This window comes from Heptranchias perlo, chromosome 27, assembly GCF_035084215.1.
Source record: "Heptranchias perlo isolate sHepPer1 chromosome 27, sHepPer1.hap1, whole genome shotgun sequence".
NCBI classification, from domain to species: Eukaryota; Metazoa; Chordata; class Chondrichthyes; order Hexanchiformes; family Hexanchidae; genus Heptranchias; species Heptranchias perlo.
The window spans coordinates 5,435,938-5,498,221 of NC_090351.1; the positions used below are offsets into that span (position 1 = coordinate 5,435,938).

General features: G+C 45.7%; 1 protein-coding gene across 4 annotated transcripts; it reads left to right on the forward strand.

Annotated features, from left to right (window-relative positions):
* The first annotated feature begins 885 nt into the window (after positions 1-885).
* On the forward strand, positions 886-47,502 carry LOC137344669 (methyltransferase-like protein 27). Of its 4 annotated transcripts, none has more exons than XM_068007794.1 (6): positions 886-1,009; positions 25,243-25,376; positions 39,741-39,869; positions 41,464-41,602; positions 44,291-44,383; positions 47,194-47,502. In XM_068007794.1, the coding sequence occupies exons 2-6, from the start codon at positions 25,257-25,259 to the stop codon at positions 47,397-47,399; spliced, it is 687 nt and encodes a 228-aa protein (XP_067863895.1). In that variant the 5' UTR covers positions 886-1,009; positions 25,243-25,256; the 3' UTR covers positions 47,400-47,502. The 4 variants fall into 4 exon arrangements, with proteins under 4 accessions (XP_067863895.1, XP_067863894.1, XP_067863896.1 ...); XM_068007793.1 differs by lacking the exon at positions 886-1,009 and adding an exon at positions 15,773-16,078; XM_068007795.1 differs by lacking the exon at positions 886-1,009 and adding an exon at positions 23,229-23,298.
* The last annotated feature ends 14,782 nt before the right edge of the window (positions 47,503-62,284 follow it).

The following is a 62,284-nucleotide window of genomic DNA, read 5'->3' on the forward strand; positions in this document are numbered from 1 at the left end:
AATATTTATCCCTCAACCAACATAATTAAAACAGATGATCTGATCATTTATCTCACTGCTGTTTGTGGGATCTTGCTGTGTGCAAATTGGCTGCCACGTTTCCTACGTTACAACAGTGACTACACTTCAAAAGTTCTTCATTGGCTGTAAAGCATTTTGGGACATCCTGAGGTTGTGAAAGGTGCTATATAAATGCAAGTTCTTTCTTTCTTTACAACATCCACGTAAAGTGCCCCTGGACAGCACCTGCTCAGCTGATCAGAGTGCAGGCAGGTGCAATGCTGTAGATTGTTTAAAAGCCCCTGTGGTGTTTGGTGGGGTAGCAATTCTAATGGAATCTGTGCTCCTGGCAACACTGAACCAGCAATGTGACAATCGCAGCCCAATCCATATTGAACAGGACCTCTGCCAAAAGAGTTTAGCTGCTCCTTCATTGAATGGACTCAGTTTAATTTTAATTGCCCAGCATAAAACTGCTGCCTCTTTCTCCAAAAGCTCATTAACAAACCCACATGTGAAACAACGAGCTTTTCAAAGCAATCTTGTGACTCTTCATTTTTCCTTTTTTTGGGGGTGGAAAACAGGGAGTAGTCCGGAGGGGAGGAAAACTAGAAATTTCATCTTAATTCCTGTTTTTTTCTGCCAGCTTTGACACTCGCACTCCAATTCTCTCACCAGAAACACACCCTCAATAACCCCCAGAGCAGAGCTGTTCCTTGTTCCAAACACCGGACTCTGGCTCAACATTGCAACCAGCTCCGTGATATCAAACACTTGGCATTGCAACAGGTGCTTTGCGAGGCTGCAGAAGATTGATAAAACATTGACCTATACCATTAACCTTGTGCTGAGCAGCTGCTCTTAGCTTGGGTGGTCATGGCGGCCTCAATGTTCCTGGGCCAGGGATAGGAGAAAAAACACAGTTCCCTCCTCCTGACTGCTGTTCAGTGACCGCTGCTGGAAGTGTGACCGTGAGGACATCACATGAGGCTGGGATCATGCTAAGCTGGTTGGTGTCCGGGGTTAAATAATTTGCTGAAACTCACTGTCTTAGATCATACATCAACTGGCCACTCGAGCAAGGCATGAAAGTACTGCTGGCAAATGTGAAACTTACTCCACTGGGAGAAGCGGCTGAGAGGAGCACATAAAGTGGGAGAGGAGCGGCTGAGGGGAGAACATAAAGTGGGAGAGGAGCGGCTGAGAGGAGAACATAAAGTGGGAGAGGAGCGGCTGAGAGGAGCACATAAAGTGGGAGAGGAGCGGCTGAGGGGAGCACATAAAGTGGGAGAGGAGCGGCTGAGGGGAGCACATAAAGTGGGAGAGGAGCGGCTGAGGGGAGCACATAAAGTGGGAGAGGAGCGGCTGAGGGGAGCACATAAAGTGGGAGAGGAGCGGCTGAGAGGAGAACATAAAGTGGGAGAGGAGCGGCTGAGGGGAGAACATAAAGTGGGAGAGGAGCAGCTGAGGGGAGAACATAAAGTGGGAGAGGAGCGGCTGAGGGGAGAACATAAAGTGGGAGAGGAGCGGCTGAGGGGAGAACATAAAGTGGGAGAGGAGCGGCTGAGGGGAGAACATAAAGTGGGAGAGGAGCGGCTGAGGGGAGAACATAAAGTGGGAGAGGAGCGGCTGAGGGGAGAACATAAAGTGGGAGAGGAGCGGCTGAGGGGAATGCTATAAAGCCAATGCAGTGAAAAATCTGGAAAAAATATTCTGCATCTGAAAAAGTGACGCCAGAGCAGTGGGAGGAGCGGCAGAGCCTGAGGAATTACAGCTAAGTGTTTAATTTATTATAATTAAGTTAAGTGTTTAATTAACTATATCATTAAGCTAAATGTTTAATCAGATCTAAGGGGATAAAATTAAAATTAACTAAATAGAGGATACTAACATTGAAGGATTCCAAATTAAAATCTGGTGTGTGTATATAAATAGTAAACAGGAGTTAAGGAAATAATAAAATAAAGAAGTTATTAAACAAAAAACAAGGCTAATTAGCTACAAATTAATCTGATATCAAGCAAACTCCATCTACTAAATATAATCTAGATCTCAAGTAACTGTATTATATCTAGAATTAAATTAATACCAATAAATCAATAAATAAAAACTAGAACAAGGTTAGATTGGGATGGCGGGGCAGTGGTGTGTCGTAACTGCAGCATGTGGGAGTTGGTGGAGACCAGCGAGATCCCAAATAACCACATCTGCAGGAAGTGTCTGGAACTCGAGGAACTTCGGCTCAGAGTTGTTGAGCTGGAGTCCGAGCTGCAGACACTGCGATGCATCCGGGAGGAGGAGAGATATCTGGATACTTTGATTCAGGAGTTAGTCACACCCCTTAGGTTAGGTAGTAGTTTAGATTTGGTTAGTGGTCAGGGACAGAAGGGTGTGACTGCGAGTCAGGCAGGTAAGAGGACCCAGACTGCAATGATGGAGGAGCCTTTGACTTTGTCCAACAGGTGCAATGTACTTGTTACCTGTATGGATGAGAACAAGGACTGCAGGGAGGGAGGGCAAATTGACCATGGCACTGCGGTACAGGAGGCCATTCAAGTGGGGGGAGTAAAAAGGAATGTGGTAGTGGTAGGGGATAGTATAGTCAGGGGGATAGATACTGTTCTCTGCAGCCGCAACCGAGAGTCCCGAAGGCTGTGTTGCCTGCCCTGTGCCAGGGTTAAGGACATCTCCTCACGGCTGGAGAAGAACTTGGAGCATGAGGGGGAGGATCCAGTTGTCATGGTCCACATGGAACCAACGACATAGGTAGAACGAGGAATGAGGTTCTGCTGAGGGAGTTTGATGAGCTAGGGTCCAAATTAATAAACAGAACCTCTTGGTTAATAATGTCTGGATTACTACCTGAGCCACACGCAAATTGGCATAAGGTCAAACAGATGACAATTAAATGTGTGGCTGAAAGAGTGGTGTGGGAGACAGGGGTTTCGATTCATGGGGCACTGGCACCAATACTGGGGAATGAGGGAACTGTTCCATTGGGGTGGGCTCCATTTAAACTGGGCTGGGACCAGTGTCCTGGTGAATCGCATAATGAGGGCGGTAGATGGGGCTTTAAACTGAAAAAGGAGGGGGGAGGGTTCAGGTGGAGGTAAATTTATAAATCTAAAGAGAAAAGTCAAGGCCACAAAGCAATTTGGGTAAAGATCAGCAGAGTGTGACAGGAAGGGACAACGATAATAGTGCATCAGCGAATAAGGTCAAATCAGGGAAAAATAGTAAAAGTTAAAATTAAAGGCGCTTTATCTGAATGCACGAAGCATTTGTAACAAGACAGATGAATTAGTGGCACCAATAGAGGTAAATGGGTTTGATCCAGTAACCATTACTGAGATGTGGTTGCAGGGTGACCAAGGTTGGGAACTAAATATTTTTGAAAAGATAAACAAAATGGAAAAGGAGATGTGGGGGGAGCTCTGATAATAAAGGATGAGATAAAGACAGTAGTGAGACAGGATCTTAGCTCAGAAAATCAGGATGTAGAATCAGTCTGGGTGGAGCTAAGAAATAACAAAGGGGCAGGAAACCCTGGTGGGAGCAGATTACAGGCCCCCTAACGGTAGTTATAGTTTTGGACAGAGTATAAATCAGGAAATTAGAGGAGCATGTAACAAGGGTAATGCAATAATCGTGGGGGACTTCAATCTTCATATAGACTGGGTGAATCAAATTGGCAAAAGTAGTTTGGAGGATGAGTTCATGGAATTCATCCGAGACAGATTCCTAGAACAATATGATGTGGAACCAACCAAGAATCAAGCTATTTTAAATCTTGTAATGAGCCAGGGTTAATTAGTGATTTCATAGTAAGGGATCCTCTTGAGGAGAGTGATCATAATATGATAGAATTTCACATTGAGTTTGAGACTGACATTCTTAAGTCCGAAACTAAAACAAAGCCAATTACATAGGTATGAGGGGCGAGTGGGCTCAGGTAGATTGGGAAATTAGATTAAAGGGCATGATGGTAGATAAACAATGGCAAACATTTAAAGAAATAATTCATAATTCTCAACAAATATACGTTCCATTGAGGAATAAAAACTCCACGGGAAAAGTGATCCATCCGTGGCTATCTAAAGAAGTTAAGGAGAGTATTAGATTAAAAGAAGAGGCTATTAATGTTGCCAAGAAGAGTAGTAAGCCCGAGGATTGGGAGAGTTTTAGAAACCAGCAATGGATGACCAAGAAATTGATCAAGAGGGAGAAAATAGAATACAAGAGTAAACTGGCAAGAAATATAAAAACAGATTGTAAGAGCTTCTACAAGTATGTAAAAAGGAAGAGATTAGTGAAAGTAAATGTGGGTCCCTTAGATGCAGAGACAGGAGAAATTATAATGGGGAATAAGGAAATGGCAGAGACATTAAACAAATATTTTGTATCTGTCTTTATCTGTTTGAAGACACAAAAAACATACCAGAAATAGTGGGGAACCAATGGTCTAATGAGAGAGAGGAACTTAAAGTAATTAATATCAGTAAAGAAAAAGTACTGGAGAAAATAATGGGACTAAAAGCCAACTAATCCCCTGGACCTGATGGCCGACATCCGAGGGTTCTAAAAGAGGTGACTACAGAGATAATGGATGCATTGGTTATGATCTTCCAGAATTCCCTAGATTCTAGAACGATCCCAGTGATTGGAAGGTAGTAAATGTAACCCCGCTATTCAAGAAAGGAGGGAGAGAGAAAACAGGGAACTACAGACCAGTTAGCCTGACATCAGTCATCAGGAAAATGCTGGAATCCATTATTAAGGACGTGATAACAGGGCACTTAAAAAATCACAATATGATTAGGCAGAGTCAACATAGTTTTATGAAAGGGAAATTGTGTTTGACAAATCTATTCGAGTTTTTTGAGGATGTAACTAGCAGGGTAGATAAAGGGGAATCAATGGATGTGGTATATTTGGATTTTCAAAAGGCATTCGATAAGGTGCCACACAAAAGGTTGTTACACAAGGTAAGGGCTCATGAGTTAGGGGGTAATATATTAGCATGGATAGAGGATTGGTTAACGGGCAGAAAACAGAGAGTAGGAATAGAGGGGGCATTTTCAGGTTGGCAGGCTGTAACTAGTGGGGTGCCGCAAGGATCGGTGCTTGGGCCTCAGCTGTTTACAATCCATATTAATGACTTAGATGAAGGGACCGAGTGTAATGTATCCAAGTTTGCTGACGATACAAAGCTAGGTGGGAAAGTAAGCTGTGAAGAGGATACAAAGAGTCTGCAAAGGGATATAAACAGATTAGGTGAGTGGGCCAGAAGGTGGCAGATGGAGAATAATATGGGGAAATTTGAGGTTTTTCACTTTGGTAGGAAGAATAGAAAAACAGAATATTTTTTAAAGAGTGAGAAACTATTAAATGTTGGTGTTCAGAAAGATTTGGGTGTCCTTGTACATGAAACACTGTAAGTTAACATGCAGGTACAGCAAGCAATTAGGAAGGCAAATGGCATGTTGGCCTTTATCACAAGGAGGTTGAAGCACAAGAGTCTTACTACAAAGTGTAAGCAAGAAATATAAAAACTGACAGTAAAAGCTTCTACAAGTATATAAAAAGGAAGAGGGTAGCTAAAGTAAACAATGGTCCCTTAGAGGATGAGACTGGGGAAATAATAATGGAAAACAAGGAAATGGCAGAGGAATTGAACAGATATTTTGTATCTGTCTTCACAGTAGAAGACACTAATAATATACCAATAATAGTAGAAAATCAAGGAGAAGGGGAGGGAGGAACTAAAAACAATCACTGTCACTAGAGAAAAAGTACCAGGTAAACTAATGGGTCTAAAGGCTGACAAGTCCCTGGACCTGATGGCTTGCATCCGAGGGACTTAAAGGAAGTGGCTACAGAGATAGTGGATGCATTGGTTGTAATCTTCCAGAATTCACTAGATTCTGGAAGGGTCCCAGCGGATTGGAAAACCACAAACGTAACACCCCTATTCAAGAAGTTCGAGAGAAAGAAAGCAGGTAACTATAGACCAGTTAGCCTAACATCTGTCATTGTGAAAATGCTAGAATCCATTATTAAGGAAGTAGTAGCAGGACATTTAAAGACTCAATACAATCAAGGAGAGTCAACGTGGTTTTATGAAGGGGAAATCATATCTGACAAATTTATTAGAGTTCTTTGAGGAAGTAACGGGCAGGGTGGATAAAGGGGAACCAATGGATGCAGTATATTTGGATTTCCAAAAGGCATTCGATAAGGTGCCACGTAAAAGATTACTGCACAAGATAAGAGATCATGATGTTGGGGGTAATATACTGGCATGGATGGAGGATTGGCTAACTAACAGAAAACAAAGAGTCGGGATAAAAGGGTCATTTTCAAAATGGCAATCTGTAACTAGTGGGGAGCCGCAGGGCTCAGTGCTGGGACCTCAACTACTTACAATATATATCAATGACTTGGATGAAGTGTCTTGTGGCCAAATTTGCTGCTGATACAAAGATAGGTGTAAAAGCAAGTTGTGATGATGACACAAAGTGTCTGCAAAGGGATATTGACAGGTTAAGCGAATGGGCAATAATTTGGCAGATGGAATATAATGTGGGAAAATGTGAAGTCATCCACTTTGGGAGGAAAAATAAAAAACAAAATATTATTTGAATGGAGAAATACTACAAAATGCTGCGGTACAGAGGGATCTGGGTGTCCTCGTACATGAGACACAAAAAGTCAACATGCAGGTGCAGCAGGTAATCCAGAAGGCAAACGGGATATTGGCCTTTATTTCCAGAGGGATGGAGTATAAAAGCAGGGAAGTCATGCTACAACTGTACAGGGTGCTGGTGAGACCACACCTGGAGTACTATGTACAGTTCTGGTGCCCTTATTTAAGGAAGGACATACTTGCATTGGAGGCAGTTTAGAGAAGGTTCACTAGGTTGATTCTGGGTATGGAAGGGTTGTCTTATAAGGAAAGGTTGAACAGGTTGGGTCAATACTCATTGAAGTTTAAAAGAATGAGAGGAGATCTTATTGAAACATACAAGATTCTGAGGGGACTTGATAGGGTAGATGCTGAGAGGATGTTACCCCTCATGGGGGAATCTAAAACTAGGGGGCATAGTCTCAGAATAAGGGGTCGCCCGTTTAAGAGGGAAATGAGGAGGAATTTCTTCTCCCAGAGGGTCATGAATCTTTGGAATTCTTTACCCCAAAAAGCTGTGGAGGCTGAGTCATTGAATACTTTCAAGGCTGAGTTAGACAAATTTTTGATCAGCAAGGGAGTCAAAGGATTTTTAAAATTATTCGTTCATGGGATGTGGGCGTCGCTGGCAAGGCCTGCATTTATTGCCCATCCCTAATTGCCATTGAGAAGGTGGTGGTGAGCCACCTTCTTGAACCGCTACAGTCCGTGTGGCGAAGGTTCTCCCACAGTGCAGTTAGGAAGGGAGTTCCAGGATTTTGACCCAGCGACGATGAAGCAATGGCGATATATTTCCAAGTCGTGATGGTGTGTGACTCAGAGGGGAACGTGCAGGTGGTGTTGTTCCCATGCGCCTGCTGCCCTTGTCCTTGTAGGTGGTAGAGGTCGCGGGTTTGGGAGGTGCTGTCGAAGAAGCCTTGACGAGTTGCTGCGGTGCATCCTGTGGATGGTACACACTGCAGCCACAGTGCGCCGGTGGTGAAGGGAGTGAACGTTTAGGGTGGTGGATGAGGTGCCAATCAAGCTGGCTGCTTTGTCCTGGATGGTTTCGAGCTTCTTGAGTGTTGTTGGAGCTGCACTCATCCAGGCAAGTGGAGAGTATTCCATCACGGTGAACAGCACGGTGTGCGGACAACACAGTGTGAACGGAGAGTTTGGTCCGTGTGGGAGTTTGGTGAAGTGGGGGAAGGAGGTGCTGCTTTGCCTGGATTTTTCTAACTTTTTCCCGAGAGCGGCAGTGGACCTGAGCAGTAGAAGACTGAGATTGGGGAATAAAAGCAGCAGCAGACCTGCAACAAGAGACAACTACTGTGCGACGTCACAGGTGAGGCAGGAGAGTCCGAGAGGTGAGCAGAGTATAAAAGGAGAGACCTAGAGCGGGAGGAGAGTCTGAGAGTCTAAGGCAAGTCATGGCAGCACAGCTCGCACCCGTGATATGCTCCTCCTGCACTATGTGGGAAGTCATGGACACTACCAGTGTCCCTGGCGACCATGTGTGCAGGAAGTGTGTCCAGCTGCAGCTACTGGCTAACCGTATTTCGGAGCTGGAGCTGTGGGTGGATTCACTGTGGAGCATCCGCGATGCTGAGGCTGTCGTGGATAGCACGTTCAGTGAGGTGATCACACCGCAGGTAAAGATTACGCAGGCAGAAAGGAAATGGGTGACTGCCAGGCAGAGTAAAAGGACTAGGCAGGTAGACCAGGAGTCCCCTGGGGCCATCTCCCTCTCAAACAGATATTCTGCTTTAGATACTGTTGGGGGAGATGGCTTATCAGGGGAAAGCAGCAAGAGCCAGGTTCGGGGCACCACGGGTGGCTCTGCTGCACAGGATGGGAGGAAGAAGAGTGCCAGGGCTATAGTGATAGGGGATTCAATTGTAAGGGGAACAGATAGGCGTTTCTGCGGCTGCAAACGTGACTCCAGGATGGTACGTTGCCTCCCTGGTGCTAGGGTCAAGGATGTCATGGAGCGGCTGCAGGGCATTCTGGAGGGGGAGGGTGAACAGCCAGTAGTCGTGGTCCATATTGGAACCAACGACATAGGTGAAAAAAGGGATGAGGTCCTGCAAGGTGAAATTAAGGAGTTAGGAGATAAATTAAAAAGCAGGACTTCAAAGGTAGTGATCTCAGGATTACTACCAGTGCCACGTGCTAGTGAGTATAGGAACAGGAGAATAGACAGGATGAATGCGTGGCTGCAGGGATGGTGTGGGAGGGAGGGATTTAGATCCCTGAGACATTGGGACTGGTTCTGGGGAAGGTGGGACCTGTACAAGCGGGATGGGTTACACCTGAGCAGGACCGGGACCAATGTCCTCGCGGGGGTGTTTGCTAGTGCTGTTGGGGAAGGTTTAAACTAGAGTGGCAGGGGGATGGGAACCTGAGTGGGGAGTCAGAAGAGAATAAAATTGAGAGCAGCAAGAGAGGGGAAGACCCAGGGGAAATCTACAATACAAATAGTACAAACAGTTGTTCAAGAACAAGTGAGAGGGAAAAGCATAGAGCAGCGGAAAGAAAGTGTACTTTAGGCACGACAGATAAAATAAAAACTAGAAGGCGTAAGGCGATTAACCCAGCATCAAAGCTGTGGCAGGGCGTTGGGAACCTGAGCAGGGAGACAGAGGAAAGCGTGTCAGGAAGGGACAGAAGATATGGAGTAAAAGGTAAAGTGTTAAAAAAGGAAAAAGCAGGAACTAAGTGTCACAAAACATATTTGAAAGTTCTTTATCTGAATGCACATAGCATTCGTAACAAAATGGACGAGTTAACGGCACAAATAACTACGTATGGGTATGATCTTGTGGCCATTACAGAAACATGGCTGCAGAGTGACAACGACTGGGAATTAAATATGCCAGGGTATTTAACAATCAGGAAGGACAGGCAGGAAGGAAGGGGAGGTGGGGTGGCGATGTTAATAAAGGAAGGAATCACTGTAATACAGATAAATGATATTGGGACAAAGGATCAGGATAATGAAACAGTTTGGGTAGAGATAAGGAATAATAAAGGGAAAAAAACACTCGTGGGCGTAGTATATAGGCCTCCTAATAGTTGCAACTCTGCTGGAAGAAGTATTAATCAGGAAATAGTCGGGGCATGTAATAAGGGAACAGCTATAATTATGGGGGATTTTAACTATCATATTAACTGGACAAATCAAATTGGGCAGGGCAGCCTTGAGGAAGAGTTTATTGAGTGTATTAGGGATGGATTTCTTGAGCAGTATGTAACTGATCCTACAAGGGGGCAAGCAACCTTGGACCTGGTCCTGTGTAATGAGCCAGGATTGATTAATAATGTCCTAGTTAAGGATCCCCTTGGAATGAGTGACCATAACATGGTTACATTCCACATCCAATTAGAGGGTGAGAAGGTTGGTTCTCAAACAAGCGTACTGAGCTTGAATAAAGGAGACTATGATGGTATGAGAGCGGAATTGATTAAAGTGGACTGGGAAAATAGATTAAAGGGTAAGACGGTACATGAGCAAATGGTGTTCATTTAAGGAGTTATTTTACAACTTTCAAAAAATATATATTCCACTGAGGAAAAAAGGGTGTAAAAGAAATGACAGCCATCCGTGGCTAAGTAAAGAAATTAAGGATAGTATCCGACTAAAAACAAGGACATATAAGGTAGCCAAACTTAGTGGGAGGATAGAAGATTGGGAAGTCTTCAAAAGACAGCAAAAAGTAACTAAAGGATTGATTAAGAAAGGGAAGATAGATTATGAAAATAAATTAGCAAAAAATATAAAAACAGATAGCAAGAGATTCTATAGTTATATAAAAAGGAAAAGGGTGGCAAAGGCAAACATAGGTCCCTTAGAGGATGAGACCGGGAAATTAATGGTGGGAAACATGGAGATGGCAAAAATGCTGAACAAATATTTTGTTTCAGTCTTTACGGTAGAGGACACTAAGAATATCCCAACACTGGACAAACAGGGGACTCTAGGTGGGGAGGAGCTAAATACGATTAAAATCACTCAGGAATTAGTACTCAGTAAATTAATGGGACTCAAGGCAGATAAATCCCCTGGACCTGATGGCTTACATCCTAGGGTCTTGAGGGAAGTGGCAGTAGGGATTGTGGATGCTTTGGTAATAATTTTCCAAAATTCTCTGGACTCGGCAAAGGTCCCGGCAGATTGGAAAACTTTTTTTTTTTTATTCGTTCACGGGATGTGGGCATCGCTGGCAAGGCCGGCATTTATTGCCCATCCTGAATTGCCCTCGAGAAGGTGGTGGTGAGCCGCCTTCTTGAACCGCTGCAGTCCATGTGGTGACGGTTCTCCCACAGTGATGTTAGGAAGGGAGTTCCAGGATTTTGACCCAGCGACGATGAAGGAACGGCGATATATTTCCAAGTCGGGATGGTGTGTGACTTGGAGGGGAATGTGCAGGTGGTGTTGTTCCCATGCGCCTGCTGCTCTTGTCCTTCTAGGTGGTAGAGGTCGCGGGTTTGGGAGGTGCTGTCGAAGAAGCCTTGGCGAGTTGCTGCAATACATACTGCCAATGTAACACCCTTATTTAAAAAGGGTAGTAGGCAGAAGGCTGGAAATTATAGACCAGTTAGCCTAACATCTGTGGTGGGTAAAATTTTGGAGTCTATTATTAAGGAGACAGTAGCGGAACATTTGGATAAACATAATTTAATAGGACAAAGTCAGCATGGCTTTACGAAGGGGAAGTCATGTCTGACAAATTTGCTTGAGTTTTTTGAGGACATAACGTACAGGGTGGATAAAGGGGAAGCAGTGGACGTAGTGTATTTAGACTTCCAGAAGGCATTCGACAAGGTGCCACATAAAAGATTATTGCTGAAGATAAAGAATCACTGGATTGCGGGTAATATTCTGGCATGGGTGGAGGATTGGTTATCGAACAGGAAGCAGAGAGTTGGGATAAATGGTTAATTCTCGGACTGGCAACCAGTAGCCAGTGGTGTTCCGCAGGGGTCGGTGCTGGGTCCCCAACTCTTTACAATCTATTTTAACAATTTGGAGGAGGGGACCGAGTGTAACATATCAAAGTTTGCAGATGATACAAAGATGGGAGGGAAAGTAGAGAGTGAGGAGGACATAAAAAACTTACAGGGGGATTTAGACAGGCTGGGTGAGTGGGCAGAGATTTGGCAGATGCAATACAATATTGGAAAATGTGAGGTTATGCACTTTGGCAGGAAAAATCAGAGAGCAAGTTATTATCTTAATGGCGAGAAACTGGAAAGTACTGCAGTGCAAAGGGATCTGGGGGTCCTAGTGCAAGAAAATCAAAAAGTTAGTATGCAGGTGCAGCAGGTGATCAAGAAGGCCAACGGAATGTTGGCTTTTATTACTAGGGGGATAGAATATAAAAACAAGGAGGTATTGCTGCAGTTATATAAGGTATTGGTGAGACCGCACCTGGAATACTGCATACAGTTTTGGTGTCCATATTTAAGAAAAGACATACTTGCTCTCGAGGCAGTACAAAGAAGGTTCACTCGGTTAATCCCGGGGATGAGGGGGCGGACATACGAGGAGAGGTTGAGTAGATTGGGACTCTACTCATTGGAGTTCAGAAGAATGAGAGGTGATCTTATTGAAACATATAAGATTGTGAAGGGGCTTGATCAGGTGGATGCAGTAAGGATGTTCCCAAGGATGGGTGAAACTAGAACTAGGGGGCATAATCTTAGAATAAGGGGCTGCTCTTTCAAAACTGAGATGAGGAGAAACTTCTTCACTCAGAGGGTAGTCGGTCTGTGGAATTTGCTGCCCCAGGAAGCTGTGGAAGCTACATCATTAAATAAATTTAAAACAGAAATAGACAGTTTCCTAGAAGTAAAGGGAATTAGGGGTTACTGGGAGCGGGCAGGAAATTGGACATGAATTTAGATTTGAGGTTAGGATCAGATCAGCCATGATCTTATTGAATGGCGGAGCAGGCTCGAGGGGCTGATTGGCCTACTCCTGCTCCTATTTCTTATGTTCTTATGTTCTTATCACACTCCTGACCTGTGCCTTGTAGATGGTGGAAAGGCTTTGGGGAGTCAGGAGGTGAGTCACTCGCCACAGAATACCCAGCCTCTGACCTGCTCTTGTAGCCACAGTATTTATGTGGCTGGTCCAGTTAAGTTTCTGGTCAATGGTGACCCCCAGGATGTTGATGGTGGGGGTTTCAGCGATGGTAATGCCGTTGATTGTCAAGGGGAGGTGGTTAGACTCTCTCTCGTTGGAGATTGTCATTGCCTGGCACTTGTCTGGCGTGAATGTTACTTGCCACTTATCAGCCCAAGCCTGGATGTTGTCGAGGTCTTGCTGCATGCGGGCATGGAGTGCTTCATTATTTGAGGGTTTGTGAATGGAACTGAACACTGTGCAATCATCAGCAAAAATCCCCATTTCTGACCTTATGATGGAGGGAAGGTCATTGATGAAGCAGCTGAAGATGGTTGGGCCTAGGACACTGCCCTGAGGAACTCCTGCAGCAATGTCCTGGGGCTGAGATGATTGGCCTGCAACAACCACTACCATCTTCCTTTGTGCTAGGTATGACTCCAGCCAATGGAGAGTTTTCCTCCTGATTCCCATTGACTTCAATTTTACGAGGGCTCCTTGATGCCACACTCGGTCAAATGCTGCCTTGATGTCAAGGGCAGTCACTCTCACCTCACCTCTGGAATTCAGCTCTTTTGTCCATGATTGGACCAAGGTTGTAATGAGGTCTGGAGCCGAGTGGTCCTGGTGGAACCCAAACTGAGCATCGGTGAGCAGGTTATTGGTAAGTGCCGCTTGATAGCACTGTCGACGACACCTCCCATCACTTTGCTGATGATTGAGAGTAGACTGATGGGGCGGTAATTGGCCGGATTGGATTTGTCCTGCTTTTTGTGGACAGGACATACCTGGGCAATTTTCCACATTGTCGGGTAGATGCCAATGTTGTAGCTGCACTGGAACAGTTTGGCTAGAGGGGCAGCTAGTTCTGGAGCACAAATCTTCAGCACTACAGCTGGGATGTTGTCGGGGCCTTTGCTGTATCCAGTGCACTCAGCCGTTTCTGGATATCACGTGGAATGAATCGAATTGGCTGAGGAGGCCGAGATGGGTCATCCACTCGACACTTCTGGCTGAAGATGGTTGCAAACGCTTCAGCCTTGTCTTTTGCACTCATGTGCTGGACTCCGCCATCATTGAAGATGGGGATGTTTACAGAGCCTTCTCCTCCCGTTAGTTGACTGAATGTGGCAGGACTGCAGAGCTTTGATCTGATCCGTTGGTTGTGGAATCGTTTAGCTCTGTCTATAGCATGTTGCTTCCACTGTTTAGCATGCATGTAGTCCTGAGTTGTAGCTTCACCAGGTTGGCACCTCAAATTTAGATATTTCTGGTGCTGCTCCTGGCATGCTCTTCTACACTCCTCATTGAACCAGGGTTGATCCCCTGGTTTGTTGGTAATGGTAGAGTGAGGAATATACCAGGCCATGAAGGTTACAGATTGTGCTGGAATACAATTCTGCTGCTGCTGCTGATGGCCCACAGCACCTCATGGATGCCTAGATTTGAGTTGCTAGATCTGTTCTGAATCTATCCCATTTAGCACAGTAATAGTGCCACACAACACGTTGGATGGTGTCCTCAGTGCGAAGATGAGATCTCGTTCTCCACGAGGACTGTGCGGTGGTCACTCCTACCAATACTGTCATGGACAGATGCATCTGCGACAGGTAGATTGGTGAGGACGAAGTCAAGTAGCTTTTTCCCTCGTTTTGGTTCGCTCGCCACCTGCCGCAGGCCCAATCTGGCAGATATGTCCTTCAGGACTTGGCCAGCTGTGGTGCTACCGAGCCACTCTTCATGATGGACATTGAAGTCCCACACCCAGAGTACATTCTGTGCCCTTGCTACCCTTGGTGCTTCCTCCAAATGGTGCTCAACATGGAGGAGGACTGATTCATCAGCTGAGGGAGGGCGGTAGGTGGTAATCAGCAGGAGGTTTGACCAGATGCCATGACATTTCATAGGGTCCGGAATCAATGTTGAGGACTCCCAGGGCCACTCCCTCCTGACTGTATATCACTGTACCGCCACCTCTGGTCGGTCTGTCCTGTCAGGTGGGACAGGACATACCCAGGGATGGTGATGTCCTCAGATGTTAGTGAGGAGGACTTTGCAGGGTCGACTGGGCTTGGTTTGCCGTTGTCGTGTCCAGTGCCTAGTGGTCCGATGCCGGGTGGTCTGTCCAGTTTTATTCTTATTATGACTTTTTTTTAGCGAGATTGTGGAACTGAGTGGTCATTTCAGAGGGCAATTAAGAATCAACCACTTTGCTGTGGGTCTGGAGTCACATATAGGCCAGACCGGGTGAGGACGGCAGGTTTCCTTCCCTAAAGGGCATTAGTGAACCAGATGGGTTTTTACGACAATCCGGTAGTTCATGGCCACCATTACTGATACTAGTTTTTTTAATTCCAGGTTTTATTTAATTAATTGAATTTAAATTCCCCAGCTGCACGTGGCAGGATTTGAACTCATGACTCTGGTGTACTAGTCCAGTAACATAACCACTATGCTACTATACCCGAAAGGGGACAGGGCGGGAAAGTGGAGTTGAGGTAAAAATCAGATCAGCCATGATCTTATTGAATGGCGGAGCAGGCTCGAGGCGCTGAATGGCCTACTCCTGCTCCTATCCCTTATGGCCTCTTATGGTCTTATGGTACATGGCTTTGGTGAGACCTCATCTGAACTACTGTGTGCAGTTTTGGTCTCCTTACTTAAGGAAGGATATACTTGCCTTAGAGGCGGGTGCAACGAACGTTCACTGGATTGATTCCTGGGATGAGAGGGTTGTCCTCTGAGGAGAGATTGAGTAGATTGGCCTGTACTCTCTGGAGTTTAGAAGAATGAGAGGTGATCTCATTGAAACATATAAGACTCTGAGGGGGCTTAACAGGGTAGATGCTGAAAGGCTGTTTTCCCTGGCTGGAGATTCTCGAACTAGGGGTCATAGTCTCAGAATAAAGGGTCTGCCATTTAGGACAGAGATGAGTTGAAATTTCTTCACTCAGAGGAGAGTGAATCTTTAGAATTCTCTACCCCAAAGGACTGTGGATGCTGAGTCATTGAATATATTCAAGGCTGAGATCGATAGATTTTTGGACTCTACAGGAATCAAGGGATATGGGGATCGGGCAGGAAAGTGGAGTTGAGGTTGAAGATCAGCCATGATCTTATTGAATGGCGGAGCAGGTTCGAGGGGCCATATGGCCTACTCCTGCTCCTATTTCTTATGTTCTTATGTTCTTATGTCCACCATGACTGGTCATTTCAGGAGAGAAGAGAAAAAACAAAAGAATATGAGAGAGGTTGGAAGTGATCCAACCCAACGTCACAAAGACCAGGTAGGGGATACTCCAATCCTTCAAACCCTTACCTGACCCCAGACTACTCCTCAATCCTTCAAACCCCTACCTGACCCCAGACCACCCCCCAATCCTTCAAACCCTTACCTGACCCCAGACCACCCCCCAATCCTTCAAACCCCTACCTGACCCCAGACCACCCCCCAATCATTCAAACCCCAACCTGACCCCAGACCACCCCCCAATCCTTCAAACCCTTACCTGACCCCAGACTACTCCCCAATCCTTCAAATCCCTACCTGACCCCAGACCACTCCACAATCCTTCAAAACCCAACCTGACCCCAGACCACCCCCCAATCCTTCAAACCCCAACCTGACTCCAGACCACCCCCCAATCCTTCAAACCCAACCTGACCCCAGACCACCCCCCAATCCTTCAAACCCTAACCTGATCCCAGACCACCCCCCAATCCTTCAAACCCAACCTGACCCCAGACCACCCCCCAATCCTTCAAACCCTAACCTGACCCCAGACCACCCCCCAATCCTTCAAACCCTAACCTGATCCCAGACCACCCCCCAATCCTTCAAACCCCTACCTGACCCCCGACCACCCCCCAATCCTTCAAACCCCAACCTGATCCCTGACCACCCTCCAATCCTTCAAACCCTAACCTGATCCCAGACCACCCTCCAATCCTTCAAACCCCAACCTAACCAGAAAGGTACTTCCCAATTCTGCAACATCCAATATACCCAAGAACAAGTAGGGTAGAGGCCACTCCTTCATCCCCAACCAGTGCCCGGACCATGTAGTGTACACCCCAATCCTTAAGGCAAACCTGACCCTAGACCAGGTAGTTTACACCCCAATCCAAGAATCCCCAACCTGCTAGATACAGTTGAAGGATTGGGGTGTTCAAGGTTTGCAGTATTCACAGGGTGGGTGTATCTGCAGCGGTACCCCACCAGTTACAGCCTGCCAACCTGAAAATGACCCATTCATTCCTACTCCGTTTTCTGCAGGGCGGGTATATCTGCACGGGCTGCAGCAGTTCAAGAAGGCGGCTCACCACCGCCTTCTCAAGGGCAATTAGAGATGGGCAATAAATGCTGGCCTTGCCAGCAATGCTCACATCCCATGATTGAATTTAACAAAAATCAAATTTGGTGATCTCACAGGGTGGGTATATCTAATTTAGGGTATTTACAGGGGTGGGTATATTTAATTTAGGGTATTCACAGGGGTGGGTATATCTAATTTGGGGTATTTACAGGGGTGGGTATACCTAATTTGGAGTATTTACAGGGGTGGGTATATCTAATTTGGGGTATTTACAGGGGTGGATGTACCTAATTTGGGGTATTTACATGGGTGGGTAGATCTAATTTGGGGTATTTACAGGGGTGGGTATATTTAATTTAGGGTATTCACAGGGATGGGTATACCTAATTTGGGGTATTTATAGGGGTGGGTATATCTAATTTGGGGTATTTACAGGGGTGGGTATATCTAATTTGGGGTATTTACAGAGGTGGATGTACCTAATTTGGGGTATTTACAGGGGTGGGTAGATCTAATTTGGGGTATTTACAGGGGTGGGTATATTTAATTTAGGGTATTCACAGGGATGGGTATACCTAATTTGGGGTATTTATAGGGGTGGGTATATCTAATTTGGGGTATTTACAGGGGTGGGTATATCTAATTTGGGGTATTTACAGAGGTGGATGTACCTAATTTGGGGTATTTACAGGGGTGGGTATACCTAATTTGGGGTATTTACAGGGGTGGGTATACCTAATTTGGGGTTTTTACAGGGGTGGGTATACCTAATTTGGGGTATTTACAGGGGTGGGTATATCTAATTTGGGGTATTTACAGGGGTGGGTATATCTAATTTGGGGTATTTACAGGGGTGGGTATATCTAATTTGGGGTATTTACAGGGGTGGGTATATCTAATTTGGGGTATTTACAGGGGTGGGTATATCTAATTTGGGGTATTTACAGGGGTGGATGTACCTAATTTGGGGTATTTACAGGGGTGGGTATACCTAATTTGGGGTATTTACAGGGGTGGGTATACCTAATTTGGGGTATTTACAGGGGTAGGTATACCTAATTTGGGGTATTTACAGGGGTGGGTATACCTAATTTGGGGTATTTACAGGGGTGGGTATACCTAATTTGGGGTATTTACAGGGGTGGGTATACCTAATTTGGGGTATTTACAGGGGTCGGTATTGTTAACGAATGTGATAATCTTCTATGTTAACGAATACTCGTAGTAAGCAGAATACGGTAGCTTCTTCCGATTAAAAGACAGTGTACCCTTTATTGAGAGCAGTTCAACCATCAGGGTACAATCAAACGTAGATATGTTTTCTTTAATTCCAGCCTGACTCTGGATACAGTACGATAGAGGCAGCAGCTTCAGTATTGTACACACTAGCAGCCAAAAGTATGGTTCCTTTATGCTACCTTTTTCTCATACTCTGGATACGCCTACTGAAACTTATCTAATACACATAGACGGATTGTCTGTCTTTGGTCAAACACCACTTAAAGACAACCTGTATTTGGCTGATCTTTGTTTCCTAGACTGGTTGTCTAAGTTTGTCATTCACCAATTCAAAGCTCATTATCTTATGTATATTTTTCCAGGGCTTGATCTTATGCAGATCATTGTGTCTTTGTCTACTTCCCTTTTGACTTGATTGCCTTTCATCAAGTAACAAGTTCAAAGACGCCTAAAATATTTTAACGGTTAACGAGATTAGATGTGGTCTCGAGTATCACCGTTTGCATCTACACAATAGAAAATCAATTGCTAGCAAGGACATGTCCGTAGTTCCACCCTATCAGTCGTCACACTGTTTCTTCCCCTAATCCATGTCTCCACAGGTATATCTAACTTTATATATTCACAAGATGGGTATATCTAATTTGGGGTATTCACAGGGTGGGTATATCTAATTTGGGGTATTCACAGGGGTCGGTATATCTAATTTGATGTATTCACAGGGTGGATATATCTGATTTGGGGTATTCACAGGGGTCGGTATATCTTATTTGATGTATTCACAGGGTGGGTATATCTAATTTGGTCTTCCAGCAGCAGTTGATGTCTGTCTCGGTGTGCGTCCCTGGGAACGGCCCATACAGCACAGAGTCCTGTGTTATGGAACTGCTCGGGACGAACTTGGACAGATACCACTGCATCTCTCTCCAGACCTTCTTTGCAAAGGCACATTCCAGAGGGAAATGGATGACGGTCTCGTCTCCACCGCAGCCTCCTCGGGGACAGCGCACGGTGGCGCTGAGACTCCTGGAGTGCGTGAAGGATCTGACGGGAAGGGCTCGTCTCACCACCAGCAAAACTACATCTTGGTGCTTGTTTGAAAGCTCTGGTGATGAGGCGTTCTGCCAAATGACTTTGACAGTCTGCTCGGGAACCAACTGACAGGATCCACCATCTCCTTTTCCCACAGGGTCTCGAGGACGTTACGTGCGGACCACTTGCTGATCGCCTTGTGGTCAAAGGTGTTCTTCTGCATAAACTTTTCGACGAAAGACAGGTTGGGCGGAACGGTCCAACTGGATGGAGTGTTCCATGGCAGCGTGGCCAGGCCCATCCTTCTCAACACCAGGGACAGATAGAACCTCAGCACATAGTGACACTTTGTGTTTGCGTCCCAGCTTGATGCAGCCGCACACAAAGGTAGCCACCAGGAAGAGGGCCATATTGGGCACGCCTTTCCCCCCTTTCTCTGGAGATTTGTACATTGTGTCCCTGCGGACACGGTCCATTTTTGATCTCCAGATAAAGTGGAAGATGGCTCGGGTGACTGTCGCGGCGCAGGAGCGAGGTATGGGCCAGACCTGCGCCACATACAGCAACACCGAGAGCACCTCGCACCTGATGACCAGGTTCTTGCCCACGATCGAGAGGGATCATCGATCCCACAGTCCCAGTTTCTGCTTGACCTTGGAAATACGCTCCTCCCAGTTCTTGGTACACAGCCCGGCCCCCCCGAACCAGATCCCCAGCACCTTCAGGTAATCCGACCTGACGGTGAAGGGGACAAAGGATCGGTCGGTCCAGTTCCCAAAGAACATGGCCTCGCTCTTGGTACGAGTTACCTGGCCCCTGAGACCAGTTCGAACTGGTCGCAGATGCTCATCAATCTGCGACCGACAGCTGATCCGAGCAAAAGACGGTGACGTCGTCCATGTACAGGGAGGCCTTGACCTGAGTGCCTCCGCTGCCTGGGATCGTCACCCCTCTTATGCCCGCATCCCTCCTGATGGACTCGGCAAAGAGTTCGATGCAACACACGAACAAGACGGAGGAGAGAGGACAGCCCTGCCTGACTCCAGATTTGATCGGGAAGCTTTCTGATTCCCACCCGTTGATTGAGACTGCACTACTGATGTTTGTGTAGAGCATTTGGATCCAATAGCGGATTCCCTCCCCAAACCCCATTTTGGAGAGCACGTCCATCATGTACGTGTGGGATATTCTGTCAAAGGCCTTCTCCTGGTCCAGGCTGATGAGCCAGGTGTTCACCCCCCTTGTCCTGTGTTCACCCCCCTGTCCTGTATGTAGGCGATCGTATCCCTGAGTAGCGCCAGGCTATCAGAGATCTTCCTGCCGGGTACAGCGCAGGTCTGATCGGGGTGAATCACCAACTCCAGGGCTGACTTGACCCAATTGGCAATGACCTTGGACAGAATTTTGTAGTCCACGTTAAGTAGTGAGATGGGTCATCAATTTTTGATTTCTTCCCTCTCCCCCTTCCGTTTGTAGATGAGGGTGATGATGCCTTTCCGCATGGAGTCTGACATGCTACCTGCCAGAAGCATACCTCCGTACAATTCCAGCAGGTCTGGGCCTATCCAGTCCCACAGAGCCGAGTACAACTCCACCGGTAAGCCGTTGCTTCCGGGAGTCCTACTCTTCTCAAAGGATCGCACGGCCTTTGTCAGTTCGTCCAGAGTTAGCGGGTGATCCAGACTCTCCCGCTTGCTGTCGTCTAAAACCTCTATGATTGACAACAGGAAGGACTGGGAGGCCGCCCTGTCTGTGGGCTTCGTGTCGTACAGTCCGGCATTAAAGGATTTGCAGATCCTCAGTTCGTCGGGCTGCTCCACGGAGCAGACTCTGGACCGGAAGATGATCTTGGAGGCCTCGGAGGCAAAGAGCGAGGCTTGCTGGTCCTTCACCTCTCTGAGTTCTTCCCCGACATCGATCCCCATCGACTGCAACAGGAGCAGATTCTGCTTACTTTTCTGGAGTTGGGACGTTTCCCTCTGCCTCTCTCTCGCCTTCTGAATACCTTTGAGGATGAAGAACCTCTTGATATTTGCCTTGATGGCTTCCCACCAATGCACTGGGGAATCAGAGGGGTTTTACGGTTCTCCAACCTTTGTAATCCCTCTTTAGTTCCTCAATGTTTCCCGGGGTCAACAGTTTCCATATCCCCCTGCCCACTCTCTGGTCGTCCTGTAGGTGACAGTCGGCCAGGAGAAGGCTGTGGTCAGAGAAGAACACCTTCTCCTCCCCACCACTGAGCAGAAATTCTGGCCTAGGATCTCAGCGTCTCATTCACCCCCAACCACCCCATCTCAGAAATTGCTGGATAGGATATTAAACCAGCATTCATGCCGAGACCTGCCCGATGGTCGAGACCCCCGAGGGCTGAACCCCCCCGCCAATGGTCTCGATGGTCAAGACTCCCCCCATGGTCAAGAACCCCCACATGGTCTCAATGGTCAAGAACTCCCCCCCCCATGGTGTCAATGGTTGAGACCCCTCCATAACCGAGACCTCCCCATGCTCGAGATTCCGCCCCATGGTCTCGATGGTCAAGATCCCCCCATCATGGTTTCGATAGTCGAGACCTCCCATGGTTGAGACCCCCTCCCCAAGGGTCGAGACCCTCCCAAGGCCAAGACCCCCTCATGGTCAAGACCACCCCGAGAGTCAAGGCTCCCCCATGGAAGCTCTGCCTCTGAATTCTGGATCGACATCCAGGGGGCTACTCAACCTCGGTGGGTGTAGGTGGCCCCACCTCATTGTACAGGTTGTGGGAGTTCATAAAACCCTCCCGCCATAAAGGACTAACCACCTTATCGACTGGTATAAAGATGATTACGGCCATGGAAGGAGGTTCATATTGCGGCCTGTCTGACTGTTAATCAGCCTACTTCATGCTATTCTCCAAGAGAAACAACAACAATTAAATGGCTGAGATACCAATCAACCCAGGCAGCTCGCCGGCAAAGAGGATTTCAATTTCGGGCCCTCCGGAGGTCCTGGGAGAGGGCTGGAAGTGATCAGGTGGGAGAGGGTTCCGATCCGGGGGGGGGCAGTGATTGGGAGTGGGAAGGGGGTAGTGACTGATAGAGGGAGCGGGGCGATAGTGAAGGGACTGAGTGGAGGTCAGCAACGGTCTTTAGTACTGCAGTGGTCCCAGGAGAAGCACTCCCCCGCCTCCTGGCTCCGCATTCAGGTAAGTATTTATAAAGACATATCTTTTTAGTGATGGCTTGCCGTGGTCCCTTTAAGGACCGTTGGTTAGGCCGCATGTAGACCGTGTTTTCCTGAACGCAGCCTGCCCAGCACGAGCTGTGTTCAGGGCAGACCAGGTTTACAAAGATGGCCTCAAACAGGTGTTAGGCCTGGCCTAACATCTGTTTCAAGCGCAGGCCCAAGACACCTCTTTTGCTGCCTTTACCAAAATGGCGGGCATTGCACTACCAGCGTGTAATGAGCAAGTGTGCCCCACCTGCCATATTTGATGCTCAGGCGGCTGTTTTTGCATCTGAGGAACAGGTGGGGCACTATCAATTTTCTAGGCCATTACCTGGTCATTTAGTTCATTGCTGTTTATGAGATCTTGCTAAGCGTGACTTGGCTGCCACCTTTGCCTGCATTACAGCAGTGACTACACTTCAAAGTGAACTGTGCCATTGTCCCTCCGGCCCCAAATTCCCATTTCAGTTGGTGAATAAAGTTATCCTTGACACGGGGTTAATTTCTCCGCTGCTTTATATACCTAACCTTTGTGCAAAGTTAGCAAAATAATCAGTTACTCAATCGTATGTTCAGCTCCAGGCAGTGGAATATGTTTATTGTTGACATGTTTGCCATTGCCCTTTTCTGGGAGGTGGGTCTCGGTTTCCTTGCAGGGAGTGTGTGTGTGTTTCATTGGCACATTTGCACTGAACAAGTGTGGGAGTGAGCAGCAGGTAAGATCTTTCTACTCACAGCAATGTGACCTCTTCCACATTGTGCTGCAAAGTTTTTTTTTATTCGTTCATGGGATGTGGGCGTCGCTGGCGAGGCCGGCATTTATTGCCCATCCCTCCTTGAGAAGGTGGTGGTGAGCTGCCTTCTTGAACATTAAAGCATTAAACTTTAAAACATTAAAGCAACATCAGAAGATGAGCAACCTGATTTCCAAGGGCATTCTGCCCCAAGCACTGAATCCACCTCCCACTGGAGATTTCACACCGATTGAAGGCAGACAGGCTGCAGAATTAATCTAGTCTGTCTGTGTTTGTGAGGAGGATTGCAGTAACATTCAGAATGGATAACAAGCCAGCTACAAAACAGAAAACAGGAAACAGAGAGTAAGGGTTAAGGATAGCTACTCAGACTGGAAAAAAGGTGGGAAGTGGTGTTCCACAAGGATTGGTGCTGGAACCATTACCTCAGGAATCAGAAGTACAATTTCAAAATTTGTGGATGACATCAAATTGGGAGGTGTAATTAATACTGAGGAAGAATGCGACAAAATACAAGACGACATTAATAAACTTGCAGAATGGGCGTGTAATTGACAAATGAATTTCAATATGGATAAATGTGAGGTGGTGCATTTTGGTAGGAAGTATTAGGAGGCCACATACTGCTTGGTTAATAAGAGTCTAAATGGGGTAGAGGAGCAGAGGGATCTGGGGGTACAGATACACAAATCACTAAAAGTAGCATCGCAGGTGAATTAGGCCATGAGAAAAAACAACCAAGCACTGGGGTTCATTTCTAAAGGGATAAAATTGAATAGCAGAGAAGTTATGTTAAACTTGTTTAGAACCTTGGTTTGACCACACTTGGGGCTCGATCATTGGGTGAAGGAGCAGGTGTGTTGGGAGCTCCGAAAATCACTGAAATCACTGTATCGGAGCCCGCCGACTTCCGGGTTCCCCAGTGATGTGTCCTAGGTTTAACATTTCATCCGAAAGACGGCACCTCCAACAATGCAGCACTCCCTGAGTACTGCACTGGAACTTTAGCCTAGATTTTGTGCTCAAGTCTCTGGAGTGGGGCTTGAACCCACAACCTTTGGATTCATAGACGAGAGCGTTGCCACAGCTGACACTTCCTGATCTCCATGTTATTAAAAGGATATAGAGGCACTGGAGAAGGTGCAAAAAAGATTCACAAGGATGATACCAGAACTGAGAGGACGTATTTATCAGGAAAGATTGAACAGGCTGGTGCTCTTTTGCCTAGAAAAGAGAAGGCTGAGGGATGATGTAATAGAGGTCTTTAAAATTATAGGGTAGATGTAGAGCAAATATCTCCCTTGTGGGGGAGACCAGAACTAGGGGTCATATGAGATAGTCGCTAATAAATCCAATAGGGAATTCAGGAGAAACTTCTTTACCCAGAGTGGTTAGAATGTGGAGCTCACTACCAGTAGTTGAGGCCAACAGCATAGATGCATTTAAGGGGAAGCTAGATAAATACACGAGGGAGAAAGGAATAGAAGGATATGCTGATGGAGTTAGATGAAGAGGGGTGGGAGGAGGCTCATGTGGAGCATAAACGCCGGCAGGGACAAGCTGGGCCGAATGGCCTGTTTCTGTTCTGTAGGCTCAAAAGGGGTCAATCTTAACCTAACCCGTCCATTGGGAAATTGATGGGATCAGGTGGAATGCTGGTTTTACACCTCACTCAATTTTACTCCCCATTGAGGTCATTGAGCGGGTGTAAAACCGGCATTCCACCCGGTCCCATGGGTTTCCCGCCCGTTGAGTTAAGTTAAAATTACCCCCAATAAAACAATGTAATTTCAATCCCTGTACAGTATTGGTAGGTAGGGTGTATCTGTCTCATTTCAATCCCCTGTAACTGGAATAAAAGGAAGATTTTCCTGAAATATTTTATTCTAACCTTCCTTTTACCAGCTCATGTTCACAGGATGGAAAAGTCTGGAATCGATGTAGCTGCTGCCACCAAGAACCTCCTCACTTTATACAAAGACATGGCAACGGAAGAAAAAGTGATGTTTTACGACTCTTGGGCTAAGAACTATGAGCAGGTACCCACTGTTACCCTCCCACTTTACTGGCCATAGAACTGACTCCGGGCGGGGGACCATTTACTCCACCTTTCTGCGTAGCAACATGGTCACTGTTACCATGGCTTACTCTGCTCAGTGTCTCTACATATCCTTTTTAAATGAATTTATAATTTAGCTACAAATGCCAACTAGAAAAATGTTGTGCTTACAGTTATGGAGTCATTACCCATAGCAAACAGAACAAATCTTCCCCCATCATATTGTAATGTCACCAATATTCATTTCTGTTTATTGATAAAGGGCAGTTTCTAGATGGTTTTAGTCCAGTATTGTTCAATAGAAATTAATGACGAGCCACCACAGGTGTAACTATGACGACACCGTTTTATCCACACTGACTCATTTTAGTAGAAAACACCTTGCACACAATACAGGTTAATGTACTTCATGTGTATATTTACTTAACAAACATTTGTCAGCATTCCATAACCAAGGAAGTAAAGCAGTCACAAAGATCAATAAACACTCGCGCACTCTGGTTTTGGTCTTACCATTTTATCAATAAACACACAAAAAGGTAAAAGTACATATACATACAGCATGCAAATGAGCATTGAGATCACATGCCCACCGACGGTGACAATTACTCATTATTTATTTACTAATTAAAAATGCAATTAGCCACATCTGGATTCCCAATTAGCCACATGTGGCTAATGGATAACATATTGGACACCATTGACTTATGGACTTAGTGCTACCAACTTTTCCCAAGTCCAAAACTGGACATGGGCAGGAATGGGGCATGGCCGGGAGTTGGTATTACAGCTTCAGTTCTGGTGATTGCAGATAATGTGGATCCATTGAAACGTAATAACTAAAAATCACTGTCAAAAGACACAGGGGTAAGTGGAAATAAAATTAATTTCTACTGTAAAAGCTGGACATTTGCTGTCCAGTTTATCATTGAATCTTACAGCACAGAAGAAGGCCATTCAGCCCATCGTGCCTGTGCCAGCTCTTTGAAAGAGCTACCCAATTAGCCCTACTCCCCTGCTCTTCCCCCAAAGCTGCTGCAAATTTTTCCTTTTCAAGTATTTATCCAATTCCCTTCTGAAAGTTATTATTGAATCTGCTTCCACCAGCCTTTCAGGCAGTGCATTCCAGATCATAACAACTCGCTGTGTAAAAAAATTCTCCTCATCTCCCCCCTTGCCAATTATCTTAATTCTGTGGCCTTTGGTTCCCGACCTTCCTGCCAGTGGAAACAGTTTTTCCTTATTTACTCTATCAAAACCCCTCATAATTTTAAACACCTCTATTAAATCTCCCCATAACCTTCTCGGCTCTAAGGAGAACAATCCCAGCTTCTCTAGTCTCTCCACATAACTGAAGCCCTTTATCCCTGGTATCATTCCAGTGAATCTTCTCTGCACCCTCTCCAAGGCCTTGACATCCTTCCTAAAGTGTGGTGCCCAGAATTGGACACAATACTCTAGCTGAGACCTAACCAGTAATTTATAAAGATTTAGCATAACTTCTTTGCTTTTGCTTTTTGGGGTAGAACTTGAAACCGATAGGATTTCACCCCTTTTTAGACCTGTCAGAAATGCTGCCCCTTTTGATGGCGAGCCCATAATATGCCTACCCACAAATAGCAACACTATGGGAACACCATGGAGGTAATTTTCATCTTCCCTACCTGATCGGTAACCGGGTAGAGCAGATCACCCACCAGTTGTAGGACCTGTCCAATTTTCATCCCATTGAAATCAATTGGTCAAAATTCGGGCGGATTCTACAATGGGCAGACAATCCACTCCGCCAGGTTACTGCCCAGGTGACGAGGTTGAAAGTTACCCCCATCACTCTAAGTTCCCCTCCAAGTCACACACCATCCTGACTTGAACATATATCGCCGTTCCTTCATCGTCGCTGGGTCAAATTCCTGGCAATTCACTACTTAACATTATTATGGGAGCACCATCAGCAGAAGGATTGCAGCAGTTCAAGGAAAAGGCCCATCACCACCTTCTCAGGGCAATTAGGGATAGGCAATAAATGCTGACCTTTGTCAGCATTATCCATATCCTGAGAACAAATATTTTAAATAGGCATGTGTATTTTAATCCTATTTAGATGACGGAAATATATATTAAAAACAACTTTGATAAAAAGAATCATGAATTGCTGTCTTCCTGTCCCTCCATCACTTGCTCCTCACTGCTCTCTTCATAAAGCTATCTTTCAGAACTTCTTTTCATCCTACTCCAATGCTGATGGTTCAGTTGCTAGTTCTCTTAAAGAGGAAGCTGATCACTTTGGCTCACTTTTCTGCTCCAATTCTATTCTCACTGATCTTGAAAGAGCCTCCCTTCGTTGCTTTATTCTATTTTAACTTTTTCCCTACCAAGTCCTTTTGGATTCTCTGCTGTCTGGACTGCAATAAGAACCCACGTCTTGGTGGTATTTCTGCCATGATCTTCAAATTCATGTCTCTGAGCGTAGTCCAACCTCTGCCATCTCTTTAATCTCTCTGTCTTTCCTTCTCCTTGGCAATTTGCCCACTCTAATTCTAAAATAAATGATCTTTTAAACCCATCTCCCTAACCCTCTCATGTTGATACTCTATAGAGTTCTGGAAGCTGCAGTTAACTCTCAAGTTATTCACTATCTGGAAAGTTCTGTCCTAATCAACCGCACGGCAGTTCTACTGGTGATCCTGTGATCCATGTTACTTCTGAAATTCTGCGCTTGAATACTTGGGTAAATCATTTGTCATTATCATGGACGTCTCTAATGCAATTGGCAAGCTCTGGCACGGTGCATATCTGAACAAGTTACCGTCACATGACTATATATCAAAGCTATGTTCCTGGCTACTTCATTTTCTCTCAAATCACTCTGTGTAGTTGGTGATTCATCCTCTGCCTCTTTATCCATTAACAGAAGTTCCGCAAAGCCCTGTCCACTCTTGTTCCTTCATATCAACAAGCCACTGTCCAATTCTTTTGCTGTTGACTCCACTTCACATTCATCAGATTGCACATCCTCAGACATCACCTTCTAGTCCTTTCACAGTATTACAGTTGAATTACCATCATCTGATCTTCTCCATGTCCTTAAATAGGCCAACGATAATTTTGTTTTTCTCAATTCATCATATACCTTGCAAATCTAATCAACAGCTATCACCTCTTTGATGGGTTCACCCTGAGTCCTTCTTCATCTATTGATATTTCTGGTCTCAATGTCTTCTTTGCCTTCAAATAGCATTGCATGATCCAAGGATCACAGTTTGCTCTTTCACACCCAACACATTTCTGCTCAAGAACTCTTAACTCTCTTATGAAGCTCATCTCTGGTCTATATGAATTTCAACTTTGTTGAAGAAAATCCTGTTCCCATATCTAGGAAGGCTCTTTTAGCACCTCTCCTATTCCTGAATAGGATATAAGAGAATATGTGTCATCTGACAGGTGATTCCTTTCTCACCACTAGCTTCCAAGCTTTCTCTCTCTATCCTAACCTTTTTTCCCTTTGTATTGTCTATTCAGAACCTTGCGCTCTCATTCCTCCCACGCTGTAAGTACACTTCCTGACATACTATTCTTCTCTCCTAATCTTCACTGTCTCTTAATCTAAATCATTCTTCCTCAGAACTGGAAAACCATAGAACTTGTTACCTTCAACTTTCCCTTCCTTCTGCAATCTTCAGTCTTTAAAACACGAGCTACATGCCACCTAATGACTATTTCCTGATTTACCTCATCTGCTTTCTTCAGCCTTGGTGGTCTGTGTACTTTGGGCCTTACCCCTTCACACCGGTTTTTCAAAAAAAGGTACAAACTCACCTGAAAGCACAAACCTTACCCACAGGAAGTGTAGGCTGTCTCAATGTACAAAGAATTGGCTCAGTCTAACTGTTCTGAGGATTTTTTGAACAGTGAAAACTACAACTATAAATATTTCAAATTTTGACATCTGAATTCCCACTTCAATCACGCTTGGATGAATCGAGAGCTTCTTTTACTTTTCCTCTTTGTCCAGAAGGTATTCCTTGTGCTCAAAGAGCAGTTGGTATGAGAGAGCCTGTTACTGACTGTCAGAACCACTCCTGCTGGACAGCCCATGGACCTGTGTGATGTTAGGTGAGATGCAGGTAGAACCTTCTGCACTGCTGGACACTGTCAGTGTGGAGAGAAATGAGTAGCAGGTAAAACAGTCCAGGTGTCATTGACTCCAAATGTGGAATCCTTCTGACTTTTTCTCTCTCTGTCTTTTTCTCTCTCTCTCTCTTTCTCCCTCTCGCTCTCTCTCCCTCTTTCTCTCTTGTTATTTTGGAAAGCTCCAGGATGCTCTTGTCGCCAGCCTTTGTGCCAAAAAACCATCTTTATACCTCAGTTTTATTGGGCCAGAAATTACTCATGTTGGGACACCGTTCCATAATGGCGTCCCCTCTCTCTCTCTCTCTCTGCTGGCGAATCGATGGAGTGAGTTCACAAATGCGCACAAGCACATTAAAACCCAGAAATTGTGAACTTGCTCCCATTGGTTCACTGGCGGTTTCACAGCTGTGAATTAAAGGGCTACACTACGCTACAATCACTCAAATCAATGACCATTCATAAACTTACCCATCTGCCCAGCTGGAACGAAAATACTTACGCTACCAAAAGGTACGCTGAAAAATACCAGCCCTGCACTACTTTCTAAAAGCATGATGACTCTTAATGACTGTGAAAAAACTAAAAATTAAATTTTAAAAATATGGAATGTCATATTACTCTTATTTTAATTTTTTTAAATCTTTAAGTGAACAGGTTTGGGCTGTGTTCTCTTCTTACTCCTAACCAATTTTTAACTTGCGTTCCCATTGGTTGAAATCTTCACTGCTGAGAATGGTTCCATTCAGTTGTCCTTTGTGATCTTGGAAACTTAAATTAGATCACCTTAACGTCTCTTCTTTTTCAAAGGAAACAAATGCAATTTCCTCAGCCCTCTCTCATATCTGAAATGCCTGCACCCAGAATCATTTTCTTGCCTCGCCTCTGTACCCTATCAAGGGCAATAATATCTTTCCTAAGAGTCCAATGCACAGCACACGAGATGGGGACTAAGCAATAACATCTTAGAGATGAACAATATCATGGGCGCTAAATTGGGCCGAGTGGCCCCCGTTGTTTCGGCGCTACACAGCCTCGCCAACATTCAAGATGGCGTATTGGCTGCGCGTGCATGTTTCCAGTGTGACCGTGCGTCGGATATCATCTTGGTATAGGAATTAGCGCATGCACAAATACCGAACGCTGGAAGCGTGTAAAGTAAGGAGAAAATAATACAATGAGTGTGCAATGCTGATTTAAAGCAACAGACACCATTTTGGGACATGACGTTAAACTCAACGCACAATCTTGATCCCAACCATCTGAACTGATGAATCCCACCAGTGCTATTTAAAGGGACCATGCAGGATTTAGTGGATGGATTACTGCTCCTGGCTGCTGAGACATTTGTACCTGTTTTTGGAGATCTCCTATACTTGAATACTAGGACTAGGGGACATAGCCCAACATTTATAATTTTATCTACCATTACCATAGGATCTATAAATTTATCTACTATTACCATAGGATCAATAGATTTATTTACCATTACCACAGGATCTATAGATTTATCTTCCATTACCACAGGATCTATAGATTTATCTTCCATTACCACAGGATCTATAGATTTATCTTCCATTACCATAGGATCTATAGATTTATCTACTATGACCATAGAATATATAGATTTATCTTCCATTACCATAGGATCTATAGATTTCTCTACTATGACCATAGAATATATAGATTTATCTACTATTACCATAGGATCTATAGATTTCTCTACTATTACCATAGGATCTATAGATTTCTCCACTATTAACATAGGATCTATAGATTTCTCTACTATTACCATAGGATCTATAGATTTATCTACTATTACCATAGGATCTATAGATTTATCTACTATTACCATAGGATCTATAGATTTCTCTACTATTACCATATGATCTATAGATTTATCTACTATTACCATAGGATCTATAGATTTCTCTACTATTACCATAGAATCTATAGATTTATCTACCATTACCATAGGATCTATAGATTTATCTACTATTACCATAGGATCTATAGATTTCTCTACTATTACCATAGGACCTATAGATTTATCTACTATTACCATAGGATCTATAGATTTATCTACTATTACCATAGGATCTATAGATTTATCTACTATTACCATAGAATCTATAGATTTATCTACTATTACCATAGGATCTATAGATTTATCTACTATTACCATATGATCTATAGATTTATCTACTATTACCATAGGATCAATAGATTTATCTACTATTACCATAGGATCTATAGATTTCTCTACTATTACCATAGGATCAATAGATTTATCTACTATTACCATAGGATCTATAGATTGCTCTACTATTACCATAGGATCAATAGATTTATCTACTATTACCATAGGATCTATAGATTTCTCTACTATTACCATAGGATCAATAGATTTATCTACTATTACCATAGGATCTATCGATTTCTCTACTATTACCATAGAATCAATAGATTTATCTACTATTACCATAGAATCTATAGATTTATCTACTATTACCATAGAATCTATAGATTTATCTACTATTACCATATAATCAATAGATTTATCTACTATTACCATAGAATCTATAGATTTATCTACTATTACCATATAATCAATAGATTTATCTACTATTACCATAGAATCTATAGATTTATCTACCATTACCATAGGATCTATAGATTTATCTACTATTACCATAGAATCTATAGATTTATCTACTATTACCATAGAATCTATAGATTTATCTACTATTACCATATAATCAATAGATTTATCTACTATTACCATAGAATCTATAGATTTATCTACTATTACCATATAATCAATAGATTTATCTACTATTACCATAGAATCTATAGATTTATCTACCATTACCATAGGATCTATAGATTTATCTACTATTACCATAGAATCTATAGATTTATCTACTATTACCATATAATCAATAGATTTATCTACCATTACCATAGGATCTATAGATTTATCTACCATTACCATAGGATCTAAAGATTTATCTACCATCAGCCCAGGACCTACAGATTAATCTACCATCACACCCAGGAAATATAGATTAATCTATTATCAGCCCAGCATCTGTAGATTTATCTACTATCACCACAGTATCTATAGATTTATTTATTAACATGCCAGGATCTATAGATACCTACTGTCAACCTATGATCAATAGATTTATTTATCATCACCCCAGGATCTTTAGATTTATCTATCATCACCCAATGGCCTTTCGATTTATTTACCATCATCTCTGGATCTATAGATTTATCTATATCACACCATGATCTATAGATTTATCTATCACACCCTTGGATCTATAGTTTAGTCTACTATCACCCCAGGATCTATAGATTTATCTACCATCACCTCAGGAACTATAGACTCAACTCCCATCACCCCTGAATATGTAAATATATCTACCATCAACCAAGGATCTATAGATTTATCTACAATCACGCTAGGATTTTTGATTTAACTACTATCATCCCAGGATCTATAGACATATCTACTATCACACCTGCATCTATAGATTTATCTGCTATCACCATAGAATCTATAGATGTATCTATTACCACCTCAGGATCTATAGATTTATCTACTATCACACCTGCATCTATAGATTTATCTATCAAACCCCTGGAGTTATAGATTTATCTACTATCATCCCTTGAACTATAGATTTATCTTCCATCATCTCTGGATCTATAGATGTATCTATTACCACCACAGGATCTATAGATGTATCTACCATCACCCCTGGGATCTGTAGGTTTATCTACTATCACACTTGGAGCTATGATTTATCTGCTATCGCACCATGGTCTGTAGATTTATCTATCACATTCCTGAATCTATAGATTCCTCTACTATCACCCCAAGATCTATAGATTCCTCTACTATCACTCCAGGATCTATAGATTTATCTTCTATCACCCCTTGAACTATAGATTTTTCTTCTATCGTCGCTGGACGAATAGATCTATCTATTACCACCCCGTGATCTATAGATTTATCTACAATCACTATAGGATCTTTAGATTTATCTAACATCACCCCAGAATCTATAGTCTTATTTACTGTCACCCCCAGGATCTATAGATTTATCTACCATCAACCCAGGCCCCTGGGGTTCAGCATCTGTGTCCAGCTGAGCAGAGCCTGGAGAGGAGTGCTCCCACCGACACGGACTCTCCACAGCTGCCCCTGCCACCAGTGTCTGCTCATGTTCACTTGTGTGTGGTGACTCACCAGGTGCCAACCCAACTAACTGACTACTAGGATCCACCGAGGTGGGTGTGAGTATCTGGGCTGGTGGATGGTTCACTCTGATGTGACGGTGCACCCTCAGGCCAGGAGCTCCTCTGAGGAATCGCCCTCTGCCGTCACTGTGGTCATTGAAGGGCCTGTAAGAGAACAGAAGGCAATAGTAAGCATCCTCATAGATGTGTCATGTTTCGTTGAGCATACTGAGGTGTTCAACATGGCAACCATTTTTAACATCAATTCATGTTGTGTGTGCTGAATGTTAAAATTGTGTCACCAGATGTTTGTGGGGTGCTAATCTCAGCGTCCCCGACGGACAGGCACTCGAGGGTGCAGCTGATCTGCAGGGCCTCCTGTTCTGCGTCTGTGAGGACCACAACTCTCCTCCAGTCCTCGCCCTCTCGCGTGCATTCTGAGCTCTCTTCTCCATAAAGGTGAGAAAGTACAGATGTGTGAATGAGTGATGGTGAAGTGGTCAGCCGATGAATGCATTGCTTTGGGTGCGGCTGACTGTGAAAGAGGTGCATCAGAGGGTGAATATGAGACAGAGCCATGACGTTGTATGAGGATTGGGTTGAGTGGTAGTGGTGGGATGAGTACTGGGGAGGTGAGGAAGTGCTGAGGAAGTCCAGGTAAGTTGAGGATGAGCCTTAAGTGGGTGTGAGGAGTGATGTGATAGAGTAATGTTGGCACTGCAGAATGAGTTGGGGGGTGGGGGCGGTGATGTGGAAGATGGAATGCAGGAGAATGAGTAAGTGTACTCACTTTGGCTGACCTTGTTAGGTCATTGAAGCGCTTCCTGCACTGGATCCAGGTGCGGGAGATGTTGCTGCTGCTGGTGACCTCCTCTGCCACCTCGAGCCAGGCCTTCTTGGTGGCAGAGGCAGGCTACGTCCTCCCGTCCGCTGGGTAGAAGATCTCCCTCCTCCTCCTCACCCCGGCCAGTAGCTGCTGCAGTGAGGCATCATTAAATCTTGGAACAGCCGTGCCCCTTGCTGCTCCATTGTGCCTTTTGGTCTTTGCTACAGCAAAAGCCTTTGGAACAATGGCCCTTGAAATGGAACCGCACCAGTTGATAGCTTGCCATGCGAGTGCACAGTCCACTGCACAGCTTTCGGACGGCAAACCTGGAACCCACGTTAAGGGCCATCTATTAACCTGCGATCGAGTGGGAAACAGTAGGATTTTATTAGTCGGGTTACCCGCGCGCCCGTTCACCCCCCGCTCACCCCCCCCCCTGCCACCCCGCCGCACTTTGAACATCGAGCCCAAAGAGTCTGCAAAGGGATATAGACAGGTTAAGAGAGTGGGCAAGAAGGAGGCAGATGGAGTATAATGTGGATAAATATGAGGTTATTCACTTTGGGAGGAAGAATAGAGAAACAGAAAACTTTTTAAATGGTGAGAAACTATTAAATGTTGGTGTTCAGACAGACTTGGGTGCCCTCATATAAGAAACACAAAAAGTTAGTATGCAGGTACAAGAAGCAATTAGGAAAGCAAATGGCATGTTGGCCTTTATTGCAAGGGGGTTGGAGTACAAGAGTAAGGAAGTCTTGCTACAATTGTACAGGGCTTTGGTGAGACCTCACCTGGAATACTGTGTATAATTTTGGTCTCCTTATCTAAGGAAGGATATACTTGCCATAGAGGTGGTGCAGTGAAGGTTCACCTGGGATGAGAGGGTTGTCCTATGAGGAGAGGTTTAGTAGAATGGGCCAATACTCTCTGGAGTTTAGAAGGATGAGAGGTGATCTAATTGAAACATATAAGATTATGAGGGGGCTTGACAGGGTAGATGCTGAGAGGCTGTTTCCCCTAGCTGGAGTGTCTAGAACTAGGGCGCATAATCACAGGATAAGGGATCGGCCATTTAAGACTGAGATGAGGAGGAATTTCTTCACTCAGAAGGTTGTGAATCTTTGGAATTCTCTACCCCAGAGGGCTGTGGATGCTGAGTTGTTGAATATATTCAAGATGTGGAGATGCCGGTGATGGACTGGGGTTGACAATTGTAAACAATTTCACAACACCAAGTTATAGTCCAACAAATTTATTTTAAATTCCACAAGCTTTCGGAGGCTTCCTCCTTCCTCAGGTGAATTTTCCACATTCACCTGAGGAAGGAGGAAGCCTCCGAAAGCTTGTGGAATTTAAAATAAATTTGTTGGACTATAACTTGGTGTTGTGAAATTGTTTACAAATATATTCAAGGCTGAGATGGACAGATTTTAGGAATCTAGGGGAATCAAGAGATATGGGGATCGGGCGGGAAAGTGGAGTTGAGGTCGAAGATCAGCCATGATCTGATTGAATGGTGGAGCAGGCTCGAGGGGCCGTATGATCTACTCCTGCTACTATTTCTTATGTCTTATGTTCTTAAGATGTATTTACCATCACCCCAGGATCTATAGATTAATCTAATATCACCCGTAGATCTATAGATTTATCTGATGTTACACTGTAATTTGTAGAATTATCTACCATCACCCCAGGATCTATAATGTTATCCACTCTCACCCCAGTATCTAAATACTTATCTACGATCACCACATGATCTAAAGATTTATCTCCTAACACCCCAGGATCTATAGATTTGTCTACTGTCACCTCAGGATCTCTTTCCTCAACACCACACTGCTCTATTTACATACTCCTTGCCTTCAAACATTTATACACTTATCCAGTTTGATTTCTCGCTGACACCTAAGCCCTTGTAAATCTAGTTGCACTGCTCCTCCTTATTTGTCCTGGCACTTGTCTGGCGCGAGGGTTAGCCTGGATGTTGTCCAGGTCTTGCTGCAGGCGGGCACGGACTGCTTCATTATCTGAGGGGTTGCGAATGGAACTGAACACTGTGCAATCATCCACAAACATCCCTACTTCAGACTTTATGATGGAGGGAAGGTCATTGATGAAGCAGCTGAAGATGGCTGGGCCTAGGACACTGCCCTGAGGAACTCCTGCAGCAACGTCCTGGGGCTGAGATGATTGGCCTCCAACAATCACTACCATCTTCCTTTGTGCTAGGTATGACTCCAGCCACTGGAGAGTTTTCCCCCTGATTCCCATTGACTTCAATTTTACTGGGGCTCCTTGGTGCCACACTCGATCAAATGCTGCCTTGATGTCAAGGGCAGTCACTCTCATCTCACCTCTGGATTTCAGCTCTTTTGTCCATGTTTGGACCAAGGTTGTAACGAGGTCTGGAGCCGAGTGGTCCTGGCAGAACCCAAACTGAGCATCGGTGAGCAGGTTATTGGTGAGTAAGTGCTGCTTGATAGCACTGTCGACGACATCTTCCATCACTTTGCTGATGATTGAGAGTAGACTGATGAGGCGCCAATTGGCCTGATTGGATTGGTCCTGCTTTTTATGGACAGGACATACCTGGGCAATTTTCCACATTGTTGGGTAGATGCCAGTGTTGTAGCTGTACTGGAACAGCTTGGCTAGAGGCGCAGCTAGTTCTGGAGCACAAGTCTTCAGCACTGCAGCTGGGATGTTGTCAGGGCCCATAGTCTTTGCTGTATCCAGTGCACTCAGCCGTTTCTTGGTATCACATGGAGTGAATGGAATTTGCTGAAGACTGGCTTCTGTGACGGTGGGGATATCGGGAGGAGGCCAAGATGGATCATCTACTTGGCACTTCTGGCTGATGATGGTTGCAAATGCTTCAGCCTTGTCTTTCACACTCACGTGCTGGACTCTGCCATCATTGAGGATGGGGATGTTTAACTGTTCATCACCATTCACGATTGGATGTGGCAGGACTGCAGAGCTTTGATCTGATCTGTTGGTTGTGGAATCGCTTAGCTCTGTCTATAGCATGTTGCTTCCGCTGTTTAGCATGCATGTAGTCCTGAGTTGTAGCTTCACCAGGTTGGCACCTCATTTTTAGGTATGCCTGGTACTGCTCCTGGCATGCTCTTCTACACTCCTCATGAACCAGGGTTGATCTCCTGGCTTGTTGGTAACGGTAGAGTGAGGAGTATGCCGGGCCATGAAGTTACGGGTTGTGGTAGAATATAATTTTGCTGTTACTGACAGCCCACAGCGCCTCATGGATGCCCAGCTTTGAGCTGCTAGATCTGTTCTGAATCTATCCCATTTAGCACGGTGGTAGTGCCACACAATACAATGGAAGGTGTCCTCAGTGTGAAGACAGGACTTCATCTCCACAAGGACTGTGCGGTGCTCACTTCTACCAATACTGTCATGGACAGATGCCTCTGCGATTGGTTGATTGGTGAGGACGAGTTCAAGTAGGTTTTTCCCTTGTGTTGGTTCACTCACCACCCGCCCAGGCCCAATCTGGCAGCTATGTCCTTCAGGAATCAGCCAGCTTGGTCATTAGTGGTGCTAACGAGCCACTCTTGATGATGGACATTGAAGTCCCTGTGCCCTTGCTACCCTCAGTGCTTCCTCCAAGTGGTGCTCAGCATGGAGGAGGACTGATTCATCAGCTGAGGGAGGGCGTTATGTGGTAATCAGCAGGAGGTTTCCTTGCCCATGTTTGACCTGATGCAATGAGATTTCATGGGGTCCGGAGTGAATGTTGCAGACTCCCAGGGCCACTCCCTCCTGACTGTATATCACTGTACCGCCACCTCTGGTGGGTCTGTCCTGCCAGTGGGACAGGACATACCCAGGGATGGTGATGGAGGAGTCTGGGACGTTGGCTGAAAGGTATGATTCTGTGAATATGGCTGTGTCAGGCTGTTGCTTGACTAGTCTGTGGGACAGCTCTCCCAATTTTGACACATGTCCCCAGATGTTAGTGAGGAGGACCTTGCAGAGTCGACTGGGCTTGGTTTGCCTTTGTCGTGTTCGGTGCCTAGTGGTCCGATGCCGGGTGGTCCGTCAGGTTTTATTCTTAGTATTTCTTTTTGTAGTGAGATTGTAGAACTGAGTGGCTTGCTAGGCCAATTCAGAGGGCAGTTAAGAATCTATCACATTGCTGTCGGTCTGGAGTCACATATAGGCCAGACCGGATAAGGACGGCAGGTTTCCCTCCCTAAGGACATTAGAGAACCAGATGGGTTTTTACAACAAACCAGTAGTTTCATGATCACCATTACTGATACTAGCTTTTTATTCCAGATTTTATTTAATTAACTGAATTTAAATTCCCCAGCTGCCGTGGCTGGATTTGAACTCATATCTCTGGATTATTAGTCCAGACTTTTGGTTTACTAATCCAGTAACATACCTGTTTTTGGTACCACTTACAAACTGGGAGATTTTGCTTGAGATGTCACTAATATGTTAAAGTAGCAAGTCCCACAAGACCGATCCCTTGAGATCCCCGTTCATGAATGTGTTCCAGCCTGGAAAATTCCTATTTAAGATGACCTCTGTTCTTCTCTTCAAGCCAGATTTCCCCTCCTGCACCGCACTTTACCCCTAACCTTAATCATTATTGTTACCAGGTACAGTAAAAGACAGCAGTGAGTGTCCATGGGATCAGATTGTTGATGGGTTGCAGGATCATGGGACCGGTTAACAACAGGAACACTCAGTGAAGGGAGAGCAGGGGTTACTGAAAGAGGGAAAGACGGAATTAGAACTACCGTACTGGAGAAGGAGGGAGGTCAGATATAAATAACACAGGAGGTGGCATCAATGTACAGTCAGCATTGTGACAAGTGACACCCATGACACAAATCGAACCAAAACCCTTCATGGGGTTAGCTTTCTGAGAAGTGGTGGGGGTTTGGTAACCTCGGCTTTGTATAGAAAATTCCCCATCTGTTGATTCAATGGATGGCAAATGGGAGGCAGTTCACCTGCGATATTACAATAGGTGCAGGTGGTCACCAGCCTCCCCCAATCCAGGGTAAAGTCTGGAATCAGCCTCCCCACCCATGCTCCAAGATACAGATTGTACAGATTCTTCAGATGCCACACTGTATTAATGAAATCTCTTTCTGCCCTCAGCACATGAGTGTGATGGATTACCAGGCTCCCAGGTTCGGTGTGGAGACCGTGGACTCTGTGTATCTAGAACATCGAGACAGTGCGTTGGTCCTTGATGTGCCCTGTGGAACAGGATTAGTGGCTGAAGGGGTAAGAAACGATGAAACCGTAATCGATTACCACAGAGATATTGATGTGAAACTGTGCAACCTGCCCTTACCTGTCCATCGCTTAGTGCAATAGTGAGAAGGTTCTAAAATGACTACATTTCTTATTTTTGAACATTGTTGCTATTGTGGATATGAGCAGAGGAAGAGAAACTGTGAAGTGGGTGAAGATAGAAAACTTCCCCACAAGCATGTTAAAATATTCTGACAAGAGATAGGTGTAAGAACATAAGAAATAGGAGCAGGAGTAGGCCATACGGCCCCTCGAGACTGTTCCGCCATTCAGTAGGATCATGGCTGATTTTCAATCTCAACTCCACTTTCCCGCCTGATCCCCATATCCCTTGATTCCCTTAGAGTCCAAAAATCTATCGATCTCAGCCTTGAATATACTCAACAACTGAGCATCCACAGCCCTCTGGGGTAGAGAATTCTAAAGATTCATAACCCTCTGAGTGAAGAAATTCCTCCACATCTCAGTATTAAATGGCCGACCGCTTATCCTGAGTCTATACCCCCTAGTTCTAGATGCTGGAATGTATATTGCAGGGTCTCTATATCTCGCTAAAAGCTCCCAATGACTGCTCAATTGGAACAGGACAGGCTGAGATGGGCTTTCCAAAATTGCCCTGGGCAAAGAAAAATTTGTATCTCTTAAACTCAAATAGATCTGTCAACCAAGCATATATTCAAACTAAACCCACGGCATGCTTGTATTTGAATTAAATGGCTGGGCCCCTCCCTCAGATATCAGTTGATGACATAACAGGGGAGATTTTCCTGGGTCCATGTTTAGGCACAGTGGATATCTGAAAATCAAGTGGGTTAGAATACACATCTGTAAAGGAACTGCTCCATTTATCCTTCATTTAAATTATTAGAGGAAAATCAGGCAGTTGTTTTATAGACATATCCTTCAGCCTGCCCGAGTCAGTCATGTAGTGTGGAACTTGAGAATGTGAGCCAGACCAGGTAGGGGTAGTAAATTCCCTTTCCTGAAGGACTTAATGAACCAGTTTGGTTTTTATGACAATCTGGCAGGTTTCATGGTCACTTTTTCTGCTGCCAGCCCACAAATCACCAAATTTAATGAATTCAATTTCCCAACTTGCCATGGTGGGATTTGAACTCACAACCTATGCATAGCTAGTCCAGTACCACTATCATACCCACTGCACCCAGGCTATCCAGCACGGCTGGGCACAGATGCAGGAAAATCTCCCCTAAAATGTGTTCTGGAGCTATCGGGTATGAAAACAAGCTTGGCCATTTTCTGTAAATGAGACTGGTATTTGGAGCCCATGACAGAAAGAGGGAAGCCAACCACATGATACATCAGAGAGAAAAATACTTCGCTCTTTGTCACAAATCTGTTTTCAGTTAGCTGCAGTTGGTGAAAGTGCCCAAAATGATCTCCTCCTGACCAAAATACGAAGCAGTGTAGATGCTAGGACTCCAAATTGTGTGGCACAGTTAGTTCTTCATGTGGAGCTTTACAAAATACCATGGAGACAAGCGTAATAGACTATCAGAGGCTTCTGGATAGCATGAAATTTAAACAAACCTGGTTTCTTTAGTTGCAGAAACTGGGATTTAAGAACATCCATGGAATAGATGGCAGTGAAGAAATGCTGAAGTTGGCTGAATCCAATGGCATGTATCAGAGTCTGATACATTGCTTGGTAACTGCAGATAAACCACTGCCTGTAAAAGCAGGTAACTAACTGATTCTACCTCATTTGAACAATACCCGTAGGCCCTAGGAAATAGTCCTCTTCATTCTGTCGGATGATCTTTCTGAGGTTTGGGTCTTCTTTTAACGAGGCGAGAAAATGTTGCTAGCTTTAGTTCTGCAAATGAGGTTGGGAAAAATAACCGATGTTGGGAAATAGAGGCAATAAAATAGATTCAATGTGAAAATAGAAAAGGACAAAGTCGAGTCAAAGGCAAGGATACTGGAATGAGGCAAAGTTCAGTGCAATTAAAAGGGATCTGACCCATCAACAGGGCAGAAAAGTCAACAAACAAGTCGACAGATCAGCAGCAGGAAATCTTCAATATGAGATGGATCGATTATAAGGTGAAACGAGATGCATCAAAGAATAGATAAATAGAAAGATTAAAACTAAACTGAAACTTAAAGGGAGGCAAGTGATGAGATTAGGGCTACAATACTGAAGAACATCATGAGGAATGTGGAAAGTGGAGTGGTGAGGTGAATGGGGAGATTAGAAGGGTTAAAAGGGAATATGGAAAAAGGTTAGCAGATAATATAAAGGAAATAGTAAGGATTTTTATAAGCATATAAAAGGTAAAAGAACAGTTAAAGAGAGGGCAGAGATGAAGGAGGGAATGTAATTGTGAAGGATGAAGAGATGGTGATGATATAGTAAGTACATTGGTCCAGAGTTCCTGCTGGCTTTTTCAGCACAATCCAGCTGAATCAGGGCAAACATTGCAGAATTTCAATTTACACTGGGTGTCATTTTACGTCCAGCGCTGGCTAAAAAAAAATCACGCTGAAGCCGGCCCCGCCCACAAAACAGACCACGCCCCCCCCGATCGAAATAACAAGGATGGTGAGTTTCTGCCAATTGCACCTGTTCGAGGAGGGTCTTCAAATTAAGCTCGTTTTCTTAGGCGCAAAGGCACTAGTAGGCACGGTTTAAATGTTATTAAATATTACAAAATATTAATTTACTAAGAAACTGACTGGTGTACACCAATGAAAGTAGTAAATGCTTCAGTATAGTTTTTTAAAGTCATTTTCAGTGATTTAAAATCGGGTTTCGCACAGGTAGAGGACCAGAGACTTTGATTAAAAAGGCTTATTTTTGATGATAAACCCATTTTCAGCTGTCTTAATAAAACTGCACCAGGTCACCACTCTTAAATACACCCTAAATGCATCAATGAATATGTTTTATTGCAAAAAAAAGAATAAATGATTATGTTCTGTTAAGCTGCTGGATTGCTCTGATACATGGAAGATTTTACGTTAGTAATTATGTTAATACATTTTATCTGAAACTTGCAATAAAATGCGGGCGGTGCAATTTTCGGGCACAATTTGCGCCCAAGTACTGATTGTGCCCAAAGCTCTGGGCACTATTTTTCATCCCTTCTCAGATACACAACTTCTACCAGGGAACTGGAGGGTAAATTAGAGACCAGTTAGTATTAACACCCCAATGTTACTGTTTGCATTTAAGTTGTCTTAATTAAAGGTGAACCATAAAACAGTTGGTTCGCTGGATGGAACATCCCATCAAAAATCTATCTCTAGTGTACCAGTTATTCCTTTTAAAGATAAGAGGACAGAAAATCTTTCTCCCTTTCTCTCCCTCTCTGTCTCACTTTCTCTCCATCTCCTCTCCCTTTCTCTCGCTCTCCTGCTCACCTTTTCTTCATTTCTTTTTTTTCTGGTTATAGGGTTGGGGGGGTGGGATTAGGCACATGGATTTTCCATGTCATCTTGACTGATCAAATATAAATCAAATGAAACCGGAATCGAATCATAATTTTATTATTGGTGTCGATGATGCACTCCAGTCCCTGCGGTGCCCACTGGTCGCGGAAAGCCCCAAACGCACCGGCAGACACCGTGTGCTCCCTCTCCGGGTGTGGAGGATGCTGCGGAAGAGAGGCAGACTGTCGGAACTACTGCCCCCACGTGCTGCGTCTAGCCTCCTACTCACCTTCTCTCTCCCTCTGTCTCCCCCTTTCTATATCTCTCTATCTCTCTTACCGCCTCTCTTCCTCTCTCTCTCTCTCTCCCTCTTTCTCTTTCTCTGTATGATTGAGAGGGTCTGAGTGTTTTCTGGATTTCCTTTCTCTCTAATTTTCCCTTATCCTCTCCTGAAGGCACTAAACATCCTGGCACACAGTTCCACAGATACCAGCCTCCTCCAGTACCTTGCCCAAGTAGTTATCCTTTATGTGTGACAGTGAGTTTCAGCTGGCTATTTGACCCTGGAGGGTATCACCGCTCAGCTTTATATTGCCCTCATCAAAGGTCTACATGCACTCACTTTCCAGCAGGGGTCACTGGATAATGATGTGCTGTCTGAAGTCTGACATCCCCCTCCTGAGACCCGTGTAATGCCCCTAATGCTAATCCCAGTGGGATCTGCTGACTGCATCAGCAGGGCCCTGCTGGCCTGTGCGGTTCAGTTACTCATGGCCTTTGCCTCACGAGTGGGCCCTTGGAAGAGCTCGGGTCCAAATATTTCAGAGACCCTCAGAGCACATCCACCGATAGAGGAGCGGGGTCTTCTGATTGGGTTTAAAGGGAACTTGACTTATTAAAAAATGTTTTCTCTCATTTTGTTACTTGAGATCAGGTAACAGTTTGCCAGTGCAGAGTCTAACAAGCCTCTCCGTTGTTGGATTGAATTGTTGTAGGTACCTATGATTTAGTGACTGTTGTTGGAGGAATAGCTCAACAACATCTGCCATGGAGCATCCTTCCAGAACTGCTGAGAGTCACCAAATCAGGTGAGCAGAAAGGCCCCTCCTCGTAAGATCGTTCGGTCCGTCATTGGGAAGTGCAACCCAAACAGGATGGCTGCCACAAGGCAACAGCTCAAGGCAACATGTCTATTTCTACATAGAAAGCTCCTTTTACAGTCATGTGCCTGCAAATAGAAATTTCTAGGAGGTGAAGGATGGGCATGTTATAATTATGTTGTCCATTTTCAAAATCCTACTGTTTGAACATTTGCCTGCAATTATCCTACAATCAGTAATACTGCAGGTACCTGCTGCTATTTCAGGGTCAGTCTGCCCAGAGTAATACTGCAGGTACCTGCTGTTAGAGCAGGTCAGTCTGCCCAGAGTAATACTGCAGGTACCTGCTGTTACAGCAGGTCAGTCTGCCCAGAGTAATACTGCAGGTACCTGCTGTTACAGTAGGTCAGTCTGCCCAGAGTAATACTGCAGGTACCTGCTGTTACAGCAGGTCAGTCTGCCCAGAGTAATACTGCAGGTACCTGCTGTTACAGCAGGTCAGTCTGCCCAGAGTAATACTGCAGGTACCTGCTGTTAGAGCAGGTCAGTCTGCCCAGAGTAATACTGCAGGTACCTGCTGTTAGAGCAGGTCAGTCTGCCCAGAGTAATACTGCAGGTACCTGCTGTTAGAGCAGGTCAGTCTGCCCAGAGTAATACTGCAGGTACCTGCTGTTAGAGCAGGTCAGTCTGCCCAGAGTAATACTGCAGGTACCTGCTGTTAGAGCAGGTCAGTCTGCCCAGAGTAATACTGCAGGTACCTGCTGTTACAGCAGGTCAGTCTGCCCAGAGTAATACTGCAGGTACCTGCTGTTACAGTAGGTCAGTCTGCCCAGAGTAATACTGCAGGTACCTGCTGTTACAGTAGGTCAGTCTGCCCAGAGTAATACTGCAGGTACCTGCTGTTAGAGCAGGTCAGTCTGCCCAGAGTTATACAACAACAACAACAAAACTTGCATTTATATAGCGCCTTTAACATAGTAAAATGTCCCAAGGCGCTTCACAGGAGCGATTATCAAATAAAATTTGACACCGAGCCACATAAGGAGATATTGGGACAGGTGACCAAAAGCTTGATCAAAGTGGTAGGTTTTAAGGAGCGTCTTAAAGGAGGAGAGAGAAGCAGAGAGGTTTAGGGATGGAATTCCAGAGCTTAGGCTTAGACAGCTGAAGGCCTCCAATGGTGGAGCGATTTAAATCGGGGATGCGCAAACGGCAAGAATTGGAGGAGCGCAGAGATCTCGGAGGGTTGTCGGGCTGGAGAAGGTTCCAGAGGTAGGGAGGGGTGAGGCCATGAATGATTTGAAAGCAAAGAAAAGAATTTTGAATTCACAGCGTTCCCAGACCGGGAGCCAGTGTAGGTCAGCAAACACAGGGGTGATGGGAGAACGGGACTTGGTGCGAGTTAGGATACAGACAGCAGAGTTTTAGATGAGCTCAAGTTTATGGAGGGTGGAAGATGGGAGGCCGGCCAGGAGAGCATTGGAATAATCGAATCTAGAGGTAATAAAAGCATGGATGAGGGTTTCAGCAGCAGATGAGCTGAGGCAGGGGCAGAGACGGGCGATGTTACAGAGGTGGAAGTAGGCGGTCTTGGTGATGGAGCAGATATGTGGTCAGAAGCTCATCTTAGGGTGAAACAGGACGCCAAGATTGCAAACGGTCTGGTTCAGCCTCAGACAGTGGCCAGGGAGAGGGATGGAGTCAGTGGTTAGGGAATGGAGTTTGCAGCGGGGACCAAAGACAATGGCTTCGATCCTCCCTGTATTTAGTTGGGGGAAATTTTTGCTCATCCAGTACTGGATGTCGGACAAGCAGTGTGACAAATCAGAGACAGTGGAGGGGTCGAGGGAGGTGGTGGTGAGGTAGAGCTGGGTGTCGTCAGCGTACATGTAGAATCTGATGTGTTTTCAGATGATGTCGTCGAGGGGCAGCATGTAGATGAGAAATAGGTGGGGACCAAGGATAGATCCTCTGGGGACTCCAGAGGTAACAGTGCAGGAGTGGGAAGAGAAACCATTGCAGGTGATTCTCTGGCTACGACTGGATAGATAGGATGGAACCGGGGGAGGGCAGTCCCACCCAGCTGGACAACGGAGGAGAGGCGTTGGAGGAGGATGGTGTGGTCAACCATGTCAAAGGCTGCAGACAGGTCGAGAAGGATGAGGAGGGATAGTTTACCCCAGTCACAGTCACGTACAATATCATTTGTGACTTTGATATGGGCCGTTTCAGTACTGTGGCAGGGGTGGAAACCTGATTGGAGGGATTCAAACATGGAGTTGTGGGAAAGGTGGGCACGGATTTTGGAGGCGACAACACGTTCAAGGACTTTGGAGAGGGAAGGGAGGTTGGCGATGGGGCGGTCGTTTGCAAGGGCAGAGGGGTCAAGGGTGGGTTTTTTGAAGAGGGGGTTGATGACGGCAGATTTGAAGGGGAGGGGGACAGTACCTGAGGAGAGGGAACCGTTAACAGTATCAGCTAACATGGGGGCCAGGAAGGGAAGTTGGGTGGTCAGTAATTTGGTGGGAATAGGATCGAGGGAGCAAGAGGTGAGTCAAGATGAACTCAGCGAGGGCATGAGGGGAGATAGGAGAGATATTGCAGATACCTACTGTTAGAATGGCCTGTGACTGGTACACTGCAAGCAGTGCACGCACAGTCAATCTGAGACAACTCCTCTTTAAACTTTGATGGCAGTGATGCAGGATGTGCAGTATAACTTTGTTCTTGGAGAATGCTTGCCTCACCAGTGCATGTTTTACCTGGAGCTGTCTGACAGATATTCATCTCTCTTGCAGGAGGCTTAATCTGTTTCACAATGAGAGCTGAGGAGAGTGAACACAGAAGTAAACTGCTTGCTTCAGTGCAAGAACTGGTGAGCAAAGGGCTGTGGGAGAAGGTTGTGGAGCGATATGTGGAGAAGTGGCAGAAGGAGATGCTGCCGACTCAGGTGGCAACAGAATACGTTGATGGGGTTGTGGCTGTCTACAGGAAGAAGTACTGATGCTGTCACCAGTCGTTGGTTATTCTGAGTTTCACATTTGCAAATTGTCAATTGAATGAATTTTATTTGCGAATAAATTAGCCAGAAGTCACTTGGTGCGAAAAAACCAAACAGCGATCTTCCCTTTCCATGTTTCTTTGCCCTTCATTTGTCCTTAAAGTGCTGCTGACATTGCATTGTTGGTAAATTAAAGGGATGTGCTCACATATCTGGGGGCAGAAACAGTAACAGCCTTTATACAAGCCAATGGCCCAGAAAGTCGATTGTGCTGTGCCTGTTTCTCAGGCGCAAAACGGGCGCCTAAGCTTCCAATATGGCGGGTGGCGTATGCGCACACATTCTGCGCTGGTGGTGCGCTGCCCGCCATGTTGGTATAGGCATCAATAGAGGTGTCCGGGGCCCGCGCCTGAAACAGGCATATGGAAATACGAGGCCTGTTTGAGACCCCTATGCAAAATTGGGATACTCTATATGCAGCCGGTGCCGGAATGCTGCGTTCAGGAAAATGTAGTCTACATGTGGCCTAACTAACGGTCTTTAAAGGGCCACTGCAGGTCGCCACCAAAAGGGTACATTTAAAAAAAATACTTACCTGAATGTGGAGCCAGGAGGTGTAGGAGTGTTCCTCCCCGGTCCACAGCAGTACAGAAGACCATTGCCGGCCCCCTCCTTTCCCCTCCCGACCGTCCCCTCCTTCCCCCCTCCCCCCCCCCCCCCCCGACCGGCCTCCTCCTTCCCTCCCGACCCGTCTCCTCCTTCCCCCCCCGACCGACCTCCTCCTTCCCTCCCGACCCGTCTCCTCCTTCCCCCCTCCCCCCCCCCCCCCCCCGACCGGCCTCCTCCTTCCCTCCCGACCCGTCCCCTCCTTCCCCCCCGACCGACCTCCTCCTTCCCTCCCGACCCGTCTCCTCCTTCCCTCCCGACCCGTCCCCTCCTTCCCCCCCGACCGACCTCCTCCTTCCCTCCCGACCCGTCTCCTCCTTCCCCCCCGGCCCTCCCCATCCTTACCCACCGACCGGCTCCCAAGTCTTAAACAATCAAAAACTGCTGCCAGAGTTGTCACCTTTTGATGACATCACACACCAATGGTGTACACACCAGGGTGAACAAACAAAGTAAATTTTCTTAATCTTTCTTTGGACACTTTGCTGTAAGGATTTTTACAGGAGTTTGCTCCTGAACCTCACTGCAGTTTATCTCAGCTTCAGGAGATTGCAGCATATACCAGCCTCCAGTAGATCGACATGGACTTCTCTTCTGTCCACATGTTAGAGAAGGATAACACAGCCCATACACCAGGATCATATAATTTACTGATTGTTTTCGTTCAGTGGAGGAGCAGAGAAACTTTATTGGGGAGGGAGGTTTCACGTACTCACCCATTCATTTCTGGGATCAAGGTTCAAATCCAGCTCACATTCATGAGATTGACGGTGCTAACTATCTGATTTTGAACCAGATAGTCTGGATATTTCCAAAACATAAACTGGACCACAAAAGTCTAAGGTTTCAACGTATTTCCACTTCTAAACCTTTTAGATATGAAGCCATTAGTTTTGAGTTGACTTCTATGATTCTATCATGGGTAAGATGGGTATAGAGGGATATGGGCCAAGTGCAGGCAATTGGGACTAGCTTAGTGGTATAAACTGGGCGACATGGACATGTTGGGCCGAAGGGCCTGTTTCCATGTTGTAACTTCTATAATGTCTGAATGAGTTTTAATCAGCAACAGAGAAGGCTGAAGGCATGATCCCTAGCCTCGCCTCACCCTCACTGTGGCCATTGTCGGCTATAAGAATCTGATGTGAAATAAATTTGGGTAATTCCCAACCCAGTCCCAGCCTCGGTCCGATTGACTTTGGGCCAATACATCAGCAGTATCTTTAACAGAGAAGAGACCGATTATTTGAAAAAGTTCTTATGTAACCTTTAAATACGAGTTGAAATAATTAGCAATTATTTAGAATACAGTCACAGACAAACTGAGACCCAGAATGGTTTTGTTTTACTAAAGGTATGGTATAATGTTGGCGTTAGCTCAGTTGGTAGCACTCTCACCTCTGATTTAAGAAGGTTGTATGTTCAGATTCCCAATCCAAGAGACTTGAGCACAAAAACCTCGGGCCGTACTTCAGTGCTGCACTGTTGGGGTCACCGTCTTTCAGATGAGACATTATCTGAGGGTGGACATAAAAGATCCCATCGCACTATTTGAAGAAGTGCAGGGGAGTTCTCCCAAAGTCCTGGCCAATATTTATCCCTCAAACAACTACTAAAACAGATTATCTAATCATTTATTTCATTGCTGTTTGTGGGACCTTGCTGTGTGTAAATTGACTGCCACGTTTCCTACATTTAAACAGTGCACTCAGCCCTTTAGAAATTCCTTAGCTTGCAGCCTTGAACTTTATTACCAGCAATAAGACTTTATTTCCTCATTCACTATCTCTGCTGCTAGTTATCAATTAATTGTATCGACTGCAAAGTACTTTGCCAGGACATTAAAAAAACATGAATCAATAGTGCAGGAACAAGCAGTGCTGCCTCAGTCTGAACACAGTGTTCCAGGATGGTTCTGGACAATTAACAGTGGTCCCGGGATAAACGCTCGAAATCATGTCATCCCTGCCTAGCAATCAAACTCCAGCACGGGCACAGTAAGGTCACCTCTGAAAACAATGTCTCTGTTACTTCATGGAAGGCGAATGTTGTAGCCCCATATTTACACTCCTGGTACCAGACAGCCAATGCACTGCTTGGCTCCTGCCTGCTGGAATGTTAATTATCCGGCCTAGGAGAGAGCTTCGTGCTTGCCTGGATACACATGTTGGCAGAAGTCTTACCAACTGTTCAAAATGTAAATGTTTAGAGAGTATGAAGAGGAGAAACCACCCTCTAATTTTTGTGTAACATCAAGGAGATTTGAACAGGTTCCCAGAGGGTTCAGTGTACTCCCCCAAGCACTTTGGAAGCCGGATTTGATATTGCACTGGCTTTACTCAGTACCAGGCCTCAAACCCAAGAAAGAAAGAACTTGCATTTATATAGCACCTTTCACGGCCTCAGGATGTCCCAAAACACTTTACAGCCAATTAAGTACCTTTCTTTTGAAGTGTAGTCACTGTTGTAATTTAGGAAATGCAGCAGCCAATTTGCGTAATGTGATAATGACCAGATAATCTGCTTTAGTGATGTTAGGTAAGGGATATATAATGGCCAGGACAACAGGCTATTCTTCGAAATAGTGCCATGGGATCTTTACCAGCAGTGGCTCTGTTGGTAGCGCTCTCACCTCTGAGATAGAAGGTTGTGGGTTCAAGTCTCACTCCAAGGACTTGATCATATAATCCAGGCTGTCAGTGCAGTACTGAGGGAGTGCTGCACTATCGAGGGAGTGCTGCACTATCGAGGGAGTGCTGCACTATCGAGGGAGTGCTGCACTATCGAGGGAGTGCTGCACTATCGAGGGAGTGCTGCACTATCGGAGGTGAATGAACTTGCATTTATATAGAACATTTCACGACCTCATGACTTTACAGCCAATTAAGTACTTTTGAAGTTTAGTCACTGTTGTAATGTAGGAAAACAGCAGCCAATTTGCACACAGCAAGATCCCACAAATAGCAATGAGATCATGGGCGCTAAATTGGGCCGTGTAGCACCCGTTGTTTCGGTACTACACGGCCTCTCTGACATCCAAGATGGCGTCTTGGATGTGCACGCATGTTTCCAGCATGACGTACGCCGGACGCCATCTTGGTATAGGAGTTAGCGCAGGCGCAGATAACAAAAGCTAGAATCATATAAAGTAGGGAGAAAATGGATACAATCAGTGTGCAATGCTGATTTAAAGTGATAGACACCATTTTAGGACTTAATGGTCAACTCAACGTACAGTCTTAACTGCGACCATCTGAATGTGTCTTAGAGTGCCTGGAGGACCCCCCACCGGGGCTATTTAAATGAACCAGGCAGGATTTACAGGTTAGTGGCTGGATTATTGTTCTGGCTGCAGAGACATTTGTAACTGTTTTTGGAGGTTTCCTAGACTTCAATGCTAGGACATGGGGACATAGACTAACATTCAGAGCAAAGACGTGCAGGAGTGAAGTTAGGAAATGCTTCTACACGCAAAGGGTGGGAGAAGTTTGGAACGCTCTTCTGCAGACGGCAGTTGATGCTAGCTCACTTGTGAATGTTAAATCTGAGATTGATGGATTTCTGTGAACCAAGGGTATTAAGGGATATGGGGCTAAGGGATATGGAGTTAGGTCACAGGTCCACCATGATCTCACTGAATGGTGGAACAGACTCGAGGGGCTAAATGCCACTCCCACTTGCAGCCTCCTGATATGCGCCACCTTCTCCTGCAAGAAAGCGGGATGTGTGTCTGAGTGATGTGCCTCTCATGGTTGAATAGCTGCCAGTGTGTGTGGCCTATGAGTTGTGGGTGGGCGGCTTGCAACAGCGGTAGGGTGTAAGGGTGAGAGGAAGCATCTGATTGGAAGAGTTGAGTACTGATGGAAAGAGTTTGTTGGTATGTGGGTGATGGGGGGTGTAGTGCAATGGAGCAGTGGATGCGGCTAGTGGTGTAGTTTGTAGGAGACACCACTTGACAGTTGACCTCACTCACCTTGACCACTCATGTCAGAGCATTGAACTTCTTCCTGCACTGCATCCATGTTCATGATGCTGTGCACCTGGCATTGACTTCGACCCCCGCTGCCTCCCACTGTCTTTTGAGTATATGTCTGGAGGGCCTCTTACCCCCCCCACCCCACTCTGCGGATATAGGATGTCCCTCCTTCCGTCCACCTCTTGCACCAAGGTCTCTAGTGCATCAGTAGAGAACCTTGGTGCATGCACTCTCGCAGGCCTGGGCCCAACTCAGATCGGCAGATTGGTGAGGTCTGGTGTGCAGATTGGAGGATGTGGGATTTAGTAGTGCGCAAACTTTATTCAATGTTTTAACATAACTCATCAGTGTGTAAACATAGGGATGGGAGCTGCACCTGTGTTTTACCTGTGTGATGTCTGATCTCAGTTCGGACTCCGTGCAGACAGTAGACTGTTATTTTCAGCAAATAACAGGTACAAGCTACTTTTAAGAGCTTTCTAAGAAACATGCTCCTTTTAAGAGACTGGTGGAAAGTGTATATCTTTTGGATGAGACATTAAACCGAGGCCCAGTCTGCCCTCTCAGGTGAATGTAAAAGATCCCATAGCACTATTCGAAGACAAGGGGTGTCCTGGCCAATATTTATTCCTCAACCAACATCACTAAAACAAATGGGGGGAAACAAAAATTGGATAAGGGCTGTTTTTGGGCGGTAGCGTGATGCGCTATTGCCCCACGCCCAATGACCCCTGCGCAGGCAGGACGCAGGTTTCGGCCGGCCCGAGGACTAACCTGCAATCAGCGTTCCATTCCCGGCCTTGCACATGGAATCAATGCAATTCACACTTCCCACCAGTCTCTTAAAAGGAGCATGTTTCTTAGAAAGCTCTTAAAAGTAGCTTGTACCTGTTATTTGCTGAAAATAACAGTCTACTGTCTGCACGGAGTCCAAACTGAGATCGGACATCACACAGGTAAAACACAGATGCAGCTCCCATCCCTATGTTTACACACTGTGGAGTCATGTTAAAACATTGAATAAAGTTTGCGCACTACTAAATCCCACATCCTCCAATCTGCACACCAGACCTCACCAATCTGCCGATCTGAGTTGGGCCCAGGCCTGCGAGAGTGCAAGCACCAAGGTTCTCTACTGATGCACTAGAGACCATGGTGCAAGAGGTAGACAGAAGGAGGGACATCCTATATCCGCAGAGTGGGGTGGGGGTGGGAGGGGTAAGAGGCCCTCCAGACATATATCCAAAAGACAGTGGGGGGCAGTGGGGGGTGAAGTCAATGCCAGGCACACACCATCATGAACATGGATGCAGTGCAGGAAGAAGTTCAATGCTTTGACATGAGTGGTCAAGGTGAGTGAGGTCAACTGTCAAGTGGTGTCTCCTACCAACTGCACCGTGCACTACACCCCCCATCACCCACATACCAACAAACTCTTTCCATCAGTACTCAACTCTTCCAATCAGATGCTTCCTCTCACCCTTACACCCTAGCACTGTTGCAAGCCGCCCACCCACAACTCATAGGCCACACACACTGGCAGCTATTCAACCATGACAGGCACATCACTCAGACACACATCCCGCTTTCTTGCAGGAGAAGGTGGCGCATATCAGGAGGCTGCAAGTGGGAGTGGCATTTAGCCCCTCGAGTCTGTTCCACCATTCAGTGAGATCATGGTGGACCTTTGACCTAACTCCATATCCCTTAGCCCCATATCCCTTAATACCCTTGGTTCACAGAAATCCATCAATCTCAGATTTAACATTCACAAGTGAGCTAGCATCAACTGCCGTCTGCAGAAGAGCGTTCCAAACCTCTCCCACCCTTTGCGTGTAGAAGCATTTCCTAACTTCACTCCTGCACGTCCTGGCTCTGAATGTTAGTCTATGTCCCCATGTCCTAGCATTGAAGTCTAGGAAACCTCCAAAAACAGTTACAAATGTCTCTGCAGCCAGAACAATAATCCAGCCACTAACCTGTAAATCCTGCCTGGTTCATTTAAATAGCCCCGGTGGGGGGTCCTCCAGGCACTCTAAGACACATTCAGATGGTCGCAGTTAAGACTGTACGTTGAGTTGACCATTAAGTCCTAAAATGGTGTCTATCACTTTAAATCAGCATTGCACACTGATTGTATCCATTTTCTCCCTACTTTATATGATTCTAGCTTTTGTTATCTGCGCCTGCGCTAACTCCTATACCAAGATGGCGTCCGGCGTACGTCATGCTGGAAACATGCGTGCACATCCAAGACGCCATCTTGGATGTCAGAGAGGCTGTGTAGTACCGAAACAACGGGTGCTACACGGCCCAATTTAGCGCCCATGATCTCATTGCTATTTGTGGGATCTTGCTGTGTGCAAATTGGCTGCTGTTTTCCTACATTACAACAGTGACTAAACTTCAAAAGTACTTAATTGGCTGTAAAGTCATGAGGTCGTGAAATGTTCTATATAAATGCAAGTTCTTTCTTACCATACCTAGGAGCAAATTGGCAGAAGCTCATTGGCATCAAAAGTAGTGCCATGGTAAGTTTATCTACTCTTGCATAAATGCTTATTCTTCCTCCACAGATACCATGGCACCAATGTCAACGCTTCTGCCATGTACCCTCAGGGAGATATCCTGCGGAGACCATTAACCCTTCTCACATCGCTCTTCCGTACAACAGAAGGTGGAAAACACAAGCGGGGAGGAGTTCAACTTTGGCGGGGGCAAAAAACGGTTGGTGGTGGATTGGCCGCCCGTCATACACTCCGGACAATTTTTCTTTCCATTGGTGTAGAGCAGATGACTGATGCACCAATGCCCGTTCTCCGCCCCACGCCAGAGTTGAATTTCGCCCCAACGGCGAAGGCGAACAGCGAAGTTCAGCTCCCAGTGCGCTACTGGCTGAAGCATCATAGCTCTAGCCCTGGGAGGGAGGTGGTGGTAGCATGGGGTGCTGTTTGGGGGGCCCAGATAATTGCTTTCATTCTGCTTAAAGGCCAAGAAGCTGTGCTAATCCAGGGCAGGTAAAGGACCAACTGGTGCTAAAACTAAAACAGCTCACCCAATTTGTGCAGATGGCCCTTGACCTTTTTATCTAAGAAGCTGTGGGAGGGATTGGCAAGGGTACGTTTGGAGGCATGATGTCATCACCATTTATTATTATCCTTCCCACACATACCTTCTCTGTCCTCCCTGCTGCAGTCACGCTCGTTTAGTGGCTGCATGATGCTCAAAGAGTCTCACGATCTTTCCTGTCTTTGAAGACATTGTCTTGGGAGTGTGTGTTAATCATAGAATCAGACAGCACAAAAGGAGGCCGACCGGCCTTTGAAAAAGCTATCCAATTAGTCGCACACCACTGCTCTATCCCCATATCCCTGAAAATGTTTCCTTTTCAAGTATTTATCCAATTCCCTTTATAAAGTTACTTCCACCACCCTTTCAGGCAGTACAACTTGCTGCGTAAAAATAATTCTCCTCATCTCCCCTCAGGTTCTTTTGCCAATTATCTTAAATCTGTTCCTCTGGTTACAGATTCTCCTGCCAGTGGAAACAGTTTCTCTTTAGTTATTCTATCAAAACCTCTCATAATTTTGAACATCTCTATTAAATCTTCCCTAAACCTTCTCTGCTCTAAGGAGAACAATCGTCCTTCTATTCTCATCCCGTAGCTGATTCAAAACGAAGCAGAAACAAGTGGCACCGCAGAGCTTGGCACAACACAGCACCTTGTGTCAAGCACTCCACCTGTCCCAGCACCAGCACAGAAACAGAGATCCTGCACTCTACAGTTGGTGAGCTGGAGGAAGGGGCATTGGGTAAGGCACAAGTCACAAGTGAGGAGGAGCAGGTGAAGATGGCAGGAAAGGAGGCAGAACATGTAGCAGTGCACTTCATACATCCATGCTCCTGCAGGAAGGATTTATTGAGATGCAGAGGACCACAGTGCAAGCAGTATCTTCTGCAATGATCCCAGAGCAGTGTGGGAACAAAGGCAGGAGAGGTCTTTCATGAACAGTGACTAACGCCATTGAGACCTGGGGCTTAGTTACAGCAGTCTGTCACTGGTAGATGTGACAGATTAGATTATCGTTTGCAAAGAGCAGTGACAGTGGGCTTCACCCACATCGGAGACACCCTGCAAACTGCTCTAATGCAGGTCGCGAGGTATGTAGCTGGGAGGCTCAGCATCCGAGCATAGCAGGAGAAGAGTCCGAGGAGGCAGCCTCCTCTCAAAGTCCCAATCTAGCTAATAAGGAATGAGGAAGTGTCAGAGAGTGGGCAGCCACTGGGAACCACTGCATCATCGGATGTGACTCCAGCTGTTGCAGGGACATCTCATGACCCTGCACCCAGAGGTTCAAGGCCACAACCATCTCAACAGGCCTGCAGCAGATTACATCAACCTGCACACAGTGGGGAGAACTTTATCACAGTGTAAGAATCGGGCAGGTACATCACACTGGGCCATTAAGGGGAAGCATGAGTGAAGAGATTAGAGCATTCAACACAAATAGCAACCAATAGGGATCTTTTCCTTATCGTTTGTCTGGGTTCTGTTTTTTGGGTAGGCTTGTGGTAAGGTTGTCAATGTGGGTACAGGGCAAAAAGAGGACAATTCGGGTTAAGTGGGGCCAACATGTGTTATCTTCATAGGGTCACACGTGTTTGCTTTCATAGCACAACCACAGCTTGACACTGGCAGGTACCCATTACTGCATTTCGCTTCATTCTGCCTGACTACTCAACTCTCTCCAGCTAACCCCTTCCTCTTCCTAGAAGGTCACAGGTCCTTCTCCACCTGCCTCATACTCATTCCTCTTCTTTTGGCTGATGAACCATGCAGCCGACAGTGATGATCTTGCTCACCTTGACTGCGCTGTACAGCTGAACCCTTCATGAGTGGTCCAAGTAGGGGAAACAACTGCTCAATTGTGCTGGTGGTATGCTCCACAGTAACTCTGGCCCTGCCGTGGGCCTTTTTGTAAAAATTCATTCATGGGATGTGGGCGTCGCTGGCATGGCCAACATTTATTGCCCATCCCTAATTGCCCTTGAGAAGGTGGTGGTGAGCCGCCTTCTTGAACCGCTGCAGTCCGTGTGGTCAAGATTCTCCCACAGTGCTGTTAGATAGGGAGTTCCAGGATTTTGACCCAGCGACGATGAAAGAACGGCGATATACTTCCAAGTCAGAATGGTGTGTGACTTGGAGGGGAACGTGGAGGTGGTGGTTTTCCCATGTGCCTGCTGCTCTTGTCCTTCTGGGTGGTAGAGTTTGCGGGTTTGGGAGGTGCTGTTGAAGAAGCCTTGGCGAGTTGCTGCAGTGCATCCTGTGGATGGTACACACTGCAGCCACAGTGCGCCGGTGGTGAAGGGAGTGAATGTTTAGGGTGGTGGATGGGGTGCCAATCAAGCGGGCTGCTTTGTCTTGGATGGTGTTGAGCTTCTTGAGTGTTGTTGGAGCTGCACTCATCCAGGCAAGTGGAGAGTATTCCATCACACTCCTGACTTGTGCCTTGTAGATGGTGGAAAGGCTTTGGGGAGTCAGGAGGTGAGTCACTCGCCGCAGAATACCCAGTCTCTGATCTACTTTTGTAGCCACAGTATTTATGTGGCTGGTCCAGTTAGGTTTCTGGTCAATGGTGACCCCCAGGATGTTGATGGTGGGGGATTCGGCGATGATAATGCTGTTGAATGTCAAGGGGAAGTGGTTAGACTCTCTCTTGTTGGAGATGGTCATTGCCTGGCACTTATCTGGCGCGAATGTTACTTGCCACTAATCAGCCCAAGCCTGGATGTTGTCCAGGTCTTGCTGCATGCGGCACGGACTGCTTCATTATCTGAGGGGTTGCGAATGGAACTGAACACTGTGCAGTCATCAGCGAACATCCCCATTTCTGACCTTTTGATGGAGGGAAGATCATTGATGAAGCAGCTGAAGATGGTTGGGCCTAGGACACTGCCCTGAGGAACTCCTGCAGCAATGTCCTGGGACATCCTACTTGCCACTTATCAGCCCAAGCCTGGATGTTGTCCAGGTCATGCTGCATGCGGGCAGGGACTGCTTCATTATTTGAGGGGTTGTACCACTGCTCTGCTGCTGTGTGGGGATTCCTGATGGGTACCAACAGCCAAGAGAGCAAAGCCTTGGTCTCCTGAAAGCCATCCATTCATTCTGTGGGTTCCCTCAAATAACTGCAGCACGATGGACTGCTGTAGAATCATGGGAGTCTTGGGGAAAAGGGCATTGACATACGGGATGATATTTAAGTGGTCACTAATAGCCCTCACCCCCTTCCTGCTCATGCTGGAGTTCACATGTTGACCCCTGATGGATACATCAATGCCCTGCACTCTTGGAAACTCTGCCAATCAGGAAAGGTTCTTTACCCTCTTCAGTTGCCACGCCTTTCCACTGGGAACATTATGTCGGTATTTCCCCTGGCAAACATGGCATCTGCCGCTTGCTTCACACATCTGTGGACAGCAGATCTGTGCACAGCAGGTGGTGTAGCTCAGACACTGTCCCTGTGCTGAAGATCAGTGTGAAGCAGGTGGTGTAGCTCAGACACTGTCCCTGTGCTGAAGGTCAGTGTGAAGCAGGTGGTGTAGCTCAGACACTGCCCCTGTGCTGAAGATCAGTGTGAAGCAGGTGGTGTAGCTCAGACACTGCCCCTGTGCTGAAGATCAGTGTGAAGCAGGTGGCGTAGCTCAGCACTTACTGCTTGGCTGAAGCAAATATCCCAGGTACAACTGCCATGGTCTGTATACTCAGATCCTGGGGTACTGTCCAGAGCACACGTACCCCTGAAGTGCCTTTGTACCGAAGAGGTTGTATCCTGAAGAAGATTGGTGAGTTGCATTCCGTACCTCACCAAGGTTACTTCAACAGCACCGCTGCCCCCCATAAACTCTACCACCAAGTGGGACAAGGCGACAACAGCAACATCATCATGGGAACACACATCACCTCCAAGTTCCCCTCCAAGTCACACACCATCCTGACTTTGACATATATTGTCTTTCCTTCATTGTTACTGGGTCAGTATGCTGGAATTCCTTACTTAATACTATTGTGGGAGCAGCATCACCACAAGGACTGCAGTGGTTCAAGGAGAAAGCTCACCATCACCTTCTCAGGGCAGCTAGAGATGGACAATAACTGCAACTTTGCCCGGGCCACCCTCCAACCTTAGGTAGCTGCACTTTGTGCAGGATCAGTAATGGCCAAGAATGCAGATACTGTCCCAGAGTGATCTGAAACAACACTGGGGAGAATCAAAACAAGGTACATATTAAGTAGAACAATCAGGTCCTCCACCATGTGGTTGGAGACAAGTGACCAGCGGCCATTACATCATCTACTGTTATCAGATGTTTGGTATGAATGAAGATTACACGCACCCTCCAGCATTTTGGAAGAGGAGTAAGAAAGAAAGAAAGAACTTGCATTTATATAGTGCCTTTCACGACCTCAGGATGTCACAAATGGAGTACTTTCGAAGTGTAGTCTCTGTTGTAATCTAGGAAGACAAGAGGGAGAGACCCACTACAGAGTTTGAAGAGTTCTTTATCATTCAGGTGTGTCTGTTGCAAAACAGTAATGTCTGCTTTGGCTTAACATGGACCCCTGTAACATTACAACTGCTGTATGTAAGTAGCCTTCAAATATCCTACAGATTATCTGAATGAGCACCAATCCCTCCCCTTCCCCCATCCTAGCTCCAGAACCCAAGAGCTGTGTTGACTAATACTGACCGGGCCTGTTGGTGGCCAAACCCACACAATCCACTTGGTAGCCCTGATTTTACCCTCCGTTCACTTCAAACCGAGTGTGGGGTAAAAATGGGCGTCCGACCCCAAACTCGTCTCGTTCCTGCTGGGCTGGTGAGGTTACAATGGAGGCTAGTTAACAAGGCCATATAAAAAGAAACAAAACACTGGGGTTCATTTATGAAGGAATACAATTGAAAAGCAAAGAACTTATGTTGAAATTGTATAGAACCTTGGTTAGACCACACTCGGAGTACTGTGCAAAGTTCCGGTCTCCATATTATAAAAAGGATATCGAGGCACTGGAGAAGGTGTAAAAAGATTTACAAGGATGGTATCAGAACTGAGAGGTTATACCTATCAGGAAAGATTAAGCAGGCTAGGATTCTATTTTCTAGAAAAGAGAAGACTGAGGGGTGACCTGATAGAGGTCTTTAAAATTATGAAGGGATTTGATAGGGTAGACAGAGAGAAGATATTTCCACTTGTGGGAGAGACCAGAACTAGGGGCCATAAATATAAGATAGTCACTAATAAATCCAATAGGGAATTCAGGAGAAACTTCTTTACCCAGAGAGTGGTTAGAATGTGGAACTTGCTACCAGAAGGATTAGTTGAGGCGAATAACATAGATGCATTTAAGGGGAAGTTAAATAAACACATGAGGGAGAAAGGAATAGAAGGATATGCTGGTAGGGTTAGATGAAGAGGGGTGGGAGGAGGCTCGTGTGGAGCATAAATACTGACATAGACCGAGTAGCCTGTTACTGTGCTGTAAATTCTATGTAATTCCACGTAGAGACTCGGCTGAGATTGGCACTGCCTCTGGTACTCGATGTAGAAGAGGTACTGGGAACAAAGTGCTCAGAGTTCCCAATGAGACTGCCCCAGGACAGGGTCATTATTCTCAAGGAAAGGCTAACAGGCCAAGAAGAAGGAAATACAAACAAATCTCAATCGCACCCATCCGAGTCCTACCATTTACTGCAGAAACAGCTGCATCTTAAGCAAATACCAGCAGTGAACCAAACACTGATTGTGGTCTGAAAATGACACATTAAAAGCTAAATTAGCAATTAATATAATGGCATTAAACAATATAAAGGTTGAAATTATCACATTAAAAACAGCCATTGCAATCAATAGTCATTCAACTGTAAACCTGACTTTCCAGAACCTGCCATTGTTTGTGGGAGATGGGAGTTTTGTGCAGTTGGAGCAGATACATGCTTAAGAAAAATGATTCCAGTTTTCTCCCCTCCTCCCTGAAAGGACCGCTGCATGCTGGGAGAGGGTTCTATGAACGTCTGCAACTTTCCGCTGTGTCACCGAAGTGACCATTTCTTGATCCACGAACTTAGGGCTGGCAGGCTATTCTACCGTGAAAGACAGCACAACCAAACATGGTCTCCCTTCACATGTGTCCATGCCGCTTCCAGTAGGGGGAGGGACTCGATGAAATAAAATGAATCACCACTTGATTCCTCATGATGACAACACTGCACCACTTGTAAGAAGGAAAGGACCAGTCTTCGCAACTCGTCAGAGTCTCTAGCTTGGTGGGACTTCTGCCCGTCCACCTGATTCTGTCACTAACCCACTGCCTTTTCCTGGAGCGTCTCTCATTCTGTATGTAGGGCGGGCTGACAGCGGTAAAACTGCTGGACAATGGTTTACCGACGATGGGTGGGACAGAAATCAAGTTGTACCACAGCATTTAAAGACACTGAAGCTGATTAAAGGGCCACTCACCGATTGTGAAAACTGGAACCAAACCACGGGAAGTAAAAGACTGCAAGAATGTGTGAAGGAGGAGCAGCCTCAGGGGAGAGGGGTGGGGAGGGGAGGGGTCAGCAGACGGAAGGACCCCCAGGTTTTCTGAAGCGTCCGTGGATGTTCTACGGGCTGAAGTGAGGGCTGGAAGGGATGGACTCCTGGGCTCTGGGAACAGGAAGCTCCATACCAGGGTGATGCAAACATTATGGAGGGAGTGTGGCAGAGGCAGTGAGTGCCATCTCCACCACCCCACGGAGTGCCACACACTGCAGGAAGACATTCAATTCCCTCACAAGGGGGGCCCAGGTAAGTGAAGGCACTGCCCCCCTGGCAAATCCTGTAAGAACAATAAGAGATGTGGCTCTCTCCCCTTACCTCTCATACCCTCTCTGTGACATTAGCTGGGTGAAAGGACACCTGGTTTATGCACAAGAAACCACTAGGGACAGTAATGCACCATGATATCTCCTAACCAGTGGGTAAACTCACCTTCCCTACCATAATTGTAAACAATTTTACAACACCAAGTTATAGTCCAGCAATTTTATTTTAAATTCACAAGCTTTCGGAGGCTTCCTCCTTCCTCAGGTGAACGATGTGAAAATGAAATCCTCGAAATGAAATCGCATTTATAATTCACAGAACAATGCTTGGTGATTACAGACAGTTTTTTCAACTGCCCGTTGCCAAGGCAATCAGTGTG

Bases quoted from the DNA above. Each gene is read 5' to 3' on its own strand.
- LOC137344669 (XM_068007794.1), top strand. From the start codon at position 25,257: ATGGAAAAGTCTGGAATCGATGTAGCTGCTGCCACCAAGAACCTCCTC. The intron at 25,377-39,740 runs GTACCCACTGTT...TTCTGCCCTCAG, and splicing joins GGGCTAAGAACTATGAGCAG to CACATGAGTGTGATGGATTA. The intron at 44,384-47,193 runs GTGAGCAGAAAG...TCTCTCTTGCAG, and splicing joins GCTGAGAGTCACCAAATCAG to GAGGCTTAATCTGTTTCACA.